At 60.6% G+C, this 59437-nt stretch overlaps 3 protein-coding genes across 4 annotated transcripts; all 3 read right to left on the reverse strand.

The window, feature by feature from the left end:
• Nucleotides 1-8167: 8167 nt before the first annotated feature.
• On the reverse strand, nt 8168-12391 carry HINT2 (histidine triad nucleotide binding protein 2). Its single transcript, XM_048834708.2, has 5 exons — nt 12283-12391; nt 10911-11066; nt 9716-9820; nt 9181-9253; nt 8168-8353 (listed from the first exon to the last, which is right to left on the reverse strand). Exons 1-5 carry the CDS (start codon nt 12352-12354, stop codon nt 8262-8264), a joined length of 498 nt encoding a protein of 165 aa, XP_048690665.1. The 5' UTR covers nt 12355-12391; the 3' UTR covers nt 8168-8261.
• Nucleotides 12392-15492: 3101 nt separating this feature from the next.
• TAF1C (TATA-box binding protein associated factor, RNA polymerase I subunit C) lies at nt 15493-25746 on the reverse strand. Of its 2 annotated transcripts, none has more exons than XM_048834683.2 (14): nt 25589-25746; nt 24527-24620; nt 24013-24122; nt 22550-22645; nt 21984-22054; nt 21241-21491; nt 20642-20767; nt 20283-20400; nt 19638-19709; nt 19135-19270; nt 18899-19027; nt 18360-18537; nt 17229-17366; nt 15493-16893 (listed from the first exon to the last, which is right to left on the reverse strand). In XM_048834683.2, the coding sequence occupies exons 1-14, from the start codon at nt 25712-25714 to the stop codon at nt 15641-15643; spliced, it is 2898 nt and encodes a 965-aa protein (XP_048690640.2). In that variant the 5' UTR covers nt 25715-25746; the 3' UTR covers nt 15493-15640. The 2 variants fall into 2 exon arrangements, with proteins under 2 accessions (XP_048690640.2, XP_048690638.2); XM_048834681.2 differs by having other exon boundaries at nt 19135-19291.
• A 3609-nt stretch (nt 25747-29355) lies between these two features.
• On the reverse strand, nt 29356-59161 carry LOC125629295 (sialic acid-binding Ig-like lectin 15). Its single transcript, XM_075128305.1, has 6 exons — nt 59053-59161; nt 42133-42531; nt 41279-41635; nt 33352-33570; nt 32722-32763; nt 29356-32035 (listed from the first exon to the last, which is right to left on the reverse strand). Exons 1-6 carry the CDS (start codon nt 59090-59092, stop codon nt 31992-31994), a joined length of 1101 nt encoding a protein of 366 aa, XP_074984406.1. The 5' UTR covers nt 59093-59161; the 3' UTR covers nt 29356-31991.
• Nucleotides 59162-59437: the final 276 nt, after the last annotated feature.

The following is a 59437-nucleotide window of genomic DNA, read 5'->3' on the forward strand; positions in this document are numbered from 1 at the left end:
ATTTTCTGTTATCGTTTTCCCCTCCCACTGCGTAACGGGCCTGTCCTCTCCTTGGTCTTCCTCTTGGGGGATCCCAGTTGACAGCAGGGGCTAATACTGAAACACAATCCTTGAAATGACTAAACTTAGCCTCCAAGAGGAGGACTAAAGGAACTGGTTACACACCATCACCATCTACTGGAGACTGACAGAAGCAGCAAAGAAGCTGAAGGAGCTAAAACCAGAGCAGTCACTTGGCACGTGTCCAGTGAGGCTCAGCGGTTGGCCCCCACTCCAAGGAGCCCTGAAACTAGGGTGTATAAACAGGTCAGCAGGGGCTACAGAGCGCTGACTGCACCCAGGAGCAGGAGCTGCAGGATCATACGTGGCCCAGCCATCTGGCCAGGACTCTCCCCCAGCCCAGGGTTCACAGGAGAAGAAGAAGGGGTGAGATTTCATTCCAAAGTTTGTATTTCCCCTGCTGGTCTTTAACATCAATGGCTGTGGGTTCTCTTGGTGAGTCTTTGCTTTTGAGAGAGACCTCACGTAACCGTATTTCAGATTTTAACTGCTTTATAAGTCCAAGAAAATTGAGCTAAGATTGCTTGGAAAGAATTGTTTGAAGCATTTGCTTTTAATATTCTAACTGTGTCCCTTTCGGACCAATCTGGTGAAAGAGACGTAACCAACCTCTTCCAAGTGCCTTACAGTCAAGTGCACTCTGGGAGGTGGGGCCAACGTGTGAGGTACTAAAGAACTCAGAACTGATGAGCATAAGTAAACGTAAGAAGAAATCTTGGTGGTTTGCACTGTTCCTCGGTACAGCTGCTGATCCTCAGCCCCAGGCTCCGATAATTGCTTGCAGAGCTGGATTGTGCACGTAGCGCACACAACTGGCCGTGTCTCCCTTTGAGTGGGGAACTGCTGATTGCATGGTAACGTGGGGCTGGGGGAATTTATAAATTGTAGGTTAGTTAAGAATACGTGAGTGTCCTGACATGGGAAATACTGCTCATGTTAAAAGCTGCCCTGAAAAGATCCCAGTGGAAAGGGTGCAGATCAGGACAAGTAAAGAACGTGTCAGATCTTCTGACTCATCTGAATGAATTCAAATCAGCGGGGCCGGATGCTATTCACCTCAGGGTACTGAATGAATTAGCTGAAGAACTCTCGGAGCCCCTGGCAACAAGATTTAGAAGCTCATGGATGACCGGAGAGGTCCCGGAAGCCTGGAGAAGGGCTAACGTAGGGCCCATCTTTAAAAAAGGGGAAAAGGAGGAGCCAGGGAGCTATCGACAAGTCAGCGTCACCTTGATACCTGAGAGACTACTAGAACCATGTATAAAACATTCACTTTGCACATACCGGGAGGAGGGAGGGGTGATCACTAGCAACCAACCTGGATTTACCAAGAACAAATCATGCCAAACCAGCTTGATTTCCTTCTTTGAGAGGGTAACTGGTTTGGTGGCTGGGGGGAATGCAGTGGACACAGTATACCTAGAGTCTTCAGCAAGGCTTTTGACGCAGTCCCAGGTGACATTCTGATAGCGAAGCTGGAGAAATGCGGGCTCGACAGAACTGCTATTAAATGGATACACAATTGGTTAAGCAACCACAAGCAGAGTCGCTATTGATGGGATGGTGTCAGACTGGAGGGAGGACTCGAGTGGGGTTCCACAGGGATCTGTTCTGGGTCCAGGGTTGTTTAACGTAGAACCACAGAATCGTAGAACTGGAAGGCCCTCGAGGGGTCTCTAGTCTGGTCCCCTGCCTCATGGCAGGACTCAGTATTGTCTAGACCATCCCTGACAGGCAGAGGCGCCAACTTTCTGATTTCCCCAGGGGTGCGCGACCCCCCACTCCACCCCAGGTCCCACCTCCATTCCACCCCTTCCCCCAAGGCCCCATCCCACCCCACCTCTTCCCACCCCACCAGCTGGCCCCAGCTGCTAGCCTCCCTGTCCCAGCCCCAGGCTGCCTTGGCTGGCCCCCCCAGCACCCCCAGCCCTGGAGCGACAGGCAGCCCCAGCACTGGATCCAGGCAGTGGGCCTGCCCCAGCCCCAGCCCTAGCCCCCTTCAGGGAACAGGAGGAGCCTGGGCTGGGGCCATGGGGCAAGAGCAGGAAGACAGAGGGGGCTTGGGGCGGACCGTGGGCAGGGCCATGCATGGCTGTTTGAGGAGGCTCAGCCGCCCCTGGCCTGTGGTACCCGCCGCCCAGGCTTCTGCCTCAGATTCCTGAGATCTGCAACCAACAGTTCCTTTTCTGTGCCCCCCGTGCTCCCTCCCCGCACCCCACTCACAGGGGTTGTCCTGGGTCAGTGAGGACCCAGGGTTCAGAGGCGCAGCTGTGTGAGTTCCCCTCCTACCCGGGGGAGAAGGCACCTGGCTTGCTCCGGCCTCTGAGCACTTGCCCTCTCTGGCTGCCTGAAGTCTCTCCCACCCCTCACCCCACAGCGAGCTGTCAGGGGAGAACTCCTTCAGACCCTGTTTACACACGTCTACCGCTCCCCGCCCCTCTCTACAGGGCTTGTTACCCTGTCAAAGAAAGCCATCAGGTATAGGCGGGGGGTGAACCACTGGCTCAGTGAGACTAGACCCCCCAGCCCTGCCCCTTCTACTTGAGGCCCCCCCCCCCCCGGTGGCTGCTGGCCCCTACCCCAGGCTAGCACCCCCAGCCCCAGAGCACCAGGAGGATGGGCAGCGTGGCCACAGTACCAGCCCCAGCTGGGGCCATGTGTCACGGAGTGTGGGGGGAGTCCAGGCCCTGCACCCCTCTCCCTGGGATCCACTGAGACTCTCAGCCAGCCAGTAAAACAGAAGGTTTATTGGACAACAGGAACACAGTCCCCAACAGAGCTTGTGGGTACAACCAGGACCCCTCCGTCACGTCCTTCTGGGGCAGCAGGGAGCTTAGACCCCAGCCCTGGGGTTCCCTGCGTTCCACCACCCAGCCCCAAACTGAAACTAACCCCCCCCCCCACAAGCAGGCTCCCTCCTGCAGCCTCCGTCCACATTCCCAGGCAGAGGTGTCACCTCCCCCTCCCTCTCCCCCTCCCGGCTCAGGTGACAGGCTCTCAGGTCTCCCATCCCCAGGGCACATTCCCAGGTCAACACTCCCCCCTCCCTGCTGCGTCACATCCTCACACCATGGCACAGGGGAAGAGCTGCCCACAGAGTGGGAAACAGGAGGGGGACAAGGGGGTGGAGCGTGGGTGGGGCCATACCTGGCTGTTTGAGGAGGCTCAACCTTCCCCAGCCTATGATACCCGCCATCCCTGCAATTAGGTTGGTTTGACACATCCACTCTGTTACTTATCATCTCATTATCTTCTCCTTATCTCCAGCCTCACTTCAGTCCCTGGAAAAATCATGGAGCAGGTCCTCAAAGAATCAATCCTGAAGCACTTGCATGAGAGGAAAGTGATCAGGAACAGCCAGCATGGATTCACCAAGGGTAGGTCATGCCTGACTAATCTAATCGCCTTCTATGATGAGATTACTGGTTCTGTGGATGAAGGGAAAGCAGTGGATGTATTGTTTCTTGACTTTAGCAAAGCTTTTGACACGGTCTCCCACAGTATTCTTGTCAGCAAGTTAAGGAAGTATGGGCTGGATGAATGCACTACAAGGTGGGTAGAAAGCTGGCTAGATTGTCGGGCTCAACGGGTAGTGATCAATGGCTCCATGTCTAGTTGGTAGCCGGTGTCAAGCGGAGTGCCCCAGGAGTCGGTCCTGGGGCCGGTTTTGTTCAATATCTTCATAAATGATCTGGAGGATGGTGTGGATTGCACTCTCAGCAAATTTGCGGATGATACTAAACTGGGAGGAGTGGTAGATACGCTGGAGGGGAGGGATAGGATACAGAAGGACCTAGAAAAATTGGAGGATTGGGCCAAAAGAAATCTGATGAGGTTCAATAAGGATAAGTGCAGGGTCCTGCACTTAGGACGGAAGAACCCCATGCACCGCTACAGACTAGGGACCGAATGGCTCGGCAGCAGTTCTGCGGAAAAGGACCTAGGGGTTACACTGGACGAGAAGCTGGATATGAGTCAGCAGTGTGCCCTTGTTGCCAAGAAGGCCAATGGCATTTTGGGATGTATAAGTAGGGGCATAGCGAGCAGATCGAGGGACGTGATCGTTCCCCTCTATTCGACATTGGTGAGGCCTCATCTGGAGTACTGTGTCCAGTTTTGGGCCCCACACTTCAAGAAGGATGTGGATAAATTGGAGAGAGTCCAGCGAAGGGCAACAAAAATGATTAGGGGGCTGGAACACATGAGTTATGAGGAGAGGCTGAGGGAGCTGGGATTGTTTAGCCTGCAGAAGAGAAGAATGAGGGGGGATTTGATAGCTGCTTTCAACTACCTGAAAGGGGGTTCCAAAGAGGATGGCTCTAGACTGTTCTCAATGGTAGCAGATGACAGAACGAGGAGTAATGGTCTCAAGTTGCAGTGGGGGAGGTTTAGATTGGATATTAGGAAAAACTTTTTCACTAAGAGGGTGGTGAAACACTGGAATGCGTTACCTAGGGAGGTGGTGGAATCTCCTTCCTTAGAGGTTTTTAAGGTCAGGCTTGACAAAGCCCTGGCTGGGATGATTTAACTGGGAATTGGTCCTGCTTCGAGCAGGGGGTTGGACTAGATGACCTTCTGGGGTCCCTTCCAACCCTTATATTCTATGATTCTATGAAATTGATTGCTTAATTATTCGCTGCATTATCTTTCCAGGTACAGAAGTTAAGCTACCTGGTCTGTAATTCCCCGGGTTGTCCTTATTTCGCCTTTTAGAGATGAAGGACTTGTGGCACCTTATAGACTAACCAATTTATTTGAGCACGAGCTTTCGTGAGCTACAGCTCACTTCATCGGATGCATACTGTGGAAAGTGTAGAAGATCTTATTATATACACACAAAGCATGAAACAATACCTCCTCCCACCCCACTCTCCTGCTGGTAATAGTGATCACTTTAGATAAGCTATTACCAGCAGGAGAGTGGGGTGGGAGGAGGTATTGTTTCATGCTTTGTGTGTATATAATAAGATCTTCTACACTTTCCACAGTATGCATCCGATGAAGTGAGCTGTAGCTCACGAAAGCTTATGCTCAAATAAATTGGTTAGTCTCTAAGGTGCCACAAGTCCTCCTTTTCTTTTTGCGAATACAGACTAACATGGCTGTTACTCTGAAACCTTTTATAGATGTGCACTAAATTTACCCTTTTCCAGTCTTCTGGAATCTCTCCCATCTCCCATGACTTCTCAAAGATAATTGCTAATTGGTCCGATACCTCCCCAGTCAGCTCCTGGAGTATTCGAGGACGCATTTCATCAGGCCCTGGTGATTTCAAGACATCTAATTTGTCTAAATAATTTTTGACTTGTTCTTTCCCTATTTTAGACTCTGATCCTACCTCATTTTCACTGGCATTCACTCCGTTAAACATCAAACCGCCACCAACCTTCTTGGTGAAAACCGAAACAAAGAAGACATTAAGCACCTCTGCCATTTCCACATCTTCTGTTATTGTTTTTTTCCCCTCACTGAGTAATGGACCTGCCCTGTCCTTGGCCTTCCTCTTGCTTCTAGTGTATTTGTAGAATGTTTTTGTGTCTCTCGCTAGTTTAATCTCATTTTGTGCCTTGGGACTGGAGGAGCTCTCACTCCCCACTGCGGCCCCAGCGTCCTGGTAGGGACAGAGCTTGTCCAGTCCTGGGGCCATAGTGGGTGGGGGGAAAGGAGCCGGGTGGGGAGAACGAGACACTGCAGGTCGGCACACGTCAGCGGCTCGGTTTTCTTGCCAGCACCTTGCCCCCCAGGGCAGGGAACCAACAAGCCGGTGATGCCGTCACCCATGGTGGCAGCAGCCGCCACCTGGGCTGGGTGTCACCCCTGCCTCTCCCCCCGCCCCTGGGCACCCGACGCATCCCCAGCCTGGCCTGGCGTCGCACTCCTGCCGGCCCAGGGTGTGGGGGCAGCTGCCGCTGTTGGAGCAGGTCTGCCTTCAGTGCAGGGGGTGGAAGCTGCTCCCAGGCCTCGGTGCAGGTCCGTGGCCTGGCCCACCCCAGGGCAGGCTGGCATTCACCCTAGCGGGTGGGCAGGCGTTCCCCGCCAGAGAGCCTGGGACTCCAGCTCTTAGCCTCTGCCCCTCACCCACAGCTGCCCAGTCCTGGCACACCAACTTGTCCCCACGGTGCCCCCTCGGATCATGGGAACAGCCAGAGGGTATCAGAGCCAAAGTCCACCCAGCCCAGTGCCCCACCCTGCTGGGGGGGCGTGAGAGCCCCCAGGCATGGCATCCGCGCCCCAGGGACCCCTCATGCCCCTCGCAGGTAGGGGCCGCCGCGAGCCCTGGAGCGGTGGTGCTGCGTTGGGGACTGGAAGTGCCCGGTAAGCTGGTTGCAGCTATTGCAGCCAGCCCTCGGCAGCAGGGAAGGGCAGTAACTGCACTGTGGAGCCGGGTCCACAAGAAGACATTGGGGCAGCGCTGAAGGAAGCTCCAGCTGGGGCACAAACCACACGACCAAGAGGACGCGGGAGGATGCGGTGAGCTCTCCTCCCCAGCGCATGCAAGGTCGCGGTTGCCTCTGGATACAGATGGAAAACCTCACAGGAAACCCAAGTTACATCATCAACTGGTCTTACCCGACCAGTAGAAAAGGCAGGCGCGGGGGGTGTGACGAAGTGGGACTGTTCTTAACGTTTCCTCTGAATAGTGTGGGGGTGCCTCAGTTTCCCCTAGGCAGTTCTTAAGTATCTAGGTGGTGGGATAAGGGTGTGTGATCATTGCAGAGCCCTAGAGGGCAGGTGTGTGCAGGGGTCTGGACACAGAGAATGGCCGACACCCTGTTTCTTGGCAACTGATGGCCTGGGCCCTTCCCCCCCTGCAAGGTGAGAGCTAAAGGGTTGGAGAACAAAAGAATCAGGTGCCCTCCTGGCCCGGGAAAGGGACAAAGCCCAGAGGAGGGGGGGCTGGAGAGAGTTTCAGTTTGGGGCTGGCTGGGACATGGAGTGAAGGGCAGACGTGACTGTCTGGCTCACTGCCCCCCAAAATGGACCCAGCTGAGGGGTCCTGTTCTCTGCACCCACAAGCTCTGTTTTAGACCATGTTCCTGTCGTCTAATAAACCTCTGTTTTACTGGCTGGCTGAGAGTCCCGTCTGACTGCGAAGTTGGGGGCAGGACCCTCTGGCTTCCCCAGGACCCCGCCTGAGCGGACTCGCTGTGGGAAGCGCAGGGAGGGGCAGAGGATGCTGAATGCTCCAAGGTCAGACCCAGGAAGGTGGAAGCCGGGTGAGCTGTGTGTCCTGAAGACAGGCTGCTCCCAGAGAGGAGACTTCCCCAGAGTCCTGCCTGGCTTCATGGGGAGCAGTTCCAGAGCATCACCTGGGGACTCCGGGACAGACCGTCTGGCTTAGGGTTCCCGTCCCGTCCCGTCCCGGACTAGGGGTGGGGGTGGGGGTGGGCATGCGCTGACAGGGCCGGGCAGCGTTTCGGCTCTATACACGCGTAACACAACCCCGGGTTGGGAACTGGCCCAGCCTGGGCATGGGGCCGCAACACTGGCCCTGCGCAGACCTCGCCCCCACCACGGGCAAACAGCCCCTTGCAGCAAGGCGGAGAGCAAAAGAACCAACCCCCCCAATCCCGCGAGCCTCGGGGGCCAGGAGAACACACCGCAGCCCTGTGGCTTCAGACACGGGCGAGGCACCCAGACGCTGCGGGAGCAGAGCCTGGACAGACGGGCAGCCACAGGCCGCGCATCACACGCCCCCCCTAATCCCCCCCCTGCCGGGCATCACACGCCCGCCCATTCCCCCCCCCGGCCCGCGCATCACACGCCCCCCCCTCCCCTGCCAGATACCACACATTCCCCCCCCATTCTCCCCCAGGCCCGCGCATCACACGCTCCCCCGCTGGGCATCACATAGTCCCCCCATTCCCCCCCGGCCGCACATCACATGCTCCCCCTCCCCCTAACCCTGGGCATCGCACAGTCCCTCCCCTCCCCGGCCTGGGCATCACACGCTACCTCCTCCCCTCCCCTCACTCCTCTGCCCTGGGCATCGGGTGCTCCCCTCCCCCAGCGCAGCCCCTTCCTGTGGGGCAGGAGGCCGACCCCCCTGCCCGGCGTGAGCCGCAGACAGCCGGGGGACGGGCGCCGGGACAGACGGGGCGAGTGATCACATGGGCCCTCTCACAGGGCTTTAATGGAGGAGCGGGTTTGCCCAGCAGGGCTGGTGCCGCGTCCACTGCTCCCACCACTCCAGCTTCAGCTCAGCCCGGGGGCCAGCCCATCTGACGCCCGCCCAGCACATGCAAGTGCAGGTGGTAGACAGACTGAGCCCCCTGCTTCCCGTCGTTGATCACTGAAAGGCAGAGAAACGGGGTGAGCGAGCTAGGCCCCTGCAAGGGGATCAAGTGGGGTGGGGCTGGCCCCCTGTGGGCGGGGCGTGAGGGGTGGCATGAGGGCATGGCGAGAGGGCAGGGCCAGCCCCTATGGGCGGGGCAGGGTGAGGGGATGGGGCCAGCCCCTATGGGCGGGGCAGGGTGAGGGGATGGGGCCAGCCCCTATGGGCGGGGCAGGGTGAGGGGGCGGGGCCAGCCCCTATGGGCGGGGCAGGGTGAGGGGGCGGGGCCAGCCCCTATGGGCGGGGCAGGGTGAGGGGGCGGGGCCAGCCCCTATGGGCGGGGCAGGGTGAGGGGGCGGGGCCAGCCCCTATGGGCGGGGCAGGGTGAGGGGGCGGGGCCAGCCCCTATGGGCGGGGCAGGGTGAGGGGGCGGGGCCAGCCCCTATGGGCGGGGCAGGGTGAGGGGGCGGGGCCAGCCCCCTGCAGGCAGGGCACGTGGGGTGGCACGAGAGGGCGGGGCCAGCCCCCTGCAGGCATGGCGAGAGGGTGGGGTGGGGCCAGCCCCCACGCAGAGCAGGGATGCCAGGGCAGCGGTGGGGGGTACAACACGTGCTGAGGCCACGGGGAGGCACGTGCAGGGCCCCACTCCAGGGGCGCGATGGGGAGACGACGCTCCAGGGCAGCGACGCAGGGAAGTGCTGGGGGGCACCAGTGGCTCACACACGTCTGGGGCAGGGTCACAGCTGGGCTGGCAGCGGGCAACGCTGGTGAGCGCCAGGGAAAACCCACCAAGGACAGGACAGGCAGCCGGGCGCTCCCCAGCACGGGGGGTCCCAGCAACTCACCCACTCGGTAGCCATCCTCCAGCCCCTCCACCTTCGCCGTCTGACTGGCCACCACCAGCAGGTGCCCCAGGAGCTGGGCGCGAGCAGAGGGGCAGGTTCAGGGGAGAAGTGGGACCCAGGGCGGGGGCAGCACATACAGCACCCCCAGAACCCCTCCCCGGGGACCTAGAGCACTGCACCCCTGAACATCCCCCAGGTGACCCAGAGGGCCCACCTTCACACCCAGCCCCGGGGGGCCCCAGGGCCTCACTGACAGCCAGGCAGGGGGCAGCTGGGCTCTTGATGGAGGGCAACCCGCCAAGGTCAGAGCCAGTCCGTACCAGGGCTGGAGCCAACACCCCCCTGCCCCGCGGTTCTGGTGCCAGCACCCCCCTCCAGCCAGCACATGGAGCTGACCCACCCCCTTCCTGTGCCCAGCCCCTCTGCTCCCCATGACCCCCGCTGTTCCCTGGGCCGCTCTCCCCACCCCAGCCCAGCCCAGAGCAGGGGCAGAGGCACCCCGGGGAAGGGGGCCCTGTCCAGTCGCTCTGCTCACCTCTGTGTCCCCCGCTGCCGCATGGCTCAGCCTCGGGATGGGGCGCTTGGGGATCACCAGGAAATGCACGGGGGCCTGCGGGGCCACATCCCGGAAGGCGAGGCACTGCGGGGAGAGCACCGTGAGCGCTGCTGCCAGGGGGCACCCACCGCGGGGCAGGCACCAGCTCAGCCAGGGCTGGGACTGCGGGGTCACTGGCCCCCCCCTGCCCCCCACGGGGCCACTGACACATTCCCTGCAGGGTCATAGCCCTCCCCCCAAGGCCTCCAGGGGTCACGTCACCCCCAGCCGTGCTCCACACCCCACTGGGTTGGGGACCGTGCCAAGTGCTCTGTGAAGCTAAACCCAGGACTGCAGGGACGCGAGGGGGCTGGGCCAGGGAGCTCTGGGAGGGGGTGCACACGGGCGAGCTCTGGGGGGCTCTGGGAAACAGGGGGCACCCCATCTCTCAGGGGCACTCACCCCTCAGCCGTCACCCAGCCCAGCCAGCCTGACTTCCCTGCCCCGGGCAGCCCGTTCCCAGCAGAGAGGAGGGCCCAGTTGGAGTCCCCCTGCCCTAGCCAGGGCCAAGGTGTGAAGAGGCTGGCGGAGGCCGCTCCAGGAGCAGGGCAAGGCTCAGAGCCCCCCGTGCCCCACATGGCAGAGACCTGGGTTTGCCCCTGCTTCACCCCTTCCTGGCCCAAAGGCTCTGAGGGAGCCGAGCTCCCAGCCCCACGCAGGTGGCTTCCAGCCCCAGCATCCTCCCCTCAGCCCCACCCACCATGCTGAGAGCCAAGCGGGCAAGCCCTCGGCAGTGCGTGCCCAGGGCAGGGAGCAGCGTGGCCCCCAGCTCAGGCCCAGCCCCACGGCAGCTGGGGGCAGCTGCCAGCACTCGATCTAGGAGCCTGGGGGGGATGGGGAGAGATGGCAGGACAGAGACCCATCCCTCCGACTCCCGCATGGAGCAAGGTGGGGGAACAACCCCGGGGGGAGCCTGGCAAGCTAGGGACAATGGCCCTATCTCCCCCTGACCCCCACAACCACAGCGGGCTCAGCAGGGGGCAGGCCAACAAGCCTTGTTCTGGGGAGGGGAGAGGGCACCCGGCTCCAGGGCAGGTCGGGACGTTCCCAGCAGAGATGCAGGAAGCTGGAGTGGGGCTGCGGGGAACCCCCCACGAGGGACCCGCATCCCCCCGAACGAGGCGGAGGGCGTCACCTTGTCGTCTTCATAGAGGATGTCGGCCTGGATGGTGCGGTTGATGATCTTGCTGAAGATGGTCGGGGGCCGCTGGCCAGGTTCCTTTCTGGCCTCAGCTGCCTGCTGAGCCTTCTGCACCTCCCCGTCCTGCCCCCCGGCGGCCACGTAGCATCTCTGGGGCAGAGGGGCATCAGCTCAGGGGCCTGGGCACTGCCAGGTGTACCCCCTGCTCTGCACACCCCGGGAACGGCGCAGCCCCACAGACACAGCTGTGGAGGGCCCAGTCCCTCGCCTCCCACCCGGCTCTCCAGCCTCTCGTGCACGGGCCACCCCGCGGCGAGCGAGACGGGGCTGCGGGCAGCAGCACAGCCCCCAGGATCCCGCCCCGTCGGCGCCCCCAGGGGCTGCTCCGCACTGAGCTGTGCCCGGGGTGGGAGCACGGCGGGGCCCTGCTCGGTGAGCGGCACGTAGCCGAGGGCACGTCCTGCACGTCGGCGGGCTCGGAGCTGCAGGCTCTGCTGGGCCGGAGCTGGGAGACGCGAGCAGCAGCCCCCCAGCGCGACCCAGCCCGGGGGGAGCGGACCCTGGCAGGAGCTCGGGGAGCGGGCCCAGGCCTGGGCCATCGCTGGGGGCTGAGCCCGGCCCACGGCTCGCCCGAGCCAAGAGCTCGTGCACCCAGCGAGCTGCTGCCCCACCACGCAGCCGGAGAACCCCCTTCCCTCGCCGCGGGGAGCGTCCACCCGGCAGCACCGAGCCGAGCTGGAGCCCTGCCCTGCCCCGGGAGCGCGGGTTCGGGGGGCGCCTTGGCCGGCTTGGTGCTCCGCAGTGACCACACAGTGCAGGGCTGCGGGCCCGAGGCCATCGCCCCAGGCACCGGGCTCCCAGCCCCCCATCCACCCCACAGCCGGGACAGGACCCAGGAGTCCCAGCTCCCAGCCCCACCCCACAGCCAGGACAGGACCCAGGAATCATAGAATATCAGGGTTGGAAGGGACCTCAGGAGGTCATCTAGTCCAACCCCCTGCTCAAAGCAGGACCAATCCCCAATTTTTGCCACAAATCCCTAAATGGCCCCCTCAAGGATTGAACTCACAACCCTGGGTTTAGCAGGCCAATGCTCAAACCACTGAGCTATCTATCTCTCCCCCCCATACACCCCCCCAGCGGGGACAGGACCCAGGAGTCCCGGCTCCCAGGCCCACCCCCATCCACCCCACAGCCAGGACAGGACCCAGGAGTCCCAGCCCGCCCCATACACCCCCCCAGCGGGGACAGGACCCAGGAGTCCCGGCTCTCAGCCCCCCAACCACCCCACAGCCGGGACAGGACCCAGGAGTCCGGCCCCGCCCCCCGGCTCGCGGGACCCGGACTCCTGGGTCCCCGGCGGTACCTGTCCCCAGCGGGCCCCCGGCCCCCAGCCGCGGGCCAAGCCCCGGGCCCCGCGCAGCGCCGCGGCCGCCATGCTGAGCCCGCTCCGCGCCGCCCATTGGCCCGGCCGGCCGCGGGGGCGGGGCTCACTCCCCATTGGCCGCCGGCTCTGCCACTCCCCGGCCCTTGGAGGGCCCCGTGTCCCGCCCTCCGGGCTCAGTTTCCCGGCTGGTGCCAGTGACGGGTCCCTCCCTCACATAAAGGCACGCGGGACGTGCGCGTGTGCAAGGTGCACGGATGCACGTGCACGTTCCTGTGTGTGCACACGCTGGTGCAGGGCTGTTGGTGCGCACACGCTGGTGCCCGGCAGTCATGCGCACACACATGCTGGTGCAGGGCAGTCGTGCGCACATGCTGGTGCAGGGCTGTTGGTGCGCACACGCGCTGGTGCAGGGCAGTCGTGCGCACACACGTGCTGGTGCAGGGCAGTCGTGCGCACATACGCGCTGGTGCAGGGCAGTCGTGCGCACATGCTGGTGCAGGGCTGTTGGTGCGCACACGCGCTGGTGCAGGGCAGTCGTGCGCACACACTGGTGCAGGGCTGTTGGTGCGCACACGCTGGTGCAGGGCAGTCGTGCGCACACGCGCTGGTGCAGGGCAGTCGTGCGCACGCGCTGGTGCAGGGCAGTCGTGCGCACACGCGCTGGTGCAGGGCAGTCGTGCGCACACGCTGGTGCAGGGCAGTCGTGCGCACACGCTGGTGCAGGGCTGTTGGTGCGCACACGCTGGTGCCCGGCAGTCGTGCGCACACACACGCTGGTGCAGCAGCAGCTCACGCGAGGGGCCATTCCGTGTCTGACGGGTTTGGGGGCTGCATTCACACTTCTCCCTGGGGCTGGGGCTCTGAGGGCGGCTCCCAGGGGTGGGCAGCGCCGTGTGCTGCGGCCCTTTGGTGCTGAGCTGCTGGGCAGGTGGCCCAGGAAGTGACTCACCCTGGTTTGTCGTGTCTCCACCCACGATCGTGCACCCCCGAGCCGGGGCGCGCCATGCGGCCCCTTGGTGCCGGGGCGGCCCCGGCGGGCGCTCTGGAGCTCACTGGCCAGCCCCGGGGGTTGGCAGCGATCACCCTGGCAGGGGTGAGGCCCAGAGCGGGGCGTGCAGGACGTGGGGGGCACCCAGGGGCGGCAGCGGATGCCGGCGGGGCAGTGTCTGGAGGCCCACGAGAGGCCTGCGGCGCCGTGGGAAGCCAGGGAGGGCCCAGCCCCGCTGGGGGGCCCGCTCCAGCTGATGGCGTTGCTGCTGAACATGGAGGGGGGCCGGGGCACGTGCACCGCCAGTAACATCACCGAATTTCCTGAGCCCACCACAGCCGCTCCATGTGGGGGGCACATGGCCAGGCAGCTTCCACATGCAGGCCCTCGGTGCAGCCCACAGCGACAGCTCCCGTCTCCGGGTGCCAAGGAACAGCGGGCAAAGAGACGGGAAATTAGCCACCAGCAGCTGCGGATAGCGACAGCCCAGCATCCAGACCCCGGGTACAGCAGCAGCGCGGGCATTGGCAGCCCATAACCCCACAGAAACCTCCCAAGAGTGAAAATAACCTCCCCCTTCAGCTCACTTCCGCCCCACCGATCGTGCACTCCACCAGCCCCATGCCCCTAGCCTGTCTGCCAACAGGGCCGCTGCCGCGTGCCCCAGAGGGAAGGCACAGACCAGGGCAATTCTCGAGCGATCCTCCCCTCATCCAGCCCCAGCTTCGGGCAGCCAGAGGCTTAGGGACACCCAGAGCACGGGGCTGCGTCCAGCCATCCCGGCTAAGAGCCATTGGGGCACCTGCCCTGCAGGGGCTTTTGTTCCTTTTTGAACCCGCTTACACTGGAGTTCCCCACGCTGGCTGGGCTGTGGGAGGAAACACGTCCCTGTGTTTGAAACCTGCTGCCTGTTACTTTGCTGGGGTGACCCCTGGCCGTGTTAGGAGAAGGGGTAAAGGTCACTTCCCTCGTCCCTGGCTCCACACCGCTCAGGCTTTGCTAGATCTCTCATGTCCCCGTAGTCGTCTCTGTGCACGCTTCTGCTGCCTTCCCTTGCTGCTGGGCGTTGGCTGAGGGCCCTGCAGCTTGGGGGGCTGTTGGCGGCCGTGAAGCACCCCAAGCTCCATCCAGGACTCCTGGGCCTCTGCTTTTCAGGGCTGGAGGGGTGGGGGGCAGGTCCTGCCCCACAGAGCTGTCACTCAGCAGGGCTTGCTCGCTACAGAGGGGGGCGGTGGAAAGCTCAAGTATCTGCCCAGTGCACAAGGGGCCCCACAGGGTGGGACGGACCCAAGAAGAGCCCCCCCACCCCCTCCAGGACCAACAGACAGGGGCCAGAGCCCATCTCTCTCTCTAGCATCTGTTAGAAAACCCTCAGCCCAGAGGCCCATGTAGCCCAGGCGGCCGTCTCTGACGGGGCCCAGGGCTCGCTGCTGCTCCCGCAGAATAAGGGATAGGAAAGCCCTCAAAGGGCAATACTGGAATATCCTGCCCCAAAGGGCCTTTCCCACAGCCACAGGGCTACCCCATCACTGAGGCAGGGTGAATGTAGGAGGGGCTATCCAGTGGCAATGAGTTCCGCAGGGCAAGTACATGCTGCATCTTTCTCAGAAGCAATCTCATTGCTGGTTTTCCTGTATGCCCAGGGTCAGTTCCCCAGCCCCTGTGGAAAGGGCTGGGAGCCCCCACTGGTCTCGTGACCCTAGAGGTCTAGGGGGAGCAGCTCTCAGGACACAGATGTTTGACCGCTGCCATGGGTGAGGTGTGTGCCAACGCCCCGCCCCAGCTACACCCACAGGCCTGGGCTCTCCGTGCCCTGAGCAGCAGCATGACAGTCCCCGGCGCCCAGCGCTGCCCCCGGCGAGCCCTGTGGAGGCAGTGGGCCAGTCACACACTAGCTGGGCTCTGGCTCTCCCTGCCTCGCTCCCAGCCGCAGCGTGGGGCAGCCAGAGCAGGGACCCTGGAGTGGAACAACCCACGGCCCCAGTTCCCTGCCACCTCCAGCTCGGCTTCCCCCCCACCCCTGCGCATGGCAGCAGCAGGCAATGCTGGCGTTCCGCCCACCTTGCCTGGTGCCGGAGAAACCGCAGCGGCTGACAGCCCCCAGGCCCCATGCACCTCCTGCCATGTGCTGGGGGTCAGGACTGCTCCAGAAAACCCCACAGGCGGGCTCCATCCCCATGGCGCAGACAATGGCCAGGTGCTACCTTTCCCTGTTTATTGAGTTATCTGCACCGGCCAACAGCCCCAGGGCGCCAGGCCGTGGCTCGGCAGACACCGTCCCAGCACTTCCCGTCCCCTAAGACCTCCGGCCATCCAGACGATGCCCCCAGCACCTCCCCGCTGTGGCTCTCAGAAGCCCATGCGGGGCCGTTTGCGGCGGGGCTGCGACACGGTGGAGCGCTGGCTCTGGGAGGAGGGGCCCCAGTGCTGGCTGCCCAGGCTGGAGGCCTGGCTCGCAGGCAGCTCGGATAGCGGCTCCGGGGCGGGCTCGGTGAAGAGGGCCAGGTAGTCCCGCAGGGTTTTCCTACGCTCCTTGGGGATGCCCCGCGAGCTCAGGGTCTGGGACGAGAGCAGCTGGGAGGAGTCCTCCACGTCCTGGCTGCCCCAGGCCTCCTGGGTGCCCTGCCCGCTGCGCTGGGAGCTGCTGTCCAGTGGGGAGGCCGGCCAGAACTGACCCAGGGCTGGGGGCAGGGCCCCCCGTCCCGCCCGTGGTGGGGAAAGGTCCTGGCGGCACACAGGGGCCGGGGGCTGCTGCTCCTCGCGGGCCTGGCCGGGGGGCTGGCTGCCGGCGGAGAAGTCACTGAGGTCGGACTGGTAGGTGACGGAGGAGGTGAAGCTGCCCGACAGGCTGCGGCGGCTCCGCGCTTGCTTCCAGCGCCGTCTCCGGTCCCGCAGCACGTGCAGCTTGTGGGCCCTGGTCATGCCCAGCTTCTCCTCCCACCACTCGCCCCAGCCGCCCGCCCACGACGCCGTCAGCCGCTTGCTCAGGTCGTCGGGCCAGGCCCCGGGCTCCACGAGGTGCGGCATGGCCAGTGGGGCGGGGGGCGGCCCCAGGGCCCAGGGCGCCAGGCAGCCCCGCTCCCGCATGGCCTGGCGCAGCAGCTGGCGGGCTCGGCAGTAGGGGGCGCCGTCCCCGGCCGGCCGGCTCAGCTCCCCACGGGTGAAGAGGCGCCGCTGGCTGATGGTGGGTGGGGCCTGGGGCTGGCTCTGCTCCGGCAGCCGGCTCCAGTCCCTGATGAGAGCCTTCAGCCAGCAGCTGTAGCGGGCAGCGGCTGCTGGGCTGGGGCCCACGCTGGGCCTGGCTTCCTCCAGGGCTGCTGCCTGCCCGGCATCGGCGGTGCCCTCGGAGATGGTCCCTGGCAGGGGAGGCAGGCGGTCGCTCTCCTCGCCGCCGGAGCCCATGGAGGCGCCCCATTGGGGTGAGGGCTGGCCGGCTGCAGCAGGAGCTGGCAGGGACGGGGGCGAGGCGGGGGCTGCCGACGACTCACTCTCCGCCGGCGGCTCGTGTAGCAGGGTTTGGTAGAACAGGTCCCCGGCCTCGGAGAGCTGGAAAACCAGCAAGGACTCCAGCGGCCCTTGTCCGGCGTGGGCAGCCGTCACACCTGGGGAGAAAGGGAGGTGAGGGGGCTGAGCGCAGTGGCGGGGGACAGAGCCCCCCATAGGCCGCTCAAAGAGCTAGGGGAGACCCCCCCAGGCCCCACACAGAGTTAGGGGAGACCCCCACTGGGCCCACACAGCCCCACCCCAGAGAGCAGGCGAGATCCTTGTCCAACCCCTCCCAGCTCTCTGGAGCCCCCCCGTCAGAGGCACAGGTAGGTCAGAGCCAGGGCCCTTCCTTTTGGCTGCACCCCAGCGATGTGGGCCTGGGACTGCTGGGACACGGGGGGTTCCATGCCAGGCCACCCCCAGCCCCCCTCTCCTCGCCCCAGCCACCTACCAGCTGCGGGAACAGTCAGCCTCTGGCACAGCAGGCCTTGCTGGGGGGTCACCTGCGCGGGGAGGTGCTGCAGACCCTGGTAGATGGGATGGAGCCGCCGGGGGGGCCCTGCGAGCTGGCAGGCCGAATGGCTGCCACCTAGGGGAGAGGGGGGTGTGAAAAGCTGTGTGGGAGCTCGCCCCCCACCCCGCACTGCCCCCCCCCTTGGACCTCCCAGATCCCTCCCAGGTCACCCCCCCCGCATTACCCCCCCCATGGCTGTAACTCAGCCCCTCCTTGACAGAGCACCATGTGGCTGGGGGAGGGGCACCCTGGCTCTGGGGAACCCCCATACTGACATATACACACGCCCCAGAGAACCCTCTACACCAGAAGTCCCCAAACTTTTCAGGGTCGCACCCTCCTCCTGCCGGAGCCAGGAATGGGGCTGGGATTGCAGTTGGGGGTGGGGCTGGGTGGTGTTCCTTTCCTTCCTCCCTCCCCCGCCCCTGTGGGGGCTGGCCTGGGCTCACTGGGCCCCCCAAGCATTCCTCTGCACCCCCCTAGGGGGGCACGCCCCAGTTTGGTGACCTCTGCCCTATACCATCCCCCAGCATGACCCCTCCCTGCAGGAAACAGCGCCCCCCGAGCCAGGGACTGCAGCAGGAGCAGCTCGCAGCCCCCCCATGCACCCCGCCCCCAGCCCCCCCATGTACTGCAGCAGTCGCCAGCCCCCCTATGCCCCCAGCCCCCCCGTGTACTGCAGCAGCCTCCATCCCCCCATCCCCGCTCACCCGTTTACTACAGCAGCAGCTGCCCCTGGGCTCAGCCCCCCCATGCCTCCCGCCCACCTGTCTACTGCAGCAGCCCCCAGCCCCCCATGCCCCCCACCCCCCGCGTACTGCAGCAGCCCCCAGCCCCCCATCCCCGCTCACCCGTTTACTACAGCAGCAGCTGCCCCTGGGCTCAGCCCCCCCATGCCCCCCGCCCCCCCCGCGTACTGCAGCAGCCCCCCGCCCCCCATGCCCCCCCGCGTACTGCAGCAGCCCCCCACCCCCCATGCCCCCCACCCCCCCGCGTACTGCAGCAGCCCCCAGCCCCCCATGCCCCCCACCCCCCCGCGTACTGCAGCAGCCCCCCGCCCCCGCTCACCCGTGTACTGCAGTAGCAGCAGCTCCTGCGTGCGGTGGGTGCCCAGCAGCACCTTGTGGCTCCTCTCCTGGGACTGGCCCGGGCTGAGATGGGCGAAGATGGGCGGGGCCTCCAGCATGTGCTCCCAACGCAGCATCGGCACCAGGGGGAAGCGCTCGTCCACCACATACACCGAGAACTGGGGGGCAGGGCCCCAGGGGGGCAGTGAGAACGCCCCAGAGAGCCCCGGGGCTGCTCCCCTCCCCGCCGGTAACCTGGGGGGCAGGGCACCGGGGGGCAGTGCCCGCTCCCCCCACAGGCATGGCCCAGCCCCATCCCCATCAAGCTTACGGCCATGCAGCAGCTTTTCACCATCACCGGCCAAGCTGCCCAGCCAGGCCGGCCCCTGGAGCCGCCCCTGGGAACCGAGTCGGTGCTGCGGGAAGCTGACGGGCCCAGCAGCTGGGCACCAAGCCACAGGTTGGAACGGGCTCTGCAGGATCCTCCCCACCAGCGCTGAGGGGCTGGAGCGTCGCCTACCCAGCCACCCGGGCACTCACCTGCGTGGCGACGAGGTGCTGGCAGGGGTGGGCCCTGCCCAGGTACATGGGCAGCATCACTCGCTCTCCACTCTGGCACTCAGCTTCTCCTCCCACCTTGAACAGATCAAACTGGCGACTGGCGGGAGCCTGGAGCCGGAAGAGACCAGGGCACGTGAGCACCCAGGGAGGGCGGCCCCCTGCCCCGGCCAGCCCCAGCCTTGCCCTCCCCCCTCACTGCACCCGGGCAGCCTTACCCGCATGTCGAGGCACTGCAGGCCAGTGCGGTCAGCGCAGCTCAGCACCCGCGGGTGGGCGGTGAACTCGCTCCAGCGCCACGGGGATGCCTCTCGGAAGAACGCCGTCTCGGGGTCCCGGCGCAGTCGCTGCAGCCTGGGGACACAGGAATTACCGCTGGGCCGGCAGCGGGTGGGGAGCGTGGAGATCACCGCTGGGCCAGCCCAAGGACGGAGGGATGCAGGGGTCACTGCCTGGGCCGGTGTGGGGGGAAAGGGAGGGGAGGACACTGGGCAGAGGGATCAGCACCTCACCTGGGCACGGGACAAAGCAGGGCATGGGGCTCCCTGCCTGGGCCGGTCCCTGGCTGTTTGCGGGGGAAGGGCGATAGGCAGCTCCCAGCACCAGGCTTCATAGTGGCTAGGAAGAGCCACAGCCGCCCCCCGCCCGTGCATGCTCCTGGGCCCCCACGTGCCTGCACTGCCTCCCCCTTCCCAGGGCCCCAGCCCTTGGCCCCCCTTACCCAGTCTCGATGTTCCAGAGGTACACGGCCCCGCTGAGGGTGCAGACGGACAGCTCCCCGGGGAGGTGGGGGCTGTGGGGAAGGGCAGAGCGTCAGTGCGGGGCAGAACCCCCTCGGGCACAGGACGGACGGGCCCAGCAAACCCGGTTTAAAGGCCTCCACTGGCAAAGGGTTCATTGCTGTGTCCGGCCTGACAAACTCACTCCACCTCCCACGCTGCACCGTGGTGGGAGGGACGGACCAGCAGCGCAGCACAGCCGGCGTTACCATGGCGGAGAGTCGTGCGCACTGGTGCTCTGGGACGAACGGGGGTCCCTGAGCCCAGCCTGGACCGGGGCAGGGGCCGCAGGGGAAAGCCCCGGGAAGGGAGCTCCACGCGGCAGGGGGACATGAACCCAGCAGAGGGGAATCGAGCACCAGCCACGGGCGCAAAGTGGCTGATCTGGGGCCCCGAGGAAGGCAGACAGGCCCCTTTCTTCCCCTGCACCGCAGAAGCAAACGGACAGCGCCTTCTGCATTCCTAGGGTCAGCTCCCGCCCAGGGCAGGGGGTGCGAGCTGCCCTCCACCCCGGGGTCCGCAGGGAGCGTCACCCTCCGCCCCTCTGGGCTCCCGGCTCCTCCAGCCAGGCCAGCCCAGGCACGTACCTGACGGTGAGGCAGGAGGCGGGCGCGTCAGTGCGAATGACCTGGAGCGGGGCAGGGGTGGTGCCAGCCCGGAGCCGCCAGGCACCACAGTGATGATCCGAGCGAACGCCAACGAAGGCTACATGTGGGGAGGAGACGCCGCAGTAAGCCCTGGGGGCAATAGCTGCCGACCGGGGCCAGGCCCACAGGAGATGGGGACCCCAGGACAGGAGCAGGTGAGCTCAGCACCTCAGCCAGCCCCCCCACAGGAGGCTGTTCCCTGCCCCGTACACCCAGGGGCTTGGCCCTCCTCCAGGGCCACAAGCATCTGGTGGCAGAGCCGGGAGCTGAGCCTGGCACCTCCCCGGGGCCCCACTCACCTTCCCCGGCCACCTGCGCGGTGGCCACCTGGCGGACCCGGCCACTGAGCTCGAACTGCGCATGGCAGCCATGGGCGCGGGGCTGAAGGGCACCAGCCACCTGCTCCAGAGCCACCTCCTGGAAACCTGGCACCGTGTCAAGGGCCACGCACCGACTGCAGGGGCCATGGCTGGCCCCACGCCAGAGGGTCAGCCCCAGTCCGGGGATAACAGCCAGGCCCTGGCCCAGCAAATCTCCCAGCATGGAGACAACGCTCAGCCCCCAACACAGCCAACCTACCAGCCCAGCTCAGCCCCCAGCCCGGGGACAACAGTCAGCCCCTCCCAAGCCTAGCAAGCCCCCCAGCCCAGGCACAGTTTACAGCCCCCGCATGCCAGCCCCCAGCCTCCCCAGCAATGGAGCCCAGCTGCACCCATCCCATCACCAGTGACAGATCAGCCAGGTCCTGGGCATCAAACCCCCCATCCCCAGGGGTGCAACAGAGACTTGATGCCCCTAGCAATGAGCTCTGCCTCCCCCACCCGCCCCCCAGGCTGGGGCCACCCTCAGCAGCGCCCTGCACCAGCACCGCCAGCCCGGCCTGTCAGCAGAAGGATACAGAGGAGGTTCATGGCCTCCCCTCCTGGGTAGACCAGGCAGCCGCTGGGGGCAGGAGCCACGTCCTCAGTGGGGAGCCAAGCCAGTGCCCCCCCAGTCGGGGCGTCGTCGAACAGGAGCTTCGCCCACTGCAGGGCCAGCTCCTCGTGAACGCACTCGGCCAGCAGGCCCAGGGGCACCTCGAACAGCCAGTCCCGGGACAGGCAGGAGAACCAGCGCAGCCGTGGGCTGGGCTGGAGCCAGGGGCAGTCACTGTGGGGACAGCTGGGCATCAGGGACAGCTCAGCCCTGCCCCTCCCCAGCCAGCCTGGCAGCAGGGATGGTGCTGCACAGGACAGACGTGCAGGGAGGGGCTCCCAAACAGCTCCTCCCTAGTGCCACAAACTGACCCTATCCCCCAGACTGCCGCCCCCCCACCCAGACTGTGTAACAGACAAACCTTCCCCACTGGGGCTGGGCACCAGAGGCAGGGGAAGTCTAGGCCCCTGGGAACAGCCCCCGGCCTCTCCCCAGCAATCCAGACTTTCTGTGGGGTCTCCCCAGCCGCCCTGGGCCACACAGGAGCAGCAGTGATTGCTGCGCTGGCCGGGGTGCTGGCTCGCAGGGCCTGTGCTGTCCTTGCCCAACACAGCCGATGCCTGGAGGCCCTGCGCCGCGCCTGGCTCTGCACCCCCTGGCTGTGCTCACGGCACCCCAAGCAGAGGGGAGAGAGCAGGGCCCCTGCTTAGGCCGGGCACCACTCACCGCCTGTCCTCCCTCCGGCCAAGCTCCTGGACCAGGGTCTTCACTGAGATGGTGTTTTCCTGCGCCTTGCTCTGCAGGGAGGGAGGGGACAGGCCGAGGTCAGGGCACACGCGCTGGGGGAGGGGTACCAGGGCACTGGGGGGCACACGCGTTGGGGGAGGGGTACCAGGGCACTGGGGGGCACACGCGCTGGGGGAAAGGAATGAGAGCATGGGATGAGTGGAGGGCACATGAGGGGCGGGAGGGGTACGAGGGCATGAGGGGCGGGCGGAGGGCACACATGCCAGCAGGAGCCCTGCCCGCCGTGCTGCCTGTACTGCCCCACTGTCTCCTCGGCTCCCGCAGCTCATCTCTGAGCATGAGCCCCGGGGGCTGGGCAGCGCCTCTGCTCTGTGTCCGTACAGCACCCAGCACAGCGGGGCCCCCGGGTATGACAGCACTGATGGGGGGGAGAGGGGATATTCCCACAGCTGGGGTCAGGAGCAGACACAGCGAGGTGGGTGCTGCCCCTCCCCAGCTCTGGGTCAGACCCGGCGGGGAGCAGAGGACCGGCGAGGGATGCTCACCTGCAGCTGCGCCTCCCCCAGGGAGAAGTGCTCCTGAAGAAGTTGTCCCATGGCGCCGAAGGCCTCCTCGGGGTGATCCAGGAAGAAGTGAGCCAGCTGCCAGGGAGAGGCAGGGTCAGTGCGACAGGCCTGGCCTGGGGGGACCACGTTCCGTGCCCGGCCCAGCCAGACTCCCTGCGGGACCTTGGCCCAGTCCCTGGGCTCTGCCCCCAGCGCTGCAGCACGTGGGTATGGAGCTGGGCCCTGCAGCCGGGCAGAGGACGGCTGACCCGACCCAGGGGCTGGGAGCTGGAGCCAGACAAGTGATAGGGCGTCGGCCTCTAACGGCGAGGAGCAAGCGACCGGGGGGGGGATTCTCCACCGCCAGCCATTTGCACATCCAGATGGGCTAGTTTCCTAGCAGCTCCGCTCGCGCTCAGCCAGGGATTCCTGGGGGGCAGGGCGCAGTGACCCCTCTGGCCTTGGCATCTCCGACAGCCCTGCCCTGCCGCACCAGCGGGGGGCGCTACGGGAACAACCAGGAGGACTGGACACAGGAGTACCAAGGTCAATGGGGACGGGGAACCTCCCAACCCAGCCCCACTAGGGACCTGCTGCGCAGAGATGACAGGGCCCAGCATGCAATGGGGCCAGTCTGTGGAGCAGAGCATGCTGGGCCCTCCATGATATTTGTCTGAACCCTGCGCCTGGCAGTGCCTGGCCTGCCAGGGGGTTGCTCCCCAGTGGGCACAGAGGGGTTAAAGCTGCTCTTGGGCATATCACTGAAGGATCAGACAGGAGAGCGCCAGGGGCCGGGACCGTCACACCTGGAAACCAACCACCCAGAAGAGGGTGGTTTTCCCCAAAGCCCGGGCGGGAGAGCACAGGGGGAAGGTGCCAGGGCCTGTGGAGAGACACACGGCTCTCACCCAGGACAGATGCATGGGGATCCTACAGCAGTTGGCGGGGTGGGGCCCTGACAGGAGCCCAGACTGGGCTGCCTTACAGGCCTCCAGGGCCAGGCTCCAGGCACCTGACAAACCCTGCTCGGCTGGAAAGGGCTGGAAACCAGCGGGGGGGGCGTCGGTCCCTGCGGAGGGGACATGTCTTGCCCAGAGCCTGGCTCAACGGGACTCATGGGCAGGGCTCCGGGGGTGGAGCAGGAGGCTGGAGCTCAGGGGCTCAGTCTCGAGGCCACTTGGCTGACCCTGGAGGAAGAGTGGCCCCCGGGGAGGGGGGGGTCTGGCCACAGAAGGGATCCTCCTAGAGCCTGTTTACAAGCTGGGGCTCAGCACAGGCCCTGGGGAGCCGTCAAACCGACAGAGGCAGCCCCCTGGACTGCCCGGCTGGCTAGAGCTGGGGCGTGGGCCCTGCCACAGATTCCTCAGGGCTCAGACAGTGAGCGGGTCCAGCGAGCCCACGGGGACCCCACCTGCCCAGGGAGCAGGGAGACCCCCTGGCCACACCGCCGCCTGCGGAATTACCTGCCCTGTGAAGTCCAGGGCAGCCCCCCCAGTCTTGCTGGCCTGGTGCTTCCTTTGAATCTGCCCCAGGTAGAGGATGTCGTGGGGTGTCAGCGTGGGGACACGGCAGCCTGAGAGAGAGAAGGGCAGGGCCAGGCGGTTACCGCAGCGGGCAAGGGAACGCATCACAACCCTGGGCAGCGGGGGGGGAGGGAGGCAGGGCGGGGCCAGGCATACGCCACCCATGGGTGGGCTGGGGGCAGCGCTGAGAAGCCCCCTGCCTTCCCAGTGCTACCTCCCCCACCCTCCGGACATGCATGAGCAGCTCTGCCAGGCCCTCAGGGGGTTACGGGGAGGAAGAGATCAGGGGCCCCGGGGACAGGCCCCAGGGCAAACAAGACACAGGCCTCATCCCACCCCACACAGACACTAATTAACAAATGGTCCTGTGGTGCTGGGCTTGGGGCCAGCTGGGCCCCTCCCTGGTAGGGCCCCCAACCCCCCTCTACTCGGGGCCTGGCCGGGGGGCTCTCACTCGTGTTGGGGGACAGGAACGGCACGGCACACGCCTCGGCAGGGGCCCATCTCTCGCCCTTCTTGCTGCGAAGCGGAATAAACCTCTCCTGGGGCTGAGGGACACAACGCAGACAGGTTAATACAGCCCCCCCAAGTCCGCACGACGCACACCGAGCTCCCCCCACGCAGCCCGGCCAAGGCAGCTCCACCCTGACCCACAGCCGGGACCTGCACACAGCCCTGCTGGTGCCCCCCGCTTCCCCAGACCTGCCGGTGCCCCCACTCCTGACCCGCAGGCCCCCGTTCCCCCAGCCCTGCCCCCCCAGCCCTGCTGGTGCCCCCACTCCCGACCCGCAGCCCCCCGTTCCCCCAGCCCTGCTGGTGCCCCCACTCCTGACCCGCAGCCCCCCCGCTCCCCCAGCGCTGCCGGTGCCCCCACTCCTGATCCACAGCCCCCCCGCTCCCCCAGCCCTGCCCCCCCAGCCCTGCCGGTGCCCCCACTCCCGAACCGCAGCCCCCCGTTCCCCCAGCCCTGCCGGCGCCCCCCGTTCGGGGGTTCGGGCTGGAGCTGGAGCCCGGGGGGGGGGAGCCCGGGAGGAGGGGCTCGGGGAGCCTGGGGGGGGGGCTCGGAAGGGGCGGGGGGCGGAGCCCGGGGGGAGGACCCGGGGGGCGGAGTCTGGGGCCCGGGGAGGTTCGGGCTGGAGCCCGGGGGGGGCGGGGAGCCCGGGGAAGGGGGGGGAGTCCGGGGGGGGGCTCGGAAGGGGCGGGGCGCGGAGCCCGGGGGAGGGGAGGCGGGGCTCGGGGAGCCTGGGGGGGGCGGGGAGCCGGAGTCCGGAGCCCGGGGGGGGGCTCGGAAGGGGCGGGGAGCGGAGCCCGGGGGGAGGACCCGGGGGGCGGAGTCTGGGGCCCGGGGAGGTTGGGGCTGGAGCCCGGGGAAGGGGGGGGAGCCCGGGGGGGGGCGGGGAGCCCGGGGGGGGCTCGGAAGGGGCGGGGCGCGGAGCCCGGGGGGGGGGAGGCGGGGCTCGGGGAGCCCGGGGGGGCTCGGAAGGGGCGGGGCGCGGAGCCCGGGGGGGGCGCTCACCTGGCTCGGGCCGGCCCCCTGCACCTGCCCGTAGCCGCCCCAGCCCGCGAGCGGCGCCGGGCGGGGCAGGTCCCGCGGGGGCCCGGCGCGGCAGCCGGCGGGGAAGAGCGAGCCCGGGAACGCCATGGGCCGCCGCCAGGGGGGGCTCGCGGCCCGAGTCGCGGCTCCGCCAATCAGCGCGCGAGCCGGACCGGCGGCGGGGCCCGTGGAGCGGCGGGGGCGGCGAGAGCGGCGCCGCTGGGGCCGGCGCGGACCCGCCACGGCGCCCCCTGGCGGCCGGCGGGGAGCCCTGCCCCGGCACGAGGGCAGGCCCGGCTGGGCGGGGTCAGGCGCTCCCCGGGCTTGTTGGGTCCGCCGGCCGGGAGGCGCTCCGGGGGGGGGCATGGGGGGGGCGCTCCCGGGGGGGGGAGATCGGGGGGGTCGCTCCCGGAGAGAGATGGGGGGAGATCGGGGGGGGGTTGCTCCCTGTGGGGGGGGGATCGGGGGGGTCGCTCCCGGGGGGGAGGGAGATCGGGGGGTCGGTCCCGGGAGAGATGGGGGGAGATCGGGGGGGGTTGCTCCCTGGGGGGGGGAGATCGGGGGGGGTCGCTCCCTGGGGGGGGAGATCGGGGGGGGTCGGTCCCGGGGGGGGGAGATCGGGGGGGTCGCTCCCGGAGAGAGATGGGGGGAGATCGGGGGGGGGTTGCTCCCTGTGGGGGGGGGGATCGGGGGGGTCGCTCCCGGGGGGGGGGGAGATCGGGGGAGTAGGTCCCGGGAGAGATGGGGGGAGACCGGGGGGGGTTGCCCCCCGTGGGGGGGAGATCGGGGGGGGGTCGCTCCCTGGGGGGGGGAGATCGGGGGGGTCGGTCCCGGGAGAGATGGGGGGAGATCGGGGGGGGTTGCTCCCTGGGGGGGGAGATCGGGGGGTCGGTCCCGGGAGAGATGGGGGGAGATCGGGGGGGGGGTTGCTCCCTGTGGGGGGGAGATCGGGGGGGTCGCTCCCGGAGAGAGATGGGGGGGAGATCGGGGGGGGTCGCTCCCTGTGGGGGGGGAGATCGGGGGGGTCGCTCCCGGGGGGGGGGAGATCGGGGGGGTCGCTCCTGGGGGGGTCGCTCCCTGTGGGGGGGGAGATCGGGGGGGTTGGTCCTGGGAGAGATGGGGGGAGATCGGGGGGGGTTGCTCCCTGTGGGGGGGAGATCGGGGGGGGTCGGTCCCGGGAGAGATGGGGGGAGACCGGGGGGGGTTGCTCCCTGTGGGGGGGAGATCGGGGGGGTCGCTCCCAGGGGGGGGAGATCGGGGGGGTCGCTCCCTGTGGGGGGGAGATCGGGGGGGGTCGGTCCCGGGAGAGATGGGGGGAGACCGGGGGGGGGTTGCTCCCTGTGGGGGGTTAGATCGGGGGGGGGTCGGTCCCGGGGAGAGATGGGGGCACACTGGGGGGGGTCGCTCCCGGGGGGGGGAAGATCGGGGGGGTGTCGCTCCCCGGGCTGGGGGGATGGGGGGGTCTTTTTTGTGTTTAAGATCAGCAAGGATTTCACTGTGAAGCCAAGCTGGTCGCCTGCCATATTTACTATTCTTTCGACTCATCGGGATGGTTTGTCCCTGTAACCTCAACAGGGATTCCTTGAAATACAGCCAGCTCTCCTGGACTCCTTCCCCCTCCTGTTATTCTCCCAGGGGATCCTGCCCATCCGATCCCGGAGGGAGTCACACCATCGTTTGACCTGGGGCTTGGTCCTTTGGGGTCAGGGGAACCTTTTCTTTTCAATGATGAAATAAGATTTTCAGAGTTTATCATCCTCTGTTTGACGTGTGTGTCTGGATGGAGGCCGGAGGCTGGTACTTTAAGGGAACTGCGTTGTGTGGACGTCTGAGCACCCAGGGAGGGGCTAGAGAAGCTGGTTTGGGCTGGCTGGGTAAATCCCAGTATTGGAATATCCCCCAGCGTTTGGGGTTTGTCTGATCCGCTCTGTTTGCGGATCACCCTGACTGAGTGACCTCAGCTGGCTCCCACGGGCAGCACCATCACACCCCACAACACCACAACCCCCTGTTGCAGCCCTGAGCCCTCTCCCGAACCTCTCATCCCCGGACCCACCCCAGAGCCCACACCCCCAGCTGGAGCCCGCACCCCCTCCTGCACTCCAAACCCCTCGGCCCTAGCCCAGAGCCCCGTCCTGCACCCCAAACCTCTCATCCCCGGACCCACCCTGCAGCCCAGACCCTCAGCCGGAGCCCTCCCACCCTCCTGCCCTCCAAACCCCTCGGGCCCAGCCCAGAGCCCCCTGGTTGAAGGACCCAGTGTGTTAGGTGTGGGGAGTACGTCAGGCCTGATGCGCGCCGGACACAGGGTAGTGAACCACTTGTGGGCCTCCACAGCGGGGACTGAGCCGTAGCCACAGGCCCCTGCCCAGGCACCGCTCCCTGAGCGGGGATGGGGGTAATGGGGCGTGGTCAGGTTCTGGGGCTGTGGAACCTCTTACCCTGTGACCGTGAGCACCTCTCACTGCTGTGCCACTGTGGCTCTGTCTGGCTTTGGATCCCGGAGCCTGCCGCAAGACCAGGTTCCCACTGGCCTCCACCAGCCGGCGTTAACAGCTGAGGGGATCCACGCTTTCGCCAGCCCGAGTTTCCCCCAAAACGTGTGGTCTAAAATGGCCAGCCCTCTCCTGGAACAATCAGAGGGAAACTAAGGTTCATTGGCCCTGTAAGGAGTCAATATTCAGCAGTTTATTAGTTTAACAGAGCTACCAAACAGTTCAGTTCAAACACAGCACTGAGCTGGTTTGGATTCAAAACAAAACAAAAGAAGACAGGATTTGAAGTGAATTCAAGTATAAGAGTTAAAGTTACCAGCAAATAAAAGTGAAAACATGCATCTGAAAGTCTGAAACGTAACCTAGCAAGTTTTGGTTCCAGGCTTTGTTTAAGCTGGTCTTCTCCCCCCATCTTCCAGCAAGATGGTGATGGACCCACTCCTCAGGCCGGATCTCTCCCAGGAGACCAAAGGTGCTGTGGCCTTTGTCTTCTTAGGTGAAAGAGAGAGAACTGGGGGTTCTCTGCCTCTTGCTTTTATCGTTCAGTGAACCTTTGAAGTGGATTCTTCTGCAGGTTACCCTCAAAGTAAAGTTTATTCAAGCTGTGAGGAAGGCGACATGGAGTGTGGTGGGGAAGGGAGCTCTGGACTATTTCTTCCCTTACTTGAGTTTGCTGAAATGCAGATTGTTCCATTCCCAGCCCTCTCCTCCTCCTGCTGTCTGGAAGACCTTGTTCACTACATGTGTAAATGGTGGTAAACACACATTCCTTTGCTGGGGATAGGCTTGTTTGACAACCTTTGGCCTTGGCAGGGCTGCCCATTTTGAACACGTGCTAATAACATTGTACAGAGGGAATTCATGACTTTACATGCACTGGAGCTACCGACATTTCTCCATGATGTTATTGACCGCCAGGTTATTAGTTTTCAGATGATGCCCCCATGGTATATGTCATACACAGATGATCACAGTGGTGTGTAGGGTGTGAATGTGTTGGGGACACTGGGGCATGGCCACTAGGTAACTCGAGGGGATGGAAGACCACGAGTGTCGATGAAGCCCCCTCGCACTAGGCCCAGGTGTCCTTGGCCCCCCCTCCTGCCTGGAGGCACTCGCAGCAGCTCTGCGTACTAGGCCCAAGTGTCCTTGGCCCCCCCGCCTGGAGGCACTCGCAGCAGTTATGCTAAGAATCTGCAACAATATGTTGCAGAGTCAGACTGCCTGAAACTAAGCAAGGCCAAACAGGGGAGATATGGAAGAACAATGCTGAATAAAGCAGCTTTATGTATAGTTTAACAAATGATACAGAGAATCAGGGAACTAGCTGGGAACTGGATTGGCTGGCTATATGGATACTTGGGGCAGCTTGCTATTGGATAAGTATGCTGGGAAAAAGGATGTATAAAAGCCTGTGTAACTTCCTGCTCTGTTGTGCAGGATTTGAGATTTTATTCTCCCTGTACCTTTTTGCAGCTGCAAATAAACTTTTCTGCTTCTCCACCCCGTTGTGATTATTGGGTGTAGCACACCGGGTAACGAACCAACTCAAGCTGTTGTTCAGCCTCTCGGCACTGGGTGCCGGCAACAAATGCAAGGGTGTTTTGGGTCATAGGAGTTAAATAGGATGTTAAACTGCATGATAGTGTTCAGCCACGCGGTGGTGCTGTGTATATAATACCTTATTTAAATGATCCTCAGCCATACCTGGCGGAGCTTTAAAGGATCTCATGACGAACACAGCTGGTCTATAAGCAAGCTCTGTCACCAGCCGGTATCGGGCACAGAGGAACATGGCGTGGTGTTGGAAGTAAACTAAGAACAGAAACAAAGGTTGCAGGATTTCATCAACATGCCACTTTTCAGTGCTCCAGAACTTCAGCTTTGACAAACCTTCCCAGTGGACAGACTGGATGCAATATATTGCAAGATTTTGAACTGCAAACGAACTCCACAAAAACGCTGAAGATATACAGACATCTTTTTAAATTTATGCTCTGGGGAAGCCTGCAAAGGACATCTTTAAATCCTTTGACTTTCCTGAAGACAGTCACAAAGATGACTATAAAAAGGTTCTGGCTATGTTTGATTCATACTTTATACCTCAGAGAAATGTGGTTTATGAAAGATCATGTTTTCACCACAGACTTCAAGGAGCAAGGGGAAATGCAGACTGTTTTATAAGAGCTCTGCGTGCATTGGCTGAAAACTCTGATTTGGGAAAAACAAAACATGAAAATATCAGAGACAGGCTGGTTACTGGGTTAACAGATAAAAACTTTTCACAGCAGCTATAGCTGAACAGAGATTTAACCCTACACACAGCTGTACAGATAGCAAAGCAGGCTGAACTAGTCCAGCAACAGAACGAAAGGCAGGAGCGACTTGAAAAACCGGAAACTAGCTTTAAAGCTATAAAAAGCACTTCAGTGTTAAAAGTTATTATAAACCCCCCAAGGCAAGGAGAGAGAACTCCCTGGCTAAGAGGAACAAATTCCAGCCTATGTGCAGAAGGGATGGAAAACATCATATCCCTAGAGATGAGGCATGTCCAGCCAGAGGCACACAGTGTAATCAATGCATGAAATATGGACATTCTGGAGTTGTTGGCTGCACCAAAGCAGTCAGGGAGTTGGCTGGCATTACCAGCAATCAAGAGCTGTTTCTGGGATCTGTCACTTGTGATGACACCGCACCTGCCTGGAGACTGAACCTGAATATTCCTGGCAAGACTATTGACTTTTAAAGTGACTCAGGAGCTGATGTCACAGTCCTCTGAGAAGGGACATACAATCACCTTCAACCCCTCCCAGAGCTGACATCACCTGGCCCAGCTCTGACTAGCCCTGGAGGTGTTCTGAAGTGCATGGGCCAGTTCATCTTAGAGACAAAGGCTGCGCATTCACTGTGCATGTGGTCAAAGGATCGAAGACCAACAACCTTCTCAGCCACAGCGTGGCAACCATGATGGACCTAGTGAGAAAGGTGGAAGAACTCGATGGACTATTTGGTGATGTTGGACTTTTGAAAGGAGACCCAGTACAAATCACCTCTAAGAGACAATGCTGAATCACACAGTGTACAAACGTCCCTACCCGAGAGACCTTGGAAGAGATTAGCTGCGGATTTATTCAAGTTCAGAGGACATCACTATCTGGTCATAGCGGCCTGTTTCTCCAGGTGTATGGAGATAATGTACTTGACAGACATAATGTGTCACAGGGTTACTGACACTGAAGTGCACTTGTGCTCATTTGATATTCCAGAACAACCAGTGACGAGCAGAGGGCCACAGTGCCCTGCAGCAGGATTTAAGTTATTTGGAATAAACTAGGGTTTTTATCCTGTTACTAGTTTCAGAGGAACAGCCGTGTTAGTCTGTATTCTCAAAAAGAAAAGGAGTACTTGTGGCACCTTAGAGACTAACCAATTTATTTGAAACAAACCAGCCACAGTCACTCACTGTAACTAGTGGACAGCCTGACGAGCGAGCCACCATGTGTTCGAGTCGTGGAATTAGAGATGATCGTGTAACTACGGTAAAGGGGAGGACCGTAGAGCTCAAAGGGGGAGATGTGAGGGGATGCTAAACTGCATCGTACTGTCTGGTCAATAGGCAGCGGTGTGTATCACACCTTATTGAAGCTACCCTCAGCGATCCATGGCAGAGCAAGGTACCTGATGCTGAACACAGCTGGTGTAGAAGCAAGCTCTGTAGCTGGCCCGTGTCTGGTACAGAAGAACATGTCAGGGAGGGAGGGCAGCTGTGCTCACAGCCCCAGGGGAAGGCTGCTGAGTGTCGTTTCGCTGAGGTGGGTTGCTCCAGGCTCCAGTGCCTTGTGCAGTGACTCCAGAGGGAACGGGGCAGGGAGGGTCCCGGGATGGACAGCTCACCTGGGTCCCCTGTATGGCATCAGCTCACAATAGGTGACCTCTGCAGAGAGACCTGAATGAGTTAGCAAAGGGTCCTGGGACCCCTTGCCCAACACTGGGGTGAGGGCACCAGGTCTGCTTATAGAGGGGCCCCTCGCTTGGTGCGGAGATGCGGCCCCTCTGGGGTGGGGCGCAGGGGCTGTTTACACAGGGACCCCTCGCCCGGTGCAGAGATGCGGCCCCTCTGGGGTGGGGCGCAGGGGCTGTTTATACAGGGACCCCTCACCCAGCCGCCTCTGGTGTTTAATAACCACACAGCAACGCTGAACCACAGCTCCCCCCGCCTGCCCCCATGGGGTGACTTGCTGGGGCTGCCTCCCACCAGGCCTGTGTGTGGGGAAGGAGGGGTCTGTCAGGGCCATGGCGGTGAGTGTCCCTACCCCCAGGTGGTGTGGGGTCATTCGGATGGTGTGCAGAGCTCCCGCTGGTAACGCGTGGCGAGGGGGCTCCCCTCTCAGGCCCTGGGTGCCCGGAGACAGACACGGCGCTGGAGCCCAAGCCCCAGGGCACGGCTGCCCTCGGGGGATGGTGCCCAGCAGGGCCACAGGAAACCAGCGAATCTCCTGCAAGGGGACTCTGGGGGCAGTCAGCGTGACCCAGGCCACTGGCCAGGCTCTCCCCCCGGCGGACACTCGTCTCCGGGTGCCCCCACCAGGCCGGTCCACCGAGGCCAGAAGCGCCACTTACCTTCTGCTGGCTCTGGGGGGCTCTGGGCTGCGGGCTGGGGACCTGAGGCAGAGGAGCCATGGTTAGCAGGACAGGCGCGCCAGGGAAAGGCCCCCCACACCCTGCCTCCCTCTGGGTCTGCCCCTCCCCAGGGCCATGCTCCCCCAACAAGCCCCCACCTGGGGCCCACTGCTGCGGGAGAAGCACACACTGCCATGCCAGCTGCTCCCACTCCAGCCCCCCGCGCTCACAGGGCCTGGGTCCCCGCACAGCAGGGGAAGCGGGATCCCCCTCCAACACCCCGGAAGCTGCTGTTTGCCCTGAGTCACCCAGCCCAAAGCTCAGAGGCTCAGCTCCATGCCAGCGTCTGCCAGCCCTGGCCTAGCGAGGGGCGCAGAGAGCGCATGGCTGGGTCGGGAGGGGCATGCCTGGTCCATGTGGGCCATCGCTGGTAGAGCCATGGGAGGGGTGTGCAGGGCACAGGGCCGGTGCCAGGTCAGCACACACCCTGGTCTGGGGCCGCAGGGCTGGGCTGGGGGTTGGTGCACAGGAGCACAGGGCTGCGGGGCTGGGTGGGGAACCAGCCCTGTGCAGAATGGCGTGGAGCAGGGATAGTCTGGGATCCTTCCCCTGCCCGGCTCGTCCACTCACCTCTCCTGCCGGCCCCAGGGCTGGGGAAGGTCAGATCTGCGTAGGTGCAGCTGTCTGGGTCCTCTGCTGGAGACAGAGGCAGCTGCCTTACAGGGGAGCTGGGCCCAGGCTGGGGCAGGGCCTGGGCAGGAGGCCGCCCATTGGCATGAGCAGGTGGCTGGCAGGGAAAGCAGGTATCGGCCTCACCGGGCTGAGCTCTCCCTACGCTCTCCCTTCCTTCTGGTGAGGAAAAGAGAAAGGAGCATGAACTCCGGGAAGGCACGTGTGTGAGTGTAATGGGGCCAAGAAAGCAGGTGATGAGCATCGAGCTAAAGACACAAAAACTAACAGCCAAAAATTTTGTAAGTAAATCAGAAGCAGGAGGCCTGGCAAACTATTAATTGGGCCACTGGACGCTGGAGGTGCTAAAGGAGACTCAAGGAAGACAAGGCCACTGTGGAGAAGCTGAATGAATTCTTTGCATCAGTCTCCACTGCAGAGGATGAGGGGGATTCCCACACCTGAGCCATTCTTTTTAGGTGACAAATCTGAGGAACTGCCGCAGACTGAGGTGTCATTAGAGGAGGTTTTGGAACAAATGGATATAAATCACCAGGACCAGAGGGGATCACCCAAGAGTTCTGCAGGAACTCAAATGTGAAACTGCAGGACGACTAACTGTGGTATTTAACCGATCATTTAAATCAGCTTCTGTACCAGATGCCTGGTGGATAGCTAAAGTAACAAATGATTTTTAAAAAAGGCTCCAGAGGGGATCCTGGCAATTACAGGCCGGTAAGCCTGACCTCAGTACTGGGCAAGCTGGTTGAAACCTTAGTAAAGAACGGAATGATCAGACACAGAGATTAACGCAGTTTGTTGTGGAAGAGTTAACATGGTTTTTGTAAGGGGAAATCATGCCTCCCCAAGCTATTACAATTCTTTGAGGGGGTCAAACATGTGGACCAGGGTGGACATAGTGTACTTGGACTTTGAGAAAGCCTCTGACAAGGTCCCTCACCAAAAGTTCTTAAGCAAAGTGAGCTGTCATGGGATAAGAGGGAAAGTCTTCTCTGGGATCAGTAACTGGATAAAAGAGAGGAAACAAAGGGTAGAAAAAATGGTCAGTTTTCACAGTGGAGAGAGATAAATAGCGGGGCCCCCCAGGGATCTGTCCTGGGACCCCTGCTGTCCAACATTCATAAATGATCTAGAAAAAGGGGTTAACAGTGAGGTGGCAAAGTTTGCAGATGATACAAAACTACTCAGGATAGTTTAGCCCCAGGCAGACTGTGAAGAGCTACAAAAGGATCTCTCAAACCTGGGTGACTGGGCAACAAAATGGCAGATGAAATTCAATGTTGATAAATGCAAAGTAATGCACATTGGAAACCATCATCCCAACTAGCCATAGCAAGTGACGGCATCTAAATTAGCTATTACCACTCAAGAAAGATCTTGGAGTCATTGTGGATAGTTCTCTGCAAACATCCACTCAATGCGCAACAGCAGTCAAAACAGTGAACAGAATGCTGGGAATCATTAAGAAGGGGATAGAGAATAAGGCAGAAAATATCATGTTGCCTCAATATAAATCCATGGTACGCCCACAGCTTGAATACTGCGTGCAGATGTGGTCCCCTCATCTCAAAAAAGATCTATTGGAATTGGAAAAGGTTCAGAAAAGGGCAACGAAAATGATGAGGGGTTTGGAACAGCTTCCGTATGAGGAGAGATTAATCAGACTGGGACTTTTCAGCTTGGAAAAGAGACGACTAAGGGGTGATATACGACAGAGGTCTATAAAATCATGACTGGGGTGGAGAAAGTGAACAGGGAAGCGTTATTTACTCCTTTACATAACACTAGAACCAGGCGTACCCAATGAAATTAATAGGCAGCAGGTTTAGAACAAACATAAGGAAATACTTCACACAGTCAACTGGTGGAACTCCTTGCCAGGGGATGTTGTGAAGGCCGAACGTATAGCTGGGTTCGTAAAAGACTAAGTTCCTGGCAGTCCCGGGTTTACAATGGTGCCAGTGGCACCATGGAGCCAGGCCCATGCTCAGAAGGGGTCCCGGCCTGCTCCACTCGCACTGTGCCCTGAGACCCCGCCAGCCCGCTGCCCCCCCCCCATCACTGCTCCTCTCGGCCTGCCCACCGGCTGGCCAAGGGCTCTTCTCCACTCCCTGGCTTCGCCTGTCGGCTCCTCTCTGCCCCCGGCCAGACCCCAGGGCACCTCCAGCTCCGGCCAGTCTCTGCTTCCCACCGCCTGTGGGGCCCCACCTGTCTCCCCGGCGCTGAGCTTCCTGGGACTGGGGCAGAAGCCTGGCCAGTCTCAGCTGGGGGGACAATGCAGGGGGCTTGGCTGGGCCCCTCCAGGCAAGGCGTCTTGAGGGGGCCCGGCTGGGGCAGGTCCTGGCCTGGCTGATCGCACCACTCCCGAGGGTCCGGAGCGATTCCCCGCCCCCGGACCAGCCCTGGCTGTGCTGTTGGCTCAGCCCGGCTGACACAGTCTCCTCCCAGAGGGCCGGGGAGTGCGGCCGGGAGGCAGGGCGTGGGGGAAGGGGTCTCTTAGGGGTCTGGGGGGGGTGTGCTGGGCTGTGAGGGGGCAGGGAAGATGTGCTGTTGGGGCACTAGGGATTGGGGGTTCTGTGGGGGTGCTGGGCACTTGTGGTGGGGCTGTGGGTGGGGAGGGTGCTGGGCAGGGCTGGTGTTCTGCAGGGTGCTGTGCATTTGTGGAGGAGGCCTGGGGGGCACTGGGCATAGCGGGTCCAGGGGGGCTCTTGCCATAGGGAGTTTGGGGGGGTGCTTGTGTTGGGCAGGGGGGCTGTGTGGCGTGGCATGGGCCAGCCCCCGAGGGGAAGGGCATGCTGACAGCACAGGGCCGGGCGGGCCAGTGTGCATCCGGCAGCTGCTGGTTTGTAAATAGTGCCCGTGCACTGGGCTGGGTGGAACGGGGCCGCCCCTGCCATGCCATGCCCCATTGCCCCTGGCTGGCCCCTTGCTCTGGGGACTGACCTCCCTGCACCAGGCTCCATTGCCTCCATTGGTTCCTGGAGGACAGGTCCATCAGTGGCTACTAGGCAAGATGGTCAGGAATGCAACCCCATGCTCCGGGTGTCCCTAAACCTCTGACTGCTGTGCGATTGAGAATGGGTGACCGGGGATGGGTCACCTGTCCTGGGCACTCCCTCCGGGGCACCGGGCACGGGCACTGTCGGCAGCCCGGACACAGGGCTAGATGGATCCTTGGTCTGACCCAGTCTGGCCGTTCTTATGTACAGGCAGGGAACGGCTTCATTTGTGTGTGGGGGGAAGGGGGGGCAGGGCTGGGCAGCCCTCGGTGCCCTTTGCACCCTGGGGCAACAGGGAGGTGACACCTGGCTCCATGCAGCTCCCCAGGGATGCACGACACACACATGGCAATGGGGCAGCTGGTCAAACCTGCCGCGTTTGGTGAAGGCCCTTTTGACTTGCGCTGGGGGTTGGGGGCTGTGCAGGGGGCTGGGCCTGCCTGGCTCATTCAGATTGGTTGCCGGGGGCGGGGGGAGCAAGTTTTGATGCCAAAATATTTTGTTTTTTAAAGTTACTAATTGTTTGGTACTTCTGCGGGGGGGAGGGGAATCACTTGAAAAGAGAGGTCTGATCGGCAGATACTTGGTATGCCCCCCTCACCCATCCCCCCCAATGTCCCCCGCACCCTCCCCAGTCCTCCACATGCCCCCACCACCCCCAATGTCCCACACACCCTCCCCAGCCCCTTCCACCCATGCCCCCACCCCCAATGTCCCCCATGCCCTCCCCAGCCCTCCATGCCCCCACCACCCTCAATGGAATTTCAAGGAATCCCTGTTGAGGTTACAGGGACAAACCATCCCGATGTGTCGAAAGAATAGTAAATATGGCAGGCGACCAGCTTGGCTTAATGGTGAAATCTTAGCGGATCTTAAACATAAAAAAGAAGCTTACAAGAAGTGGAAGGTTGGACATATGACCAGGGAAGAGTATAAAAATATTGCTCGGGCGTGTAGGAATGTTATCAGGAGGGTCAAATCGCACCTGGAGCTGCAGCTAGCGAGAGATGTCAAGAGTAACAAGAAGGGTTTCTTCAGGTATGTTGGCAACAAGAAGAAAGCCAAGGAATGTGTGGGCCCCTTACTGAATGAGGGAGGCAAACTAGTGACAGAGGATGTGGAAAAAGCTAATGTACTCAATGCTTTTTTTGCCTCTGTCTTCACGAACAAGGTCAGCTCCCAGACTACTGCACTGGGCATCACAACATGGGGAATAGAGGGCCAGCCCTCTGTGGAGAAAGAGGTGGTTAGGGGCTATTTAGAAAAGCTGGACGTGCACAAGTCCATGGGGCCGGACGAGTTGCATCCGAGAGTGCTGAAGGAATTGGCGGCTGTGATTGCAGAGCCATTGGCCATTATCTTTGAAAACTCGTGGCGAACGGGGGAAGTCCCGGATGACTGGAAAAAGGCTAATGTAGTGCCAATCTTTAAAAAAGGGAAGAAGGAGGATCCTGGGAACTACAGGCCAGTCAGCCTCACCTCAGTCCCCGGAAAAATCATGGAGCAGGTCCTCAAAGAATCAATCCTGAAGCATTTACATGAGAGGAAAGTGATCAGGAACAGTCAGCATGGATTCACCAAGGGCAAGTCATGCCTGACTAATCTAATCGCCTTCTATGATGAGATTACTGGTTCTGTGGATGAAGGGAAAGCAGTGGATGTATTGTTTCTTGACTTTAGCAAAGCTTTTGACACGGTCTCCCACAGTATTCTTGTCAGCAAGTTAAGGAAGTATGGGCTGGATGAATGCACAATAAGGTGGGTAGAAAGCTGGCTAGATTGTCGGGCTCAACGGGTAGTGATCAATGGCTCCATGTCTAGTTGGTAGCCGGTGTCAAGCGGAGTGCCCCAGGAGTCGGTCCTGGGGCCGGTTTTGTTCAATATCTTCATAAATGATCTGGAGGATGGTGTGGATTGCACTCTCAGCAAATTTGCAGATGATACTAAACTGGGAGGAGTGGTAGATACGCTGGAGGGGAGGGATAGGATACAGAGGGACCTAGACAAATTGGAGGATTGGGCCAAAAGAAATCTGATGAGGTTCAATAAGGATAAGTGCAGGGTCCTGCACTTAGGACGGAAGAACCCAATGCACCGCTACAGACTAGGGACCGAATGGCTCGGCAGCAGTTCTGCGGAAAAGGACCTAGGGGTTACAGTGGACGAGAAGCTGGATATGAGTCAGCAGTGTGCCCTTGTTGCCAAGAAGGCCAATGGCATTTTGGGATGTATAAGTAGGGGCATAGCGAGCAGATCGAGGGACGTGATTGTCCCCCTCTATTCGACATTGGTGAGGTCTCATCTGGAGTACTGTGTCCAGTTTTGGGCCCCACACTACAAGAAGGATGTGGATAAATTGGAGGGAGTCCAGCGAAGGGCAACAAAAATGATTAGGGGTCTAGAACACATGACTTATGAGGAGAGGCTGAGGGAGCTGGGATTGTTTAGCCTGCAGAAGAGAAGAATGAGGGGGGATTTGATAGCTGCTTTCAACTACCTGAGAGGTGGTTCCAGAGAGGATGGTTCTAGACTATTCTCAGTGGTGGAAGAGGACAGGACAAGGAGTAATGGTCTCAAGTTGCAGTGGGGGAGGTTTAGGTTGGATATTAGGAAAAACTTTTTCACTAGGAGTGTGGTGAAACACTGGAATGCGTTACCTAGGGAGGTGGTGGAATCTCCTTCCTTAGAAGTTTTTAAGGTCAGGCTTGACAAAGCCCTGGCTGGGATGGTTTAGTTGGGGATTGGTCCTGCTTTGAGCAGGGGGTTGGACTAGATGACCTCCTGAGGTCCCTTCCAACCCTGATATTCTATGATTCTATGATTCTAATGTCCCACACACCCTCCCCAGCCCCCCATGCCCCCACCCCCAATGTCCCACACGCCCTCCCCAGCCCCCCATGCCTGCCCACAAGAGGTGTGGCGAGGTGCCATTGGCCTGGAATGCTACCTGTGCCCCCCCCCCGACCCCCAGCCCCATGCAGCTGGCCCAGGGCCATGCCCGGCTTCTACCTGTGCAAGGTGCATCCTGGGTGAGGCCCACCGGGGCTGCCGGCTCCCTGGGAGAAGGAAGCGGGTTAGACACGGGAGCTAGGCCCGACTGCCCAGGGAGAGACCCAGCCCAGCCCCCCATAGCACCATCCCTGGCACACACTCTGGGGGCGCCCCCGGGCCAGCCCAGCTGCTGAGCCCAGACAGACCCGGCCTGGCCCCACGAGCCCATGGGGAGCTGGGGGGGGCATTTAGTCTCATTCCAGCCATGAGCAGAGCAAAGTCCCCAGCTCAGCCCCGCGCCCTGCTGTGGTCAGGGGTGCGAAGAACCAGTCTGCAGGGGGCAGCACCAGTGCGGGGCACGAGTGGGCGAATGGCACAGGGTGGTGCAGAGATCACGGTGTCACAGACCCCACCTAGCCTCGCACACCCGCTCTCATACACGGCCCTTGCACACCCACCCAGACACACCCTCTGCCCTTACACAGCTGCCCAGACACATACAACGACCCACTGACACCCCCTGCCCTCACACACCTGCTTGCACACCCACCCTTCCCATGCACACCCACCCTTCCCATGCACACCCACCCAGATACACCCCCTGCTGTTACACACCTGCCAAGACACACACAACCACCAACTGATACCCCCTTCCCTTGCACACCTACCCAGACACACCCCTGCCCCCACACACCTGCCCAGACATGCACCCTGCCTTTGCACACCCACCCGGAGACACACGACCACCCACTGATACCCCCGTCCCCGCACACACATCCAGACACACACCCTGTCCTTGCACACCTGCCCACACACACCCCTGCCCTCACATGCCCGCCAGACACCCCTACGCATATGCACCTGCCCACATGCAACCACCCACTGACAGAGGCACCTACTGACACCCCCTGTCCTAGCACACCCGCCCACTGAGGCCTCACACACATACACACTCCATACACCCTGCCCTCACACACTTGCCTAGACATACCTGCCCACACCCCCCCCCCCGCCTTTGCACACCCACCCCCTGACACTGCCACCCAGGCCATGCTCACCTGCCTACTATGCACTCCCAGCCCTCACACACCCACCTAGACACAAACCCACTGACACAAATCCTGCCCTTTGCACACCAACCCAGACACACACCAGGCCCTCACACACACTGACACCCCCCCTTCTCTCACACACCCACCCAGGCAGACACATACAGGCCTTGCCCACCCACCCACTATGCACACCATGTCTTCGCACATCTGCCAAGACACACTCCATTGACAGACCCCCTAGACACACCCGCTCCCCTTCCACACCCCTGACACCCACTGACACACGTGAGGATACTCACCTCCCCGGGTCCCGGCAACAGACTGTAAGAGAACAAGGTGGAGAAGTCGGAGATGGTGCCGGTCCTGCACCCCCTGCCCACCCCCACAGTTCTGGAGCCTGCGGCACTGCAGGGACCAGGTGCCATGGAAAGATGGCTATGAGCAAGGGGCAGTGCCTGGAATCCGCCCCCACCCCACAGCACTGGGGCGGACAGGGCTGGCTGGGGGAGGGAGCGCCGCACCTCAGCCCTGGGGTTCCCAGCAGTGCCCGCTGGGACCCTCTCCCCACTCAGCCCCCAGGCACCTGCAGGGCCCATCGGGTTCTGGGCTCTGGGCAGGGGGCTGCTGGGGATCGCCCTGCGTGGGCAGCGCACTGTGGGGCGGAGGGAGGGCTTCCCTGCAGCGTGGCCTGGTTTGCTGGGGGGCTCTGGGGGTGGCGCTGAGCTGAGGCCCTCGCTGCAGCCACTCAGCCGACGCCTGCCCTGGCCCGGGCCCGCTGCGGGGGCTGCTGCAGTGCCAGGCGGGCTGGGTGCGCCTCACCCCTACCTTTCCATCGGGCGCAGAGGGCAAGCAGCAGGAGGACGGCGAGCAGGAACAGGGCTGCTGGGAGGAGGATGGTAAGCAGCAGGGGCGGCCCCTTGGGTCCCTTGAGCCCCACGAGCACCGAGCTCTCAACCCGGCCATGCACGTTCTCCGCCCGGCAGGTGTAGGTCCCGTTCCGGCTCACGGACACCTCCTGCGTCGTCCGGTTCCAGAGCCCAGGTGTGTCCTGCAGCTGCACCACCTCGCTCCCCGCCGGCCCCAGCCATGTGATGTTGGGCACAGGCTTCCCCTCGGCCATGCAGGCCACCCGCACAGGGAGGGGCCCAGGGAACAGCGTGAGGTTGAGGATGCTGGGTTGTGCTGTGGGGAGAGGAGAGGAGGGAACGATGGGGAGCAGGCAGCCCGTGGGGGGCTGGGATCACCCTCCCCATCTGCCTTGGGGCTGGGCACTACTGAGACACCCCCCACTGGGGCAGGGAAAAGGCCTGGGGCCTTTCAGGGTGTCTGAGCCATGGCAGAGAGCAATCCCCTGGGCAGGCCCTGCCCGGGCACGCAGCACGGGGGCAGATGCCAGGAAAGCTGCCCGTCTGTGCCCACAGCAGGCAGGGGACAGGCGGGTGGGGGCCCTGACACAGGCTCCATGCTGCACTCTGCCTGCAGATGGCTCCGGGCACTGGGGGCTCTGCCCGGGGCCATTCTCAGAGGGGGGCAGCCCCAGCTCTGGGAGCGAACGGACCTCAGAGCCCCCCGCACCAGGGTGCGGCCAGCAGCAGGGCCCTGGCTGGCAGAGAGTGCGTGACCCCAGGGTTGCCTAGACGGGCTCCAAGGGCTCAGCACCCTGACCCTGGGCACGGTACCTTCCACGGTGAGCGTTACCCCAGCGCTGGGCTCGTAGGCCGCTCCCGTTACACCCACGAGCACCACGCGGCACTTGTACTCCCTGCTGTCCTCGAAGCGCAGCCCTGCGATGTGCAGGGAGAGGTTGTGTCGCCGGGGGTCCCCGGCCAGGCGGAAGCGCCCACTCGGCTCCTGACCCGCCGTGCAGTTCTCGAAGCTGCCGGTCTCAGTGCTGCGGTTGTTCACCAGGCATTGGAAAATATCGGGCTTCCAGATCACCTGGATTTTACCCATGTAGTCATGGAGCGGGTGTGTGAAGGTGCAGGGCAGCACAATGGAACCTCCTCTCAGCCCCGTTATCCGTGGGGGGAAATGCATGTTCCAGATGGGCTCTGCCCAGCCGCCCCACAGTGCGCCCCCTAGAGACACAGACAGAAGGTGTGATGGGATGTGAACTGTATTACACCGTTCAGCCACCCGGGGGCGCTGAGTCTAAGCTAACCTGGGCCCTACCTATCAGAGCATTAGAGGATCTTATGATCAACACATCTGGTGTGTCTCTCTCTAGAAAGGAAGCTGTGTAGCCAGCCCATATCTGGCACGGAAGAACATGGTGTCAGGAGTAAACTAAGAACAGAGATGGAAAGAAAACAACAAGAGAGGTTGCAAACAGAAGGAACAAAGCAACAAAAGCTGCAGGATCTAATCAACATGCCACTCTCCAATGACCCAGAGAACTTCAGCTTTGAGATCAGTATTTTGCAAGGGTTGAATTGCAAACAAACTCCACAAAGACACCGGAGATATACAGGTATCAAGTTTAATGTGTGCTACGGGGAAGCAGGCAGAGCAGATAGTTAAATCCTTTGGCTTTACTGAAGACAGTTACAAAGATGACTAGGAAAGGGTTCTGGCTGTGTTTGATGTGCACTTTACACTGCAGGGAAATGAGGTCTATGAAAGGTGTGTTTTCACCAGAGAATTCAAGGAGCAGGGGAAATGTTGACTGTTTTATAAGAGCTCTGTGCACATTGGCTGAAAACTGATTTGGGAATGCAGAACATGACAATATCAGAGACAGGCTGGTTACTGGGTTAACAGATAAAAACCTTTCACAGCAGCTACAGCTGAACAGAGATTTAACCCTAGCCACAGCGGTACAGATAACAAAGCAGGCTGAACTAGTCCAGGAACAGAACAAAAGGCAGGAGCGACTTGAAACATCTGAAATAGCTTAGAAACTGTAAACAGACACTTGTTAAAGGTCATTGTCATAAAAAAAAAAACCTAAGGTAAAGAGAGAGAACTTTCCTGACTAAGAGGGACAAATTCAAGCCTACGTGCCCAAGGTGTGGAAAAAATTATGTCCCAAGAGATGATGCATGTCCAGCCACAGGCACACGGTGTAATAAACGCATGAAATATGGACATTTTGCAGCTGTTTGCCACACCAAAGCAGTCAGGGAGTTGGCTGGTATTACTGACAATCAAGAACCGTTGTTTCTCAGATCTATCACTTGTGATGACACCAAGACGGCCTGGAGGGTGAACCTGAATATTCCGATGTGACAAACTGAGATTTTCCCTTGTTACGTTGTATGTGAGTCTTCCTATCTTGTATGACTACTGTGTGGAGACGTCAGAGATGGTGTCTGTGCCAGCCTGGGCCCGGTCCTGCACCCCCTGCCCACCCCCTCAGTTCTGAAGCCTGCAGATACGCCTCGTGACTCAGTAAAGTATGCAGGGACTTGCCTATGTGACTCCAAACTCCATTTTGCTGTAATGTTCCACAGTAAGAACAAAGAGGAGTTCTTACACCTGGAAAAGACTATAAAAGGCTGATGCCTCATCTCCATCTGGTCTTCAATCCTGCTTCATACTCTGGAGGAACTTTGCTACACTGAAGCTCTGAACAAAGGACTGAATGACCCATCCCAGCTGGGGATGTTCTCCAGAGACTTGATTTGAACCTGCCGTTTATTCCATCACTGCTACAAGCCTGAACCAAGAATTTTGCCATCACTGTCTGTCATTGATTCCATTGAACCAATTCTGGCTCTCATCTCTATTTCTTTCCTTTTATGAATAACCCTTTAGATTTCAGATTCTAAGGGATTGGCAACAGCGTGATCTGTGGGTAAGATCTGATTTGTATATTGACCTGGGTCTGGGGCTTGGTCCTTTGGGATCGAGGGAATCTTTTTTCTTTTACTGGGGTATTGGTTTTCATAACTATTTGTCCCCACAACGAGTGGCACTGGTGGAGAGACTGGGAAACTGGAGCGTCTAAGGGAATTGCTTGTGTGACTTGTGGTTAGCCAGTGGGGTAAAACCAAAGTCTGCTCTGTCTGGCTGGTTTGGTTTGCCTTAAAGGTGGAAAAACCCCAGTCTTGGGCTGTAACTGCCCTGCTGGAAGCAGTTTGTCCTGAATAGGCACTCTCAGTTGGGTCCCGCCAGAACCAGCATCGTTACAGTGGCGTAGTCGTGCTAGGATCCACAGAACCAGGTCAATTAAGCTTTGGGTCAGAACCCCACGCTATCCAAATTTGAATTTTAGTAGTGAGAGTTTGGTTGGTTAAAGAGCAGTTGCAATGGGTGAGCAAAGAGCCTATGAGGGCCTTGGCAAAAAAGCCGTGAAAGGTTTGTGTTCAGAAAAGGGGATAAGCTTTAGAAAGAAAGCTACAAATCAAGAACTGAGAAATCTGTTAATGGCTAATGATCAGGAGGCAGGAGCATAGCCCTTAGCTGATGCTACAGAAGCTGCAGAAGCAATTGGATTGCAAGAGGCAGCAAATATGATTTAGTCGGGGATCGGTCCTGCTTTGAGTAGGGGGTGGGACTAGATGACCTCCTGAGGTCCCTTCCAACCCTGATATTCTATGATTCTAAGTAAACTGCAACTTGAGCATGAACAAAGACTGGCAGAAATAAGGCAAAAGTGGAAAGACTTCAGCTCCAAGTGAAAAAAGCAATAGAAGAACAGCAGAACTTTCCAGTATATAACAATGTTGGTATGTTGTTGTGACGAAGTGGGACTGTTCTTAATGTTTCCTCTGAATAGTGTGGGGGTGCCTCAGTTTCCCCTAGGCAGTTCTTAAGTATCTAGGTGGTGGGATAAGGGTGCGTGATCATTGCAGAGCCCTAGAGGGCAGGTGTGTGCAGGGGTCTGGACACAAAGAATGGCCGACACCGTGTTTCCTGGCCACTGATGGCCTGGGCCCTTCCCCCCTGCAAGGTGAGAGCTAAAGGGTTGGAGAACAAAGGAATCAGGTGCCCTCCTGGCCCGGGAAGGGGACAAAGCCCAGAGGAGGAGGGGCTGGAGGGAGTTTCAATTGGGGACTGGCTGGGACGTGGAGTGAAGTGCAGAGTGGTTGTCTGGCTCACTGCCCCCCAGAATGGACCCGGCTGAGGGGTCCTGTTCTCTGTACCTACAAGCTCTGTTTTAGACCACGTTCCTGTCATCTAATAAACCTCTGTTTTACTGGCTGGCTGAGAGTCCCGTCTGACTGCGGAGTTGTGGGGCAGGACCCTCTGGCTTCCCCAGGACCCCGCCTGGGCGGACTCGCTGTGGGAAGCGCACGGAGGGGCAGAGGATGCTGAATGCTCCAAGGTCAGACCCAGGAAAGGGGAAGCCGTGTGAGATGTGTGTCCTGCAGACAGGCTGCTCCCAGAAAGGCGACTGCCCCAGAGTCCTGACTGGCTTCATGGGGAGCAGTTCCAGAGCATCGCCCGGGGACTCTGTGAAAACTGGTGGCAGAGGTGGGATGTACTGCACCCCGTGGACGGCGCTTCCTGCAGTAAGTGACTGGGGAGCAGTAAAACGAAGGGGGATTGACAGGGAGCAGGTGTGCTGAAGATTCAGAGAGAGACGGTTTCAGGGGGTGGTTAACCCCTGGGAGTGTGTGACCAGAGAGAAGGACTTTTGCAGTAACAGGGTTCCCCTGGGGATTGCAGCGAGCGGTCCCAGGGGCGGAGGAGTCTGCAGCTCGACCCTAGCAAAGAGGTGGTGACCTTGAGAAGGGCTGGCACACGAGGGATTCTCCCTGGAGACTGTGGGGAGCCGCTAGGCTCAGGCTACCTGCCTGCCTGTAACCAGACCCCTGGGGCTCGCCGCCCCCCTTGCACACCGGAGAGGGGGCTCACGCTGGCTCTGATGCAGTGAGGAAAGCAGCGAGCTCGCTGCCTACCCCCACTGGGACAGCAAGGGCAGTGCTGAGCACAGTGGGAGCTGAGACCCCAGCTGAGGGGGGGGAGACACGGGCAGGGCAGGGGATCTGTTGGGAGTGGCAAGGTGCTTGGTAAGGAAAGTCTGGATGAGCCTAGGCGGCCTTGTGATCTGATGGCTGTGTCTAGTCAGCAGGGTGGGAAGGCGAGGAGAGTGGGAGATGAGTGTCCCTGGACCTTACCTGTTAGCTGGGTGGAGAATTGGGACAGTGAAGGAAACGTGCCTGTGTCTGTCAGGGGTATTGACTTGCCAATGGAGGGAGCTACCCCGGTCCCCAAGCAGTTGTCTGTGAACAGCCCTGTGTGCTGGGACCAGGGGAATGAGTTCCCAGGCTGTGTGTCTGGGAAAGGAGAAAGTGTGTCCAGCTCTTCTTTGTCTGTGGAGCAGACAGAAGGGGCCTTTCAGCCTGTGATGGTTGAGGGGAGTGCAGTTGTTTCAGAGTTTGTTCTGGATTCAGCTAAAGCCCAGGAGGGGAAGGGTCCTAAGTTTGTGTCTGCTCGGGAGAATGGCCCTGTAATTAGGTCGCATCCAGTTAGTGTCTCTGCAAAATCCCAGAGACCAGACAATTCTGGTGCTTGTATTTTGCCTGTTGCTAGTGTGTTGTTGGAAAGGGTGGAGCAACTCTGTCTAATCAGGGTGAGATCCTAGCCAGGGCACAAGGAGAGCATGAAGGTGATGTGATTGTGTTACCTACTGAGGGTGTGGAAACTTGTAGCAAGAAGGAAAAGATTCCTGAACTTGTGTGTGGCAAAGGGAAGGAGAATGCTTCTGACCTTTTATCTAGGAATTCTGTCAGTTTGCCTGAAAAGGGATTGTGTAGGAAGCCGCTGGATGGGCCAGAGGTGATTCTGGATGTAAGGGAGACCCAGAAAGAGTCTGTTGCTCAGGAAACAGAGGAACAGCCGTGTTAGTCTGTATTCGCAAAAAGAAAAGGAGTACTTGTGGCACCTTAGAGACTAACCAATTTATTTGAGCATGAGCTTTCGTGAGCTATAGCTCACTTCATCAGATGTTTACCGTGGAAACTGCAGCAGACTTTATATACACACAGAGAATATGAAACAATACCTCCTCCCACCCCACTGTCCTGCTGGTAATAGCTTATCTAAAGTGATCAACAGGTGGGCCATTTCCAGCACAAATCCAGGTTTTCTCACCCTCCACCCCCCCACACAAATTCACTCTCCTGCTGGTGCTAGATAAGCTATTACCAGCAGGACAGTGGGGTGGGAGGAGGTATTGTTTCATATTCTCTGTGTGTATATAAAGTCTGCTGCAGTTTCCACGGTAAACATCTGATGAAGTGAGCTGTAGCTCACGAAAGCTCATGCTCAAATAAATTGGTTAGTCTCTAAGGTGCCACAAGTACTCCTTTTCTTTTTGCTCAGGAAAGTGTTTCTCTAGAGCAAGCCCTAGGTGAAGAGGGTGAGAGCAGAATTTCTGTGAGGGGTGAATTGTTGCATAGAAAAGCCCTCGGGAAAGGAATCCTCATGGAGTCTTTGCAAGCAGTTTACTGCAACTGAAGGGTGTGAAAGTGATTTAATCAAAAAAGGTTTCAGAGTAACAGCCGTGTTAGTCTGTATTCACAAAAAGAAAAGGAGTACTTGTGGCACCTTAGAGACTAACCAAAGTTTCAGTTCCTAACGGCCAGAAATTTTCTGTTGTGAATGGATCCACTGACTTTCCTGTTGAAAGATCCAGTGTGGAGAGCTTTGAGATGGTCTCAGATGGAGTGAAAGCTGTTAAGAAAGTTAAACAGTCCTATAACGAAGTGGCTGTGTTTGGCTAGCTTGTTGGGGAGAAGACCCAATCCCAGTTTGACCCCCTGGGGTTTTGGGGTGGCCAAAGGGCATGGGCCACATAAACCTTCCCACATGCGGCCTGCGAGTGCTATCGACCACCCCCGACCTAAGGGACGGCGTGAAACTGGAAGGGCCTGGTGTAACTCCTACCAAGGAACGGGAGAGATGCTGGGGCATCCATGGGAACGTTGGTGGCTTCGAACTTCCCCAGGTCACCGGCTAAAGTGACCCCGCTCAGTTTGGTCTCGAAAGGGGGAGAGATGTGACGAAGTGGGACTGTTCTTAATGTTTCCTCTGAATAGTGTGGGGGTGCCTCAGTTTACCCTAGGCAGTTCTTAAGTATCTAGGGGGTGGGGTAAGGGTGTATGATCATTGCAGAGCCCTAGAGGGCAGGTGTGTGCAAGGGTCTGGACACAGACAATGGCCGACATCCTGTTTCCTGGCAACTGATGGCCTGGGCCCTTCCCCCCCTGCAAGGTGAGAGCTAAAGGGTTGGAGAACAAAGGAATCAGGTGCCCTCCTGGCCCGGGAAAGGGACAAAGCCCAGAGGAGGAGGGGCTGGAGGGCTGGGACATGGAGTGAAGTGCAGACATGGTTGTCTGGCTCACTGCCCCCCAAAATGGACCCAGCTGAGGGGTCCTGTTCTCTGCACCTATAAGCTCTGTGTTAGACCATGTTCCTATCGTCTAATAAACCATCTGTTTTACTGGCTGGCTGAGAGTCCCGTCTGACTGCGGAGTTGGGGGGCAGGACCCTCTGGCTTCCCCAGGACCCCGCCTGAGCAGACTCGCTGTGGGAAGCGCACGGAGGGGCAGAGGATGCTGAATGCTCCGAGGTCAGACCCAGGAAGGGGGAAGCTGTGTGAGCTGTGTGTCCTGCAGACAGGCTGCTCACAGAAAGGAGACTTCCCCAGCGTCCTGCCTGGCTTCATGGGAAGCAGTTCCAGAGCATTGCCCGGGGACTTCGTGACAACTGGTGTTAGCGGTGGGATGTACTGCACCCCATGGACGGCGCTTCCTGCAGTAAGTGACTGGGGAGCAGTAAAACGAAGAGGGATTGACGAGGACCAGGCGTGCTGAAGGCTCAGAGAGGAGCGGTTTCGGGGGGCGGTTAACGCCTGGGAGTGTGTGACCAGCGACAAGGACTGTGCAGTAATGGGGTCCCCCTGGGGACTGCAGTGAGCAGTCTCGGGGTGGAGGAGCCTGCAGCTTGGCCCTTGAAGAGAGAAGGATTTTTGCAGTAACAGGGTCCCCCGGGGGATTGCAGCGAGCGGTCCCAGGGGCGGAGGGGTCTGCGGCTCGACCCTGGCAAAGAGTTGGTGACCTCGAGAAGGGCTGGCATACTAGGGGTTCTCCCTGGAAACCGTGGGGAGCTGAGAGCACACAGGCCTGTGAGTCCACAACAACTTGGGAAGAGCGGAGTGATGGCCTGTCACCGTCTCCTGAAGAATCATAGAATCATAGAATATCAGGGTTGGAAGGGACCCCAGAAGGTCATCTAGTCCAACCCCCTGCTCGAAGCAGGACCAAATCCCAGTTAAATCATCCCAGCCAGGGCTTTGTCAAGCCTGACCTTAAAAACCTCTAAGAAAGGAGATTCTACCACCTCCCTAGGTAACGCATTCCAGTGTTTCACCACCCTCTTAGTGAAAAAGTTTTTCCTAATATCCAATCTAAACCTCCCCCACTGCAACTTGAGACCATTACTCCTCGTTCTGTCATCTGATACCATTGAGAACAGTCTAGAGCCATCCTCTTTGGAACCCCCTTTCAGGTAGTTGAAAGCAGCTATCAAATCCCCCCTCATTCTTCTCTTCTGCAGGCTAAACAATCCCAGCTCCCTCAGCCTCTCCTCATAACTCATGTGTTCCAGACCCCTAATCATTTTTGTTGCCCTTCGCTGGACTCTCTCCAATTTATCCACATCCTTCTTGAAGTGTGGGGCCCAAAACTGGACACAGTACTCCAGATGAGGCCTCACCAATGTCGAATAGAGGGGAACGATCACATCCCTCGATCTGCTCGCTATGCCCCTACTTATACATCCCAAAATGCCATTGGCCTTCTTGGCAACAAGGGCACACTGCTGACTCATATCCAGCTTCTCGTCCACTGTCACCCCTAGGTCCTTTTCCGCAGAACTGCTGCCTAGCCATTCGGTCCCTAGTCTGTAGCTGTGCATTGGGTTCTTCCGTCCTAAGTGCAGGACCCTGCACTTATCCTTATTGAACCTCATCAGATTTCTTTTGGCCCAATCCTCCAATTTGTCTAGGTCCTTCTGTATCCTATCCCTCCCCTCCAGCGTATCTACCACTCCTCCCAGTTTAGTATTGTGACGAAGTGACTCAGCAGGGAGGGGGGAGTGTTGACCTGGGAATGTGCCCTGGGGATGGGAGACCTGAGAGCCTGTCACCTGAGCCAGGAGGGGGAGGGGGAGGTAACACCTCTGCCCAGGAATGTGAACAGAGGCTGCAGCAGGGAACCTGCTGGGTGGGTTTAGTTGGCAGTTGGGGAGGCTGGGGAGAGGAACACAGGGAACCCCAGGGCTGGGGTCTAAGCTCCCTGCTCCCCCAGAAGGACGTGATTGAGGGGTCCTGGTTGTACCCACAAGCTCTGTTGTGGACTGTGTTCCTGTTGTCCAATAAACCTTCTGTTTTACTGGCTGGCTGAGAGTCTCAGTGGATCCCAGGAAGAGGGGTGCAGGGCCTGGACTCCCCCACACTCCGCGACAACTGGTGGCAGCGGTGGGATCTACTGCACCCCGTGAACGGCGCTTCCTGCAGTAAGTGACTGGGGAACAGTAAAACGAAGGGGAATTGACGGGGACCAGGCGTGCTGAAGATTCAGAGAGAGACGGTTTCGGGGGGCGGCTAACCCCTGGGAATGTGTGACCAGAGAGAAAGACTTTTGCAGTAACAGGGTCCCCCGGGGGATTGCAGCGAGCGGTCCCAGGGGCGGAGGAGTCTGCAGCTCGACCCTGGCAAAGAGGCGGTGACCTCAAGAAGGACTGGCACACTAAGGGCTTTTCCTGGAAACCGTGGGAAGCTGCCCGGCCTGCGAGTGGCCAGCAGGGAGATGTACGCTAAACGCCTTAAGAGTGACCTGGTGGAGCTGTGCAGGCAGAGGGGGCTGCGCATCGGGAGGTCCACCAAGGAACAACTGATTGCCCAGTTGGAGGAGAGGGATCGCTTGGATGACCCGATCCCTGTCCCTGAGGGGAGCCGCCCGGCAGACGCAGCGTGGGCCCCGGGGCCTGACCGGGCTGGGAGGGGTCAGACTGCTGCCGAGGACATCCCGAGACCCTTCCTACCTATGCCTGGGGGAGGGGTTGGGGGAAGCCCAGCGAATACCGAGGGCACCCTGACCCCAGCACCCAGCAGGGGATCCTCCCGGCGGAGCTCCCCATCCCTGGAGCGGAGGCGGCTGGAATGGGAGAGGGAGATGAAAATGAGGGAGCTGGAGGATCATGAAAAACAACGTCAACATGAGGAGAAACAACGTCAACATGAGCAGGAGGAGAAGGAGAAACGTCAACATGAGCAGGAGGAGAAGGAGAAACAACGTCAACATGAGCAGGAGGAGAAGGAGAGGGAGCGTCAGGAGAAGGAGAGGGAACGTCAGGAGAAGGAGAAACAAAGACAGCATGAACTGGAGCTGGCCAGGCTGAAGAGCAGTGGGGCCCCGGCTGTGGTGAATGAGGGGGGACCCAAGACTGCAAGGAACTTTGATAAGTGCTTCCTGGCCCAGCGTAAGGAGGGGGAGGACATAGATAGCTTCCTGACGGCCTTTGAGAATGCCTGTGAGCTGCACAGGGTTGACCCTGCAGACAGGCTCCAGTTTCTCACCCCCTTACTGGACCCCAAAGCCGTGGAGGTGTACAGCCGGATGACAGGGCCGGAGGCAGGGGACTATGAACTGTTCAAACAGGCCCTGCTCCGTGAGTGTGGGCTGACCCCCGAGATGTACCGGAGAAGGTTCCGGAGTCAGCGTAAAACGCCTGAGGTCACCTACCTACAACTGGCCAACCGGATGCAGGGGTATGCCCGCAAGTGGACAGCTGGGGCCCGAGCTAAAGAGGACCTGCTTGACCTAATTGTACTGGAGCAACTGTATGAACAGTGCCCTTCCGACCTGAGGCTGTGGTTGGTGGACAAAAAGCTCGAGAACCCCCAGCACGCAGGGCAGCTGGCCGACGAGTTTGTGAACAGTCGGTCAGGGGGTAGCCGGGAGGAGTCCCAAAAGAACAGGCCCCCCCCGATGCAGAGAGAGAGTCACCAGGGGGCCTCCCAGCGGGGAAATAGGGAGAACCCCCTCCCAAGGGGAATGCCTGGCGTCGGGCCCCTCCGACCCGCTCGAGGGGACCAACGTGACCTGAGCTGCTATCACTGTGGCCAGAGGGGCCACGTACGGACCCAGTGCCCTGGGCTCAGGGACAAACTGAGCAGACCCAACCTACCCAGGGTTAATTGGGTAGGGACCCAGCTGGACGAGGGGCAGACGACCCAGGAAAGGGGGCCTACCAGTTTACCACCTGCTCAGGAGGGAAGAGTACCCCAGGCCAGCTCCACCAGAGGGCTGGAGGCTCTGGACTCAGGGCGCTCAGTTTACAGGGTGGGCGCGGGGCTGTCCCTCCGGAGAGAGTGCCTTGTTCCCCTGGAGGTGGATGGGAGGAAGGTCAATGGATACTGGGATACGGGCGCGGAGGTGACGCTGGCCCGGCCCGAGGTGGTGGCCCCAGATCGGGTGGTGCCCAACACCTACCTGACCCTGACAGGGGTGGGCGGGACCCCATTTAAGGTGCCCGTGGCAAGGGTACACCTGAAATGGGGGGCCAAGGAGGGCCCCCAAGGATGTGGGGGTACACCACCATTTGCCCACTGAAGTTTTGATGGGGGGAGACCTAGAGGACTGGCCAAGCAAGCCCCAGACCGCCCTGGTTGTGACCCGTAGCCAGAGCCGGCGAGGGCCACTGCTCCCTGACCTCGGGGAGGGTACCGCACCAGAGGCGCAGGACCCTACCCTGGTGGGGAGGGAGCGCCGAGGGGCACGGCTCAGAGAGGCTGAGGCCTCAGACCCGGCCAGTGAGAGGGAACCGGTCCCCATCCCTTCCCCAGCCGCTGAGTTCCAGGCCGAGTTGAGGAAAGATCCCTCCTTGCGGAAGCTCAGGGACCTGGCCGACCTCAGTGTGGTACGGACCATGAGGAGAGGCTGCCAGGAGAGGTTCCTGTGGGAGAAGGGGTTCCTGTACCGAGAATGGGCTCCCACAAGGGAAGTAGAGTCCTGTGGGATCAGGAGGCAGCTGGTGGTCCCCCAGAAGTATCGCCGCAGGCTCCTGTACCTGGCCCATGACATCCCCCTCGCAGGGCACCAGGGAATCCGGCGCACCCGGCAGAGGTTGCTACAGAACTTTTACTGGCCCGGGGTCTTTACCACGGTCCGGCAGTATTGCCGATCCTGTGACCCCTGTCAGAGGGTGGGGAAGGCCCGGGACAAGGGGAAAGCGGCTTTGAGACCTTTGCCCATCATAGAGGAGCCTTTCCAGAAGGTGGCCATGGACATCGTGGGGCCTCTCAGCAAGACGACCCGGTCGGGGAAGAAATACATTCTGGTGGTGGTAGATTTTGCCACCCGCTACCCCGAGGCAGTGCCCTTAGCTTCCATTGAAGCAGACACAGTGGCAGATGCGCTCCTGACCATTTTCAGCCGAGTGGGGTTCCCCAAGGAAGTCTTGACAGACCAAGGCTCCAACTTCATGTCGGCCCTGCTCCGGTGCTTGTGGGAGAAATGTGGGGTCCGGCACGACTGGGCCTCAGCTTATCACCCCCAGTCCAACGGGCTGGTGGAGAGGTTTAACGGGACGCTAAAGATGATGCTGAAAACCTTTATGAACCAGCACCCGCAGGATTGGGACAAGTACTTACCTCACCTGCTGTTCGCGTACAGGGAGGTGCCCCAGGAGTCTACCGGATTTTCGCCTTTCGAACTGTTATATGGAAGGAGGGTGAGGGGCCCCCTGGACCTGATGAGAGACGAGTGGGAGGGGAAGGCCACTCCCGATGGAGAGTCCGTGGTGGAGTATGTCCTGATCTTCCGAGAGAGACTGGCTGAACTCATGGGCCTGGCCAGGGAGAATCTGGCCAGAGCCCAGAAGAAGCAGAAGGTCTGGTATGACCGCACGGCAAGGGCCCGTGCCTACGCCACCGGGGATCCGGTGATGGTTCTCATCCCTGTGAGAAAGAACAAACTACAGGCCGCCTGGGAGGGCCCTTTCAAGGTCGTCAAGCAGCTCAATGAGGTAAACTATGTGGTGGAGCTGTCGAACCGGGCGCACCACCGCCGGGTGTACCATGTGAATATGATGAAGCCATATTATGCCAGGGGGAATGTGGTGTTGGCCGTGTGTGGACAGTGGGAAGAGCAGGGAGATGACCCTTTAGTAGATCTATTCCCTGGGACCAGAGCTGGTTCCCCCCTGGAAACAATCCCCCTCTCGGATCAGCTAACCCCTGCCCAGCAAGCTGAGGTCAGGGGGGTGCTGCATCCGTACCGACAGCTGTTTTCCAACCAGCCTGGACGCACTAATCTGACTGTTCACCGGGTGCAGACAGGGTCGCACCCGCCGATAAGATGCTCCCCCTTCCGAGTCACAGGGAAAACTGCTCAGGACCTGGAAAGAGAGGTCCGGGACATGCTGGCTTTGGGGGTGATCCAGCCATCGGCCAGCCCTTGGGCCTCGCCGGTGGTGCTGGTCCCCAAAAAGGACGGGTCGGTCCGGTTCTGCGTGGACTATCGGAAGCTCAATGCCATCACTGTATCTGATGCCTACCCCATGCCCAGGCCGGACGAGCTCCTAGACAAACTGGGAGGAGCTCGGTACCTTACCACCATGGACCTTACAAAGGGCTACTGGCAAGTGCCGCTGGATGCAGATGCCCGACTGAAATCGGCCTTTATCACCCCTCTGGGGCTCTATGAGTTCCTGACCCTGCCTTTCGGCCTCAAGGGAGCGCCGGCCACCTTCCAGCGCCTGGTGGACCAGCTCCTGAGGGGGATGGAGAGTTTTGCCGTGGCGTATATTGATGACATCTGTGTCTTTAGCCAGACCTGGGAGGACCACGTGTCCCAGGTTAGACAAGTGCTGGACCGACTCCAGGGGGCTGGGCTGACTGTAAAAGCGGAGAAGTGCAAGGTGGGGATGGCGGAAGTGTCTTACCTGGGCCATCGGGTGGGGAGCGGCCGCCTAAAGCCGGAACCAGCCAAGGTGGAGGTGATCAGAGACTGGCCCGCTCCCCACACCAAAAAGCAGGTCCAAGCCTTTATTGGGATGGCAGGATACTACCGAAGATTTGTGCCCCACTTTAGCGCCATAGCCACCCCCATCACTGAGCTATGCAAGAAGGGGAAGCCAGACAAGGTGGTCTGGACCGAGCAGTGCCAGGTGGCTTTCCGGGCGCTGAAGGAGGCTCTGGTCAGTGGCCCAGTTCTGGCGAACCCGGACTTTGACAAGGCCTTTGTGGTGTTCACCGACGCCTCCGACACGGGACTGGGGGCGGTGTTAATGCAGGAGGATGAAAAGGGGGAGAGACACCCCATCGTGTACCTGAGCAAGAAGTTGCTACCCCGGGAGCAACACTACGCGGCCATCGAGAAGGAGTGCCTGGCCATGGTGTGGGCCCTCAAGAAACTAGAGCCCTATCTCTTCGGGCGACACTTCACCGTCTACACCGACCACTCTCCCCTGACCTGGCTGCACCAGATGAAAGGAGCCAACGCCAAGCTCCTGAGATGGAGCCTGCTCCTGCAGGATTACGACATGGACGTGGTCCACGTGAAGGGAAGTGCCAACCTGATAGCGGATGCGCTGTCCCGGAGAGGGGGCCCCGAACTTCCCCAGGTCACTGGTCACAGTGACCCCGCTCAGTTCAGTCTCGAAGGGGGGAGAGAGCCCTGCACCCCTCTTCCTGGGATCCACTGAGACTCTCAGCCAGCCAGTAAAACAGAAGGTTTATTGGACAACAGGAACACAGTCCACAACAGAGCTTGTGGGTACAACCAGGACCCCTCAATCACGTCCTTCTGGGGGAGCAGGGAGCTTAGACCCCAGCCCTGGGGTTCCCTGTGTTCCTCTCCCCAGCCTCCCCAACTGCCAACTAAACCCACCCAGCAGGTTCCCTGCTGCAGCCTCTGTTCACATTCCTGGGCAGAGGTGTTACCTCCCCCTCCCCCTCCTGGCTCAGGTGACAGGCTCTCAGGTCTCCCATCCCCAGGGCACATTCCCAGGTCAACACTCCCCCCTCCCTGCTGAGTCACTTCGTCACAAGTATCATCCGCAAATTTGCTGAGAGTGCAATCCACACCATCCTCCAGATCATTTATGAAGATATTGAACAAAACCGGCCCCAGGACCGATCCTTGGGGCACTCCACTTGATACCGGCTGCCAACTAGACATGGAGCCATTGATAACTACCCGTTATCAAGAAGGACATTGTAACCCTGTGCAGAAAGAGAGGGTTGAGCATTGGAAAGTTCACCAAGGCACAGTTCATCGTGCAGCTGGAGGAGGATGACCGCTCTAATGAACAGATTCCTGACCCCAAATGGGGCTATAGCAGGATCTGGGAGCAGCTGGAGTGGGAGCCAGGCATTGCCAAGACTCCTGTCCCCGACCAGACGAGGGTCTTCACGATCGGGTTCCCCATCGGGGGATCGGAGACGGACGGGATTGGAGCTGAGTCTGAGAGAGCAAGAGGACTGTGAGAGACAGCGAGAGCCCGAGAAAGAGCTGCAGAAGCAGCAGCAGCATGAACTGGCGGTGGTGGGGCGGAGAGGCCTAGGGGACCTCCCCGGGGTGAGTGGGGTTAGACCCCGGGGGGCCAGTTCTGCCGGGAACCTCGAGACTAAATTGCTGTCCTGGTTAAGGAGAGGGGGATGTGGATGCCCACCTCACTGCCTTTGAGCAGGCTGGCGATTTGAACCAAGGGGACCCTGCGGAAAAGCCCCGGTGTCTAGCTCCCTTGCTGGGTCCCAAGGCCATAGACTCCGCCAGCCAGATGGTTGGGGATGTGGACAGGCTCCCACTCCTGACCCCAACCTATATGTCTGTGTGGAGTCTCCTGGGGCCAGGCCCCTCGGACCCCCAGTGGGAGCAGAAGGTGATGGTCAATGGGGAGACATTCCTGGGGTGGCGAGATCCTGGGACAGAGAGAACTGTTGTCAGGCCCTGGGTGGTGCAGCCTCAGATGCGGAGGGGCTGTGTGAGCTGGGTGAGGGTCCGAGGGACGAAGCCCCTCGCCCTGCCTATGGCCCAGATCCCTGTGCAGACCCAGGAGGGGCGGGGCTGGCTGGCCGTTGGGGTTCTCCAGGATATCAGCTGCGAGACCCTGTTGTGGGGTGATGGTGTCTCTTTGGGACAGGATCCAGGCCCTGCTACTGTATCGGCCAAGGGTTTGAATTTGAATCCAGGGAACCAATCGGCGGAGAGGGAAATCGGAGGAGCTGCTAGGCTCAGGATACCTGCCTGTCTGTAACCAGAGCCTGGGGTTGGGTGGGACAGAGAGATATTCCCTGTCCCCCTGCACACCAGAAAGGGCACTCACGCTGGCTCTGATGCTGTAAGGAGAGCAGAGAACTCTCTGCTTGCCCCCACTGGGAAGCAAGGGCAGCACTGAACATAGGGGAAACTGAGGCACCCCCACAATATTCAGAGGAAACATTAAGAACAGTCGAGCTTTGTCACACTTCCATTACCAACCTCTGCTTCCACATGGGATTAGATGTTAAATTGACTGAGAGACTACAAGTCATATCCAAAGTGTCTAGAGATGAGAGTTTACCTGCCATCCCCTGCATTCTCGAGAGATTAACTACACAGCTGTTCTACTCTGCAGACTCATAGAATCATAGAATCATAGAATATCAGGGTTGGAAGGGACCTCAGGAGGTCATCTAGTCCAACCCCCTGCTCAAAGCAGGACCAATCCCCAATTAAATCATCCCAGCCAGGGCTTTGTCAAGCCTGACCTTAAAAACTTCTAGGGAAGGAGATTCTACCACCTCCCTAGGTAACGCATTCCAGTGTTTCACCACCCTCCTAGTGAAAATGTTTTTCCTAATATCCAACCTAAACCTCCCCCACTGCAGCATGAGACCATTACTCCTCGTTCTGTCATCAGCTACCACTGAGAACAGTCTAGAGCCATCCTCTTTGGAACCCCCTTTCAGGTAGTTGAAAGCAGCTATCAAATCCCCCCTCATTCTTCTCTTCTGCAGACTAAACAATCCCAGCTCCCTCAGCCTCTCCTCATAACTCATGTGTTCCAGACCCCTAATCATTTTTGTTGCCCTCCGCTGGACTCTCTCCAATTTTTCCACATCCTTCTTGTAGTGTGGGGCCCAAAACTGGACACAGTACTCCAGATGAGGCCTCACCCGTGTTGAATAGAGGGGAACGATCACGTCCCTCGATCTGCTGGCAATGCCCCTACTTATACATCCCAAAATGCCATTGGCCTTCTTGGCAACAAGGGCACACTGCTGACTCCTATCCAGCTTCTCGTCCACTGTCACCCCTAGGTCCTTTTCCGCAGAACTGCTGCCGAGCCATTCGGTCCCTAGTCTGTAGTCTCAGCTACCCAGTCTCCCCTCGGAACCTGGGCCACATACTCACTCACCGAATCATCATGGAGACATTCCTCTCTCAACAACCTTGTCTCCCCAACAAGCTGGCCAAACCCAGCCACTTGGTTAGAGGACTGTTCAACTTTCTTAACAGCTTTCACTTCATCTGAGACCTTCTCAAAGTTATCCACACTGGGTCTTTCAACAGGAAAGTCACTGGATCCATTCACCACAGCCCAGAGCCAGAGGCAGCGAGGGTCCATTGCTCCGGGCAGGGTGTGAGAGCCAGACCTACCTGTGAGCAGACCCCAGAGGCACACGCAGCGGGGGTCCATCGCTCCAGGAGGGGCTGAGCGCCGTCTGCTCCAGGCACCGGAGGGTCTGGGCTCTGCAGGAAAGGGAAGTCCCAGACTGGCTATTTCATTATGTCCTGTCCTATGAGACAGCAAAACCACAGTCGTTCTCAGGGGAATGAGGCTGGTCAGGAGATGTGGAGGGGGCAACCAGAGGCCCACAGACGGAGGGGCACAGACACCCACCACCCACCGCACAACTCAGGCACCAGCAGCCTGTCCCTGCCTCGTGAGCCTCGTCTAGGAGAGGGCACAAGCAGGCCGGGGTGGGGCTCTGGGCAAGCCCCCCCCATCCCCCGGCAGAGCTGTGGGGGTGTCACTCTCGGG

The sequence above is a fragment of the Caretta caretta genome, chromosome 5 (genome assembly GCF_965140235.1).
Source record: "Caretta caretta isolate rCarCar2 chromosome 5, rCarCar1.hap1, whole genome shotgun sequence".
Taxonomy (NCBI): domain Eukaryota; kingdom Metazoa; phylum Chordata; order Testudines; family Cheloniidae; genus Caretta; species Caretta caretta.

Coding starts and splice junctions, on each gene's coding strand:
- TAF1C (XM_048834681.2), bottom strand. CDS start 25,714: ATGGCGTTCCCGGGCTCGCTCTTCCCCGCCGGCTGCCGCGCCGGGCCC. Junction 24,123..24,526: donor GTTCCTGTCCCCCAACACGA/GTGAGAGCCCCC, acceptor TCTCTCTCTCAG/GCTGCCGTGTCCCCACGCTG. Junction 22,055..22,549: donor TGGGGGAGGCGCAGCTGCAG/GTGAGCATCCCT, acceptor CCCTCCCTGCAG/AGCAAGGCGCAGGAAAACAC.
- HINT2 (XM_048834708.2), bottom strand. CDS start 12,354: ATGGCGGCCGCGGCGCTGCGCGGGGCCCGGGGCTTGGCCCGCGGCTGG. Junction 11,067..12,282: donor CGGGGGCCCGCTGGGGACAG/GTACCGCCGGGG, acceptor CCTCTGCCCCAG/AGATGCTACGTGGCCGCCGG. Junction 9,821..10,910: donor TCCTCTATGAAGACGACAAG/GTGACGCCCTCC, acceptor CTCTCCCCGCAG/TGCCTCGCCTTCCGGGATGT.
- LOC125629295 (XM_075128305.1), bottom strand. CDS start 59,092: ATGGACCCCCGCTGCGTGTGCCTCTGGGGTCTGCTCACAG. Junction 32,764..33,351: donor CCCTGGGGCCGGCAGGAGAG/GTGAGTGGACGA, acceptor CCTCTGCCTCAG/GTCCCCAGCCCGCAGCCCAG. Junction 32,036..32,721: donor CCCCCCAGAGCCAGCAGAAG/GTAAGTGGCGCT, acceptor GTCTCTCTGCAG/AGGTCACCTATTGTGAGCTG.